Below are 72,089 nucleotides of genomic sequence, written 5' to 3'. Positions count from 1 at the left end.
GGGAAGCTTGATTGCTGACTGTTAGCTAGGTTATGTTTACCTAGGTATGTTTAGCGAGCAGGACCAAGGCAGTAAAGCAGCAATCATGATGTTAAGGATGCTGCTGAGAGACGAATTGTTGTTTGTTCGTGAGGAACTAGGCCTAGATGTAAGCAATGAAATGGTAAAATCGGAATTACTGCAGCCGATTTCCGAACAGGCCAGTGACGAGGACATTGAAATTGGCTTGGAACTTCTTAGGAAAACAGAGAAAAGCGAAAGAGAGAGAGAGAGCAGACCAGGACAGACAAGAACGGGACAGAGAGAGAGGAACGCGAGGAAGATCACGGGTTATGAAAAATGCAACTTGAACTTGAAAGCGACCTTTTGGACTTGTCTCAAGGAAGTGAAGGGGCTTTGGGACGATCAAGTGAGGCAGAATCATACCGCATGGACAGGCTGTTAAAGCCATTTGAGGTCGGGAATGACATAGGCTTGTTTCTAGGAAATTTCGAAAGGACTTGCGAGACGAGGAACTTCGGTCCGAGTACTTGGCCACAGTGGTTGCTGTCAATGTTGCCGTGTGAGGCAGCGGAATTAATCTCCAGACTCAGTGCGCAGGATGCGTATGATTATGCGAAAGGTAACGCTAGTCTTCCGAAGAAGTACCGCCTTTCAGCCGAATCTTTTCGGCAGGTGTTTAGAAGCCCAGGCGAGAAGAATAACCAGGGGTATCCGGAGTTTGCACATAGCTTAAAGGTCAACCTAGTCGAGTGGTTGAAAAGTGCGGAAGCGTACGAGAGTAGAGACATGTTTATTGAATGCATGTTTCTAGAGCAGTTTTACAGAAGCATCCCAGAATCTGTGAAGCTGTGGGTGCAAGACAGAGGAAACGTAAACACTGTGGAAAGGGCGGCTGAATTAGCCAAAACGTGCGCAACGCGTAGAAAGCTGAACGCCCAGGACGGAAATTGGTATGGTCGAAATGGACCGCGGAAACCATTTCCATTCAAAAAATGTTCGCAGACTAGACGACCGGTGCCTGTAGACGTGGAGGAAAGGACCTCAGGAAAGAGCGAGGAGAAGTCCAACGAGGAAACAGTACAAAAAGAGCAGAAAAGAAAATTCCGAATCTTTTAGACCGATACGCTGCTATAAGTGCCACGAACTGGGGCATATCACAGTAGACTGCGGGAAGCCTAGCGTAGTTTTATCCCACGCGGAGAAAAAAGACGAGAATATGAAACTTTTAAGCCCTATCTTCACGGCCTGCAAGTTAATGGGAAACCATGCCGGGTGCTGCGACACAGTACCGCCACTTTGGACACTGTCCATCCGTCTTACGTGACCGTAGATGATTTCACGGGAGAAGTAGCATGGATCAAACAGGTTGTAGAAGAACACAGCGTGTGTCTGCCCATGGCCAAAGTCAAATTCAGTGGGCCGTTCGGGGAGCTCGTGACCGAGGCTGCAGTTTCCAAATTCTTGTCGCTGCAGTACCCTTACATTTTTTTAATCGGTCGGATCAATTACTGCGGGACAAGGGGTTTAAACTCGGAGAGGCGTTGACGCGTGGCCAAGCTCGTAAAATCGTGCCGCTTTCGGCTGAGTATGCAAAAGTTGCTCCAGCTGAAGCAGCAAAAGAACTAACCTCATTAACCGAAACCGAACTAGGCTCGAGGGACGAAACATCGGTTGAGGAAACCCTGCCAGTTGACCAGCTCTATGAGGGCGTATCACTAGTGTGTCAAAGTTCATGCCTGAAGGAAAAGCCGGCAGACGCACACGCAATCGAGAGCGGGTCGTCACTATCACCGGTCTCAAAGAACTTTGATCGGCTCTTACGTGTGGACAGAGAGTCACTGGCAGGCGAGCAAAAGAATGACTAGCTAAACTACATCACACAGGTAAAGAAGGCATTGCTAGGCGCAACGAAAGAGCTCAGCTCTGAAAGAGCTCAGTTCCATCGAAGTGGTTGGTAGGCGCGCATTTGGCAGTATTCGCACGCCTTCAGCTTCGAGCCGAAATTCAGGCGGATCAAGGGTCAGTATTTACCAGCGCAGTGACTTCCGCATTCCTACAAAAGTGCGGGGTAAAGTTGATACACAGTTCCATCTATCACCCTCAGTCAAATAGTGTAGAGACGTAGCATTCAGTGCTTAAGCGAGCTTTGCGGGCTCCAACTCTGAAATCAGTCTAGAAGTAGTAAAACATTCGGTAAGCTCGCACGTTCTTAGACCCGAGCAGCTAGATGAGCTAAGAAGGATGTTAGGAGAATATCTCGACAGATTCAGCGATCGGCCAGGTAGAACCAAGCTAATAACGTATGAAATAAAGCTGACATCAACCGAACCCATAAGATCATAGGCTTACAGGACGTCTCCACGACAGAGAGAAATTACGGAAGCAGGGATACAGCGCATGCCAGAGTTGGGAGGTATTGAGCCTGCTGAGAGTGACTACACGTCACCGCTAATATTTGCATAAATCCCTAACAAGGACCCTCGTCCGTGTGTTGACTACAGGAAGTTAAATGCCATCACTAGGGATCAGCTGTACCCAATACCAACATTGAGGAACGAATTGAAAGAGCTAGCGCTGTTACATACATTTCAACTATAGATCTCGGGAGGGGATACTGGCAAGTTCCCCTTTCAGAAAGTGCCAGCCGCTATGCTGTATTTATCTCGCCTGTAGGCACTTTTCGTCCTCTCGCCTTCAGCTTCGGGCTGAAGAACACGCCGTTTAGCTTCTCTAAGTTAATGGATATGGTTCTAAAAGACTTGCAGCTGTTGTGCCACGTCTTCATGACGTAGCAATTTTTTCACACAGTGAGAACAGCACCTATCGCACCTCAAACAGGTGTTCTTGCTGTTGAGGGAAGCCGGCTAAACGATGAAAACAGAAAAGTGTAGGTTTGGCTTCTCGCAGGTTGCTTATCTGGGCCATGTTTACGGCCACTGCACGAGACCGCCGGCCGAGCTACGATTATAGATTTTTCACAGCCGCGCGCAAAAACAGACATTCGTTCGTTTTGGGGATTTGTGGGCTACTATCAACGGTACATTGCGAATTACTCGCAACTGGCAAATCATTTAATGGAGGCCATCCGAAAGGAAGCACCGAAAAGCGTGCACTGGGATAAGGACAAAGAGAACGCTTTCCAAGGTTTGAATACGCTATTGGTTTCTGGTCCTGTGCTTGGCGCGCCAAACTACACAAAGGAATTCATAGTTCAGTGCGACGCGAGTGACAGGGATATGGACGTGGCACTTAGTCAGGTCGGCGATGACAATGAGGAACATCCTATCCTCTATGCCAGCCGTAAACTTACTGTAAGAGCGGAAGCCTACAGCGCTTCAGAGAAGGGATGTGCTTGTTTGGTTTGGGCAGCCCAGAAGTTGTCGTGTTACTTGTACGGAGCAAGGTTCATCTTCGAGACCGACCATTGTCCTCTGACGTGGCTCAATCAAATGTCACACAAAAATGGCCACTTGCTCCGATGGAGCCTCACTCTCCAAGAGCACAACTTCTCCATTAGATATAAGAAGGGAATGTTGCATAGCGATGCGGATGGTTTGAGCAAGCTAATTGAATTCTACGTTTAGGGATCCCGCCTAAATTTTGTCGTTGTTATTGTTAATTTTTTTAAGCCAAGAAGATTCCCTCTCATTTAGCAGGACACCCTCCATGATTGCTCAATTTGTCAGCACGAAAGTCTTTCAAAAATTGGCGTAGCGAAATGCAGCGTTTTTGTTTCTGCAATTATGTTTACTTTAAAGCCTAGCGGGTCTAAAGTGAGTTCCAAGGAACGTCAGCTTGGCGCAGAGCCGTGTTGCGGGGTTGGCTTTGCAGCTGCCAGACCTTGTTGGATGTTTCGGGGCGGTGTCATCAATTCACAGCTAGTCGCTGCAAGCCAAGGCATCCCCCCCCCCCTTGCCACCAGCCGTTCTCTTCCTGCGCAGCGGTTATCAGCACTGGCCAGTGGAGATTTTCCGGGCCATGGAAGAGCTGTTACGTTCGACCTGCGGGGGCTGGCGATCCTCGGGGAAGCAACTGTCGAAACCTGTCCGGCCCGCTGCGGCGACTCGCTTTGTAAGGACTACAATGCGCCGAGTCCCCAGCCGTGTCGCGCCGGGGTGTCTAGACGCAGTCGAAAGACCAAGTGTTGTTAGTGGATTCACCGTCTCCATCACGGTTTGTTTGGAGCGGGGCAACTCCTGGAAAAAGCACTTTTGCGGCGCCGTCTCACGGGTCTTAGAATTCGTCAGTCTCAATGGGCACACGCGGCGGCCACTGTCTACGGGGTCAACTCGTGGATCAAGAGGCGCCTGCTTAGAGCAAGACCCGTGTCTGCGAAAACTCTTTCACCTTATTGTGGTCAGTGAAACCTGTGCTGAAGTGAGTGTCGAAACCCTCCGCCTGAAAGGCGGCTTGGCTACGATGACTTTGGATGCACCGAATTGGTCCAAGGCTGAACGGCCGTTTTCCCTCACCTGCGGATCTAGGGAGGATATAGCGTTTATAAGCAGCGTTGCGCGGCTGCGGGGGGTGCATTCTCTTTGAGTAATGCTAGACTGTAACGTTCTCATGTAGATAATGTAAATAAATCCCATACTCGTCGTTCTCGATGAGAACAAGTCTCTCCCTTCAACAACGTGCTCAGCGTGGATGAGTTGGACGACAGCATGGGCCAGCTGCCATCTATTTCATGCCCGACCCCAATCCTTACAACCCATTATAAGACTGTGGCTAGTATCATCTCCAACCAGTCTACTTTCCCGGTAGCAATTTCACGCTTTCATGTACTCTCGTTTATGGGAGAGCCAGCATTTTTAAAGCGAAAGCTGTTATGGGCTTATTCCAACAGCCGTTTCGGGTGGCGATTTTGCCCACCACCCGGGCCCGTTGCGTGGGAATCGGCTACTCTACCACGGTGCCAGGCCAACGCTTTCTGGCATGCAGCGGAAAAATGCCGTATAAACGCATCCTAACGCGCGAGGTGTCCCGCGATGTGACATGCGCGCCACGTAGCATCGACACATGCACGTCCTGCATTGCAGTTGCGTAAAATCAAACCAGGTGGAACGCCATGTAGCAGTTTTACAGGCAGCGGTACCAGATAGATAAAGAAGTGTTGAGGAAGAAAAAGAAGATTATGCAGATGTATAAACATTTCTCTAATGAAACATGTATGTCATACCTGAGTAATGCAAGCAGGATAGCTGTCTGTTTTTCACCGTCCCGTTTCAAAGGGAATACCAATAAATAATCATCATTACCATCACGCACGCCGCGTAGCGTCGACACGTACTAACTTTGCATTCCAGTTCCGTTCAAATTCCACCAGGCGTGCCGACATGTAGCGGTTGCGTATAGCAGTTGTATGCTATATGTGGCTGGACGTGGTTAACAAAACAGGCTATGTTACTATTTATCATCATCTCGTTTCGAAGGGTTGCCAATAAACCATTATTATCATCATCATAATCAGCAGCATTGTACCGTGCCACGGAGAAAGGTGCATGACATGTGCGCGACGTAATCGGATACCTGTGTTCACTCTTCAGTATACTCTATTGCGCACCCTCGCGAGGTACGAACCGCTGCTGAGGATGCGAATCGCGGAGCTACGAGCTACTGCAACCAGTCAGCTTCGGGCTCAGCAGACCACTGTGCAGACAGCAGGACAAGTAGCACACGCCGCAGCTCGCCGTCGACGCTATGCGAACAGTTGAGCTCGTTCTCATGAAAAGACGCAAAGAAACTTCGCCGCTTGGAGCCTGTAGTGCATGGCGCCTACAAACGAGCGCCAAAGGCGCCCTTCCTCCAGTTTACGCTGTGACTGTGCTGCGTGTGGCGCACAGGCCTGTGACATACCTTTATTGCGATGACAGTTACATGGACACTCCAGACCCAATTCTGCCGTCGGCGTCGGCGTCAGTGTCGCCGTGAGGTTCCATATGAGTGAAAGCTTGTGAGGGTGAGCTGGCGAACTCGAGTCAAATTTCGCGTGCAAAGTAAGCGAATAACGCGGCCCGGATGCGTGCCCTCTCCTGTTGCGCGCCAGGAGCGTCAAGCGAGCGAGGAGGGACTTTCCTCCCCGGTAGCTGCTAGGGTCTCGTGATGTCCTCCTTGCCCGCCGCGCCGTGTAGAGTGGAGACATTGCGGCGTCTACTACGGCGTTAGCCGCGCGAATCGTGTACGCCGTATTAGACGCCTGTAGCGGACGCCGTAGGGACGCGTTGCGGCACTCGTGTGTCTTGAGAGCAATCTGCGACGTGGCCAAAGCGCAAGTTCGCGTAAGCCTCATCTTCAAAGTGATAGGCGATGTTTGCAGCATGCGCGTAGAGCCGGCAGCTGCGTATGCGCTGTGCTTTCGACGTTTCGTTCGGGCTGAAGCTACAGATGCACGCAGGTCAATTGGCTCGCGGCTACTTCCGCGATACGAAACTCCAGCGTTTTCACGGATAGTTTCCGCGGTCATCGAGCGAGATGTGTTCATGTTTACCTGTGGCCACGTGACACCGTGCTGGTTAAGTTATGGCATATTTGGCTGGTCGTTTCTGAGCGCTCTAGAGCGCTCTCGCGAGCGGCGTTCGGCTCCTTGAAAAAGGGTGCGCACCCGACGTTCGGCTGGTCCTCGATCGCTCTCCTCCATCTTGGAGCGCTCTGACGCGCTCTGTGCCCTGTCGTCTGAGGAGTCGTCGAGCTTGAAGCGTTTTCCGCAGCGACATCACAGCACAGCGTCACTGCAGTTGGCGACAGTCCGTCGTAACCTAGGCAACCTAGGACACTGCATGCTAGCGTCTGGACGAACGCTCGTCCAACGGCCCGACCGCCGGTTTTCCCGGCAGCGCCGGGAGCTTTGGATAGGCGAAATATCAGACGTTGGCAGTTGTCGCGCGGTTTCGTAGCGGCCATTTCCTCCTCCGAGATCTGGCGGGGGGGGGGGGGGGGTTATTCTGTAAGAGTCCACCTAGTGGACTGTCCCATAGAGTTTTCTACAAAAATTACTAGAGGGAACTCTGGCGCTAGTGTCTACGGGAGCTGCAATGGGAACGGTTGTCCAAACATGGGAATTATGGGAAGTACATGGTTTTGCCTAAACTTCGTCCTTTGGCTTCAAACGACTTTGTGACTTTGGAAACTCATTTCCAACAGTGTATTGCGAAATAAATAATTAAATAAACATAATCAAAATTCGGATAAACAAATTCAGGATTCGAACACAGGGACTCTAGCACAGAAGCCCGATATTGAAATCATTAAGCCACGGACGCATGTCACCATCATCATCAGCAGCAGCATCATCATCATCAGCCTGGTTACACCCACTGCAGGGCAAAGGCCTCTCCCATACTTCTCCAACAACCCCGGTCATGTAGGACATCAAGCGTGAGTGAGCTTAACTACAATAAGCCGCCCACACATCAAGCGTACACAATCGCCTACATCCCCGTCGCTGCAACAGGCAACCTCAATTCCCTCAATAGGCAAACTCTCACTGCCTATCTCGAGAGGCTGGCTCCAGGGCAAATCAGAGAGGTCCGAATTAATCCCAGAAGAAACATACTTACTGTTGATGAGACTACACGAACCAGCCTCGACACCTTGAAATCAGTAACTGAGCTAGGATATATACTTGTTCGCTCATTCATCGTACATGGAAGCAGCACCACCGCCGGTGTTATCTACGATGTCGATACAGATATTGATAATGACGATCTCCCAACGCTAATCTCATCAACCGTCCATATCACAGACATACACCGTTTTGGACGGTCGAGGTGCATAAAACTCATTTTTGAGGGAGAGACCTTACCAACACATGTAAAAGTGGGTTATGTGCGCCATCCTGTCCGTCCATACATCCCTAGGCCCTTGCAGTGCCGTAAATGCCAGAAAATCGGGCATGTAAGTGCTGTGTGCGTGAACAAGATGACATGTCCGCGCTGTGGTGGTGATCACGATGAGTTGACGTTTGCTGGCTCTGACTTGAAGTGCCCTAACTGCGATGGGCCGCACGAGGCAACGTAGAAGGACTGTCCAAAATTAAAGACTGAAATGTCCGTGCTAAGGAAAATGGTACGAGATCGATCTACACATAGAGAAGCTGCTACCAAGGTCCACCGCCACCAGATGCGCTCACGTACTCGCAGAAGGAGATCAGCATCGACACAGGACAACCTGCACTCCAGGAAAAGTCGTCGCGCGCTCCTGCTAGTCCTGAAACGTCACAGGCACCTTTAACCACGTCTACTCTTCTGAACACCAAGGACACTACAATATGGCATTCCCTGCCATCTCGGAGTACAGAAGTGCAGCCGGAATGCCAGCGTGAACTTGAACCTTCATCGTCAGATAGGCAAATCAAGGCAATGCTTGCACAGTTGATTCGTTCCTTGCGAATGCTGCTCATCGGAGTTAAGACGCCCGTTGCCAAGGCTGCGGTGCAAATTCTCGACGCACTAGAACCATTGCTTGCTGCTGTATAAAGGCTAGTAAACGCCTTGGCATCATCAACTTCAAGGTTGTCACTACAGGACAGGATAAGCGGTTCCGTAATATTCCAGTGGAACTCTCGAGGTCTACGGGGTCGCCTCAGAGATTTTAAACAGAGAGTGCTGAAGCATCGGTTTCCAGTTATTGTAATATGCTAGCCGAATATGACATCGCCATTTAGACTCTCTGGATATGAACAATTCGCGTCTGGGTCAAGTGGAAATACTAGCAAAGTTTTGCTATGTATACGATGTGACCTCACGTGTTCCCTAAACCAAGTTCCGGTGCGTAACAGCAACGAGTACGTCTCTATAACACAAGCTAAAGCGCCGGATAATCTCGATCGTCGGTGACTATATTTCTCCCAGGGAAAGATTTGACTCTGGACACCTGACACTTGTTCTTGACTCTTGCCAAGGACCTCATATTATAGTAGGCGATTTCAACGCGCACCACCATCTTTGGGGTAGGAGCATCACAAACCTTCGAGGAAGACAACTTCTTAACTTCACAAGCAGCAATGATCTTGAGATCCTGAACGATGGCTCACCAACATTTCTTCGTGGCACAACGTACAGCAGCTGTTTCGATTTAGCTATCGCTTCTCGATGCCTTTCGTCTTCTGCTGCCTGGTGCACAGATGCTGAAACGTATGGCAGTGATCACCTACCTACTTATGTACAACTGAGATGGTTTACAAGACTTCCAAGTTCTCATACGCGACACACTGACTGGGATGCTTTTCAGAACAAGCTAGAAGAATCCTGAAACTGTGTAATTTCACCGAAAGAGATTGAAGAGCGCATTAGAGCAGCAATGCACGCAACAACACGCATCATCGAAACTTCAAATTCAAGAACATCCGTTGACGTTATATATGAAGAGCTGCGGGCAGTCTGACGTCGCGGCGAGAGGAAATACAGGCAAACTAAATTGATATCAGACTTGAGGACGTCACGCCGTGTGCAAAAGAAAATTCAAAGATACTTAGACAAGCTCGACAGACAACGTTGGAGGTCCTTTTGCACCAGCCTGGACCCAAGAAAACCGTTGTCCACAATATGGCATGTTGTGCGAGCACTACCATCTCCTCCACAACAGCTACGTCCCTTCCGAGCTTTGGCTATCATCCAGACGCGCAGTGAGAAGGAAATCGCGGAAGATTTCTGCATACACCTCTCTGGGTCTACAACATCGGTAGCTTCAGTGCTCAGGTGTGCTCCTCCAATAATGGACGATCGCCTCGGCCTCCCATTCACGCTGCAAGAGCTACGTGCAGCGATTTACTCCTCAAGACACTCAAGTGCGCCTGGTCCTCTTGGCATTACCTATTCTACCTTGCGCCATCTAGGCCCTCGAGCGACTGAAGAGCTCCTGGCTTTATACAATCTCTCGTGGTCCTCGGGAACTGTGCCTGCACATTGGAAGACAAGCAAAATTGTGGCATTATTGAAACCAGGCAAGCCACCCCATGCTATGCTTTCCTACAGAGCTGTGACGCTTGCCAGTTGCGCAGGTAAAACCATGGAACACATGGTTTTGACGCGCCTGGAGTGATTTTCGGAGACGCGTAATATATATCCAGACGCAATGACAGGTTTCCGAAAGGGTAGGCCGTCAATCGACAGCGTCATTGACCTAGTAACAACTGCTGAACATCAGAAACGTCGCCGTCGATTAACGGCTGCTGTCTTTCTAGATATCAAGGGTGCTTTTGACAAAGGTCTACATGATGCAATTTAGATGCCCTAGAATAATGTGGCGTTGGGGGACGTATGCATCAATGGATAGCCAGCTATCTTCAAGAGAGAACGATATTCATGACAACTCCAAAGGTGAAACAAAGAACCACCCCGTCTATCGTGGAGTGCCTCAAGGAGGTGTATTGAGCCCAACCTTATTTAGTATCGTTCTCATCGGACTGGCCAAAGGACACGCAAGCGCAGTCTCGGTCTCTGTGTATGCAGACGACATCTGTATATGGACCACGAGCTTAACGCGCTTACAAGTGCAAACGAAGCTGCAGCGCGCGGTGTCAATAACGTCGACATACCTAAACAGTTGCGGACTCCAGCTCTCACCGGAAAAAAGTGCAACCATGGCATTTACACGAAAGTGAATGGCCTGCTACCCCGTTATGATTGATGGGAAGATTATACCTTCAGTAACCCACTACAAGTTTCTCGGAGTCATCATCGACCGCGACTTATCTTGGTCGAAGCACCTCTCTGGATTAAGAAAAAAGCTAGACAGCTTTACTCAGATCATTCGACACATGTCTGGAAAATCATGGGGGCCATCCAAGTCGTCTCTTCTGCAGCTCTACCAGGCACTTTTTGTTGGCTGCTTCCGCTACAGTGCGCCTGTACTTTCTCGGGTTAGTACAACTGCTGTACGCGCACTTGAAAGTGCTCAGGCTCGCGCACTGAGAATTTGCCTAGGACTACCACGATGTGCGTCTACTTGGGGCACTATTGCAGAGGCACGTGCGTGCCCAGCTCGAGCTTATCTGCAACATGAACCATTGCGAGTTCATGTAAGGCTACTGACTAGACACAGGAACAATCCACTCACGAACGTCACAAGCCTACGGCCTGTGTCCGCCTACTCAGAAGCCGTGTCGTCGCAGCAAGACTTATTGCCGTCGGACTTCGAACCGTATGACATACCCGAAGTTCCACTTTGGACGATGGCAAAGCCAGCGGTGAGGCTCTCAATCCCTGGAATAACGAAGAAGTCGAAGATGCCGCTTGCTGGCCTCAAGCATTTCGCGCTATCATACATTGCTTACATGTATGGATATTATGAACATGTTTTTACAGATGGTTCTGTGACACAGACCTTTTTCGCGGCGGCCTACACGGTGCCAGGAATGGGGATCGCACAACGGTTCAAGATAGGACACAGCACGTCGTCTACAGCAGCAGAGTTGACCGGAGTTCGAGAAGCAGTTCGCTGCATACTGCAACAAAGTCTCGAGAAGTGGACAGTGTTCTGCGACTCAAAACCAGCACTGCAACTCATCAGCAATTATATGAGTGACAGAACCGCATATAGTCCTCTGGTTTATGACATCATGTCTCTGCTTGCTGAGGCGTCTCATTGCGGACGTACCATCGTGCTGCAGTGGATTCCTGGCCATTATGGAATAGCTGGAAACGAACAGGCTGACGCAGAAGCAAAACAGGCGCACACTGACGGAACTATTATAAAACTTCATTTTTCCCGGTATGACATTACCGCCTTGCTCCATACCTCACTTAAAACTTCTACGGCGCGACATTGGGACAACCCCGAACATCGACAAGAGCGCCTCCACAGACTTGACGCTGGATTACAATTCCGGCTTCCACTTCGGTTGCGGAGAAGCCAGGGAACACTCATTCATCAATTACGGCTGGGTGTGGCATACACCAACCGATACCTCCACAAGATTGGACAAACACGAGGCCCTAAGTGTAGCGTCTGTCACACTGTCTAGACAATATCTCACGTACTTTGCGTGTGCCCTCAATACGCGGCCGAACGAAGAACACTTAAATCTACAGTTGACAGCTTGCACTCCCGCCCCTTTTCAGAAAAAAAGCTTTTTGGGCGCGTGGAGGAGTGTTTACTGTGCCCATCGTGCCATAAAATCACTTTTGAACTTTTAAAGTGAGACTGGTTTAGACGATCGTCTCTAGAAGCTGTGAGACGTGTAGTCAGTGCGAAATGTGTTTGCGTAATAACCCTTTGTGACAAGATCACTTTTTGTATGGACAAGATTACTCTTACGTGTATTGCGTCTACAGTGCGCATCCGCATATTGGAAAACGTGTATATAGTATCTCATTGTACCATAACATAATCACCCGCCGCCTACCTTTCCCTGTATTTCCCACTTCCCCTTTCCCCAGTGAGGAGTAGCAGGCTAGAGACACGCTCTCCAGGCCGACCTCTCCTCCTTTCTCTCCATTAAAATCTACTCCTCCACCTCCCAGTAATGTACTAATTGTGGCCATGTCGTCCCTGCAAACTTCTTAATCTCATCCGCCCACCTAACTTACTGCCGCCCCCTGCTACGCTTCCCATCCCTTGGAATCCAGTCCGTAACCCTTAATGACCATCGGTTATCTTCCCTCCTTATTACATGTCCTGCCCATGCCCATTTCTTTTTCTTGATTTCAACAAAGATGTCATTAACTCGCGTTTGTTCCCTCATCCAATCTGCTCTTTTCTTATCCCTTAACGTTACCCCTATCATTATTCTTTCCATAGCTCGTTGCGTCATCCTCAATTTAAGTAGAACCCTCTTCGTGAGCCTCCAGGTTTCTGCCCCGTACGTAAGTACTGGTAAGACACAGCTGTTAAAAACTTTTCTCTTGAGGGATAATAGCAACCTGCTGTTCATGATCTCAGAATGCCTGCCAAACGCACCTCAGCCCATTCTTATTCTTCTTATTATTTGAGTCTCATGATCCGGATCCGCAGTCACTACCTGTCCTAAATAGATGTATTCCCTTACCACTGCTAGTGCCTCACGACCTATCGTAAACTGCTGTTCTCTTCCGAGACTGTTAAACATTACTTTAGTTTTCTGCAGATAAATTTTTAGACCCACCATTCGGCTTTGCCTCTCCAGGTCAGTGAGAATGCATTGCAGTTGGTCTCCTGAGTTACTAAGCAAGGCAATATCATCAGCGAATCGCAAGTTACTAAGGTATTCTCCATTAACTTTTATCCCCAATTCTTCCCAATTCAGGTCTCTGAATACCTCCTGGAAACACGCTGTGAATAGCATTGGAGAGATCGTATCTCCCTGCCTGACGCCTTTCTTTACAGGAATTTTGTTGCTTTTTTTATGGAGGACTACACTGGCTGTGGAGCCGCTATAGATATCTTTTAGTATTTTTGCATATGGCTCGTCTACACCCTGGTTCCGTAATGCCTCCATGACTGCTGAGGTTTCGACATAATCAAACGCTTTCTCGTAATCAATGAAAGCTATATATAAGGGTTGGTTATATTCCGCACATTTCTCTATCACCTGATTGATAGTGTGAATATCGTCTATTGTTGAGTAGCCTTTACGGAATCCTGCCTGGTCATTTGCTTGACAGAAGCCTAAGGTGTTCCTGATTCTATTTGCGATTACCATAGTAAATAGTTTGTACGCAACTGACAGTATGACGGACGCATGTATCGACAAGCGAATGAAACGCCCTTATGAATTTATCGCAGGCATGCCAGTGCCTTCAGACGCTTGGCGCGCTTCGATTCGGCAACCTGGACAAGCTCAATCGTTGCAATTAATAGCAATTGTACGCGTTCCCGGCGTCTTCTGCAGTTCGAAGAATATAGATTGCGCTGAAATATATGACAATAGGATTTATATAGCGTAATATACAAAGCCACAAGAACGTCTGAATCCACAAGCACGAAGATCAGACAAAGCCATGTACTTTCCATCATTCCCATCGTAGGACAATGACTGCAGCGCCAGAGTTCCCTCTAGTAATTTTTGTAGGAAACTCTATGGACTGTCCACTTCTGCCTGAAGTCATCAGATGCGCGTTCTGTTATTCGGAACTTCGGCGAGTGCTGACGTCATAAGAAGGGAATTCGAACTTGTACAAAAATGAAGTGGAAGACCTCGTACACGAAGAACTTAGAGCCTGGTGCGTCCTGGAAGCCACCCGTGACAACGCAAATTGAACGAAATACCGTTTAGCTGTTTGCTACTAGTTTCGGTTGTTGTTTGTCGAGTGAAGACGTGAAATGAGCTTGGCCGTGTCACTGGTAACAATATATTGTGTCTGAAAATTTTATTTCCATCATCTTTGTATACAGTATAGCGGCGTATCACTTTTTTCTGGTATTGTAACAACTACAATTGTTCGTTTGCCACCAGAGGGCCACGTTAGCGAACCGGAACGCAAAATGGCAGCTGTTTGAAATGAATGAAACAGCTGACCACAAACCGTCAGCTACCGAGCATCCCCGTAAACTGATGGCAGCAGTATGTCATGTTGGTAGTTGGTGCCTTGGTGCATTCTCTGACCCTAGTGTTGGAACTGAAGCGCAAAATGACAGCGTCTACGCTTGCAATGAATAGCTGACGCAGGACGGTCGGCTACTGAGTGTGGGCAATCCCTGTAAAGGGGCGGTGACAGTATGTCGTGTTGATGGTTGCTGTCTCGGAGAGTTCTCCGATAGTACTGCTGAAATCGTTGGCAACGATCATGCACCAGACGATGTATGCCTGGTCGCCACGAATGCAATGCTTCGAGAGAACTTGCAACTCGAATAGGATCTAGTACCACACCGACAACTGCATCGTCTGCTGCGTCGACAAAATATGACATTCATCGGTAAGTCGCGGCGTTGAACAGACGGCAGTGGTGTTGACTGCACATAATAATCTTTATGCAGGCCGACAAGTTCAAGAATAGTGTACTGCGAAGCATTTATTCGTGATGCTCAATAAAAGAGTCCATTGGCGGTCTGTACGTTTTCCTGAATATTTTCTATTCCTCTGCAGTCAAGCGTCCGGACGACCGTGTTTGTCCATCAAAGCGCCATGACGCCACTGGACATTGGCCCTCACATAAACCATCAGCAACAGGAAATTATAATAAACTTTATGGAAAGGAATACCCGCTTAGTTAAATCATCGGGAGATCGGGACCCAAAATTCACCGCTCAAAGGAAAAAGGAAGTGTGGGAGGAGCTCGCCAATTTGCTAAATGATGCCGAGCCTCCCACGAATCCCGTGGTGCAGTGACGTTGCTGGTGGAACAGATTCGTAAGTCGGGCGAGGGCTGACGCAGGCAACCTCTCCGCCGAGATGAAGTAAGTAAAAGAGGCATGCATGCTTTACGGTAGCGTCTGTTTCGAGTGTTTACGCAAACCATATTGCAGGTCTACCGGCGGTGGACTTCTCGGGGGCGCCAAGGGCCGAGGGCTCGCCCTGCTTGGCCCTGCGAGCACCATACCGGCGCGGCCTGCGCCCTTCATGAGCAGCGACTGCGAAATGAGAATCTCCTTTGTTTATTTGTATTCCTTTAGAAAGGCCAGGATTGTCAGTTGAAAACCTTCACCTGTCCTGTTGCCTTGTGTAACTAAGCAGTAAGGAAGGGCGTAATGAGATTTTGTAAATGAAACTAGTAGGCAATAAACAAGGCTGGTGCACAAGTTTCCATTGCAAAGAAAGGCCTTAGAGGCAATGCTGTGCTTAAGAGAGCAAAGCCTACGGCATTGCACAATATGCTTCACCTTTTGTAACTTTTGTGACCTGTATCAGCCTCTGTTAAGGTTAACAATTTGTTTTTCTTAAATGCAGGGTGACTTCCAGCAAACTCGCACCTCAGCTGTGGCTGAGGAATCGCAGCCAGGCGACACAAATGGCGCACCGTCTCTGAGCACCGGCGTTGCAGGAAGCAGGAGTACTGCAAGCCGTAAGTGTGTGGTTTATGAACGTAATTGCGACCCCACGCGAAAAATATGTGCATTCAATGTCAACATAGCTGTAATAGTGATATAGAAGTTCCTTCTACTGGTCACAACAGACGAAAGGCACCTTGCAGTACTTTATGCATGTGAGACAAACATGTCGATTGAACAAAGGAAACCACACAGGAAAGGTATACTTAAGAAGGGTACTACAACCAACTGATTTTATTGCTACTTGGTCAGTACCAGTGTACACACAGAGACACAGCAAGGCAAAAAAGAAAGTAAGCACAAAAACCCTGTATATCACCAAATAAGTTAACGTAGCATTTGCTTGTTTCGTGCAGGTGTTGACATTTGTCTTTCTAGCTAGGAACCTATATATCATGACACAATTAAATTACGCGAAGGTTCTATGTGTACTGTGCGTGCACAGTAAATGTGTACTGGTTAGCGTTATGCCTAAAAAATGCAGCAAACTTCATAGCGGTGTTGTGATAAAGAAACTACGTAAAATCTTTTTTTTGAATTCGGAACACGATAGATTAAATGTAATGGCATGAAATAAAATATGCAATCATTACAAAAATGAGAAAGCCCGAAAGTGTAATGCAACATTTTAATACTGCAAACTCCGCATTACTGCACAAATCAGTCTCCTCTCAGCTGCGGTGACACTGATATGAACGTGGTACGCAATTTAGTTTACTGTGTTATTTATTTGGCTCAATGTTATCTTAGTGCCCCAAAAAGGATGCCTGAGAGCGAAAGAACATTGGTGACAAGTGGCACAAAACATATTAACCTCAACATCCAATTTCGTAAGAATATTGTTGCCATGTGCAAACACAATGCAATTTTTGCATGGGAGAGGAGTATCGTTATGAACGCTTCTGAAACGACTAGCGTGAGTTGGCTCTCACTTTAGCTTTTATGTTATTAATGTTCACCCAAGTAGCCCGCCGCTGAAACATGTATAAGAGAGCAAAAAATATCGTACTTAGTAACGTAGTAGCAACGTAGGCAGGCACTGTCGCGTTGTTCTCTCTTGTTTGCTGTTTATGGTTCTTTTGCGCCTTAAAAATTTAGTATAATGTAGTAGTAGACGTAACGAACTTGTTGTGTGCAGTGAATTACTGGGTTACATGTGCACGGCAGCATAATATGGTGGTAGCGAACATTTTCTTCCTATGCTCTAAGAGGTATTATAGTGCCTCTTTTACTTGGCATGTTTTGCACGACGTGCATTCATTGTGAAGGCAGTGACTGTTCAAAATTTGGAAAGATTGGTTGGGCTTTCTTGACGATCACAAGGAAGAAGACAGGACAGGCGCAATCCTTCCTTGTGGTCGTCTTGAAAGCGCAACCAATCTTTCCAAATACAATGAACCAACTTGCCCAACAACGCATTCTGCTAGACTGTTCAAAAGTGGTTATCTTAAAATAAGAATAGTACAACAGACAGGGACAAACGAAGAAAGACACACTTTTCACATGTGTATAATGTAGCTCGTCCCCGTCTCCCATGGTGTTATCATACATTACTTACCGATATGGCCGATTATACACGCTTCATGACAAGTGCTTAAATGTGAAAGGCATGTAAAATTTATTTGTACAAACGTGGCGTATTGGTTAATAGGAAAACTGTAGGCATACAAGGAGCACTTGTTTGGACAGCACTGTAACCTAGTGGAACTTTTCATGAACGCTACATACACAGACACCGAAACAGTACTGAGGAAGAGGTGTGTTAGCAAGGCATGCCATACATTTTCAGTACGTATATTTGCTATTGCTTTCACGAAGCAGTAAGATGTGCACCTACTTGTAACGATGCATATGCGGTACGTCGTCATGCTGCAATATCAGAATTTTGCACCAGGGCAGCGATTTGATAACCCATTCTTTTGCCTTTTGGGGGATCAACTTTACGGAACAGGACATGTGTAACGCACCACTGTAAACTCGTTGATCACCAGACGCTTCGTAAAGGTCCAAGCATTCACATTGACAAGGCAGTTATGTTTGGAAATTTCATCTGGAGCCACACCTGCTTTTTTAATTTCATGTAATTTCCTTACAGACTGCAGAGTAGAAATATTAAATAAAGGGTAATAACATTTGAACAAATCAAGCCTGCTCATTTATGAACATGTGGTGCGAGGAGCCCAAGTTGATGTAAAATGCAATTGGCTAAGGCGTCTGAGTAATGCATGTAAGAGTCTTGGTAATTGGTGGGTATGTTATATGATATGCGTGTGCTTGAGGCAACTTCATGTTTCACCTGCTCTCACCTGTGCAGCAGAACGTTTAGCTTTCTGTTTTAAATGGAGTGGTGAAAAGTCAAACAAACTGAACGCATACCTCATGGATACTCTATTATTGAATGGTAACGCTACGTATGTTGTACATAATAACTGCAACTGGATGTTGCATGGTTCAGGTAGTTTGGATATTTAGTAATGAGGTAAATACATGAATAAAGAACTCGTCCAGAAAGGTTTTTAACTGCTGAGCAGAACAAAGGCCGCTGTTCAAAATCACTTCGAAGGTATATAGTGTCACTGGTGGGTAGACAAACCTAACGCATGAGAGATGCCCACAAAAAGGTAATAAAATTGAATGAAGGCAACAACTACAGCACACTGTGAATGTAGACCTGCATGGTTTGCAATCGTTGCACGTTTGAAAAAATATTGCACAGACTTCAGTCATGCATTTGCGATTACCTAGTGGCTTGCTGAACAAGCACGCATATGCATGAAGCTAGGACAATATTCTAGGGGGCCAATGACACTGCTGTTAACTGGCAGAGCTTCATATGGCAAAGTCATTTTGGACAACTTGCACAAATTCGAAGTGAAATTGTCAAGACTGAAATGCAACAAATGTAATTATGCAAATGCGATGTCACACGACACATACATATAGTCCAGCCAAATGAATACTTGCATGAGATCATGCAATGTGGTTGCTGGCTGAGCACTTGTGAATGGCTGTTTCTCTCTATGAGGGGTACGAAAATAAAAATTAAATAAGAACGAGGAACTTCTTATGTACCTGAACTGTGCATGCTATTATGGACTGTTGGGGAATAGTATTTTGTGGGAAGTCGATATATCACAAGAAAGGTTAAATGCACAATGCAAACACTGCACTTCACATAAAAGAAACGATGAGCTGCATTAGTAATGCGGCTGCAAAAGGAACTGTAATTTTTAATTTCACACGTTTCTATCAGGATTCCAACGTGTATGCTTCTCAAGTGAGACCATGAAGTATTCCTGTTTCTGGTATGAAATATATGCACAGTCAAGTATAACATGAAGCCTGGTGCAGATGAATACTTGTATTACCTTTTGCTACTGCTGCCGTAATTGCACTGCTCTTCGTTTAACAGCATAGTTACATTTTGTTAGACGCGCAGATTAGAAGCTAGTGTTCTTCCGAAATTATACAGGGCCTCCAACAGCTACTTCAACAAGAGGCCGCCTGCTGCAGCAGGCTGTGGGTGACACAGCCAAAAGGGTCACCCTTTCAGCTGCACGAAACGAGTTGGCAGAAAAATTATTGGAGGAGTCCGGCAAGGTGAGATGGCAGTGCTGATAGAGTGCGTACGTGTAATTAAACCTGAGCGATTGAATTTTTGGCGCGGCCGAGTACACATGTCTAGGTGGCAAATAGAAACGAAATCAGGAAAAAGTTCCTACAATTTAGCATGTTAAACAAACTAGTAATTCTCACAATTCACATTAATAACTCAAATGCAGAGATACAAGTAAAGTACGAATCTTCATTATGTACGCAACATTTGACATGAGAAATATTAATTAACCATTGTCTAGGGGGTTCTGGAACGCGTTGCACTTTTCCAGATGGTACGAACATAACTTAATGTGCAAAACAAAGTTGCTCATCATATGGAAGCTTATGCCCTAAAGAGTGGGATTGAAGTCTTGTAACAAAGAGCTTGTAGTGCTTAGGCAGCCGCACACCTTTTGTCACATGTAGTGCTGTTCAATGCATTGTTATTCATGTAGGCATAGCTAGCATAAAATGTACTGATTTCTGCAATACAAAGTGATGAACCCTTTCATTACTGTTTTCCTTTCGGACATGAAACACCCCCAGCAGTTTTTTCTTTCTAGGATATTGCAAACAAAATGTCAGTTTCTTTTTGTTTGTGCAGAAAGAAAAAATATGATGCCACCTATAATGGCAAATGCTCCCTTTCTGTGGTCCTCAAATCACTGTCACACAAAAGCAATCTCAAAGCAACTCTATTGGGAAAGGAACGCAGATATGCATCAGTACGTCGACGGCACTGAAATGGTTCAGGTGATAGCTTATCAGGACCTCACGGCCTCCAGTACGAGTTCTATACACGCTTCTGTTATCACTTCAAAAGCGCTGTCTGATGCAGCTACATGACATTTGCCATACATATGGATAGGTGTAGCGTATCGAAACAGGGCAATGTTTATGTGAATTTGAGACGCCTCATAATTTTCAGCAACTTCCCCATGACCCCCTTTGGCATGGCTCAGAACGTTTCGTTATGAATAGCAATGTTGCACTTGCAACGGCCGGAATGCGAGATACTTTCTCATGGTGTCGGGTGCCACATCATGCCCCTGACAACAGCAGTCTTTCTAGTGGTTATGCTTCCAAACATTAAAGCGTTATTACTGGCACATTCGTTTAGAAAACATACATACAGTTGGCAAAAAAGGCAAGATGTGCAAGTGGAACAATGCAGCACTGTTTTAACCAGCTGTTAGTTGCATACCAATGTGTGCATAAGCAACCCTACACATCACAATGTGACTTTGAAATTGAATGCATTCGTTGCATACCTATGATCACAAGATAGGTACACTGTGAAGTGTGGTAACATTGCATTGTTTTACACTGCATATTTGTAATTCTGTGGAGGTGACCTAACATGTATTGTACATGTGACAGTTCATTGATGTGTGCCCCCTTGTTGCGTTTTTCAAGGTCTTGCACTCTGATCATGCAGTCCTGCTTGTACCTGCACTCTGCGAACTTTTCCCGGGTAAAGCATTCTGTTGTGGGTGGCCCCTAAGAAATGTACCAACGTAGCTATACTGTGTCTCGTTTCAAATGTTCTCAAAATATGTTACCCTGCTCGCAAATGCGTCAAGATGTCATGCATATCGCTGAATATCTGTACGTAAGCATGAATTTCAATGATCTGTAACGGCTGCTATAACTGTACAGTAACCACACATCTGGCAATATCCGGATCTCATGTCTGAGCCCATAAGGTCAAGCAGGCGTTGTCGATTGCTTTGTAGCAATTCATATTTTCATTATGTTATTTGTGACTGCACATGTGTCCGTAGCGGCACATAACACATTTAAAAGATTTATGCCAATTATGATGAAAGAAATCAGCACGGAGCGACATAAGATTGCATGAGAAAGTTTACAAACATGGTGTTGACATGGAACTGAAAAAAAACTGCAATGCTACATAACAAAAGAGAGGGACGACCAGCACATGAGAATGCGAGGTACAGCTGCAATTTTTGTGAAACGAGCAACCCGAGCGCGTTGCCAGTGAGGCAAGTGAATATTAACAACAATATCAACAGATATAAATTTGTCAGTTGCAAAGCAGTGATGGGGCAATGAGTAAAATATGTGAATCAATACAAACCGCACACTGCTAATGAATAAGTCCATTTCAAAGCATCACTGTTACCTGTAGAAATGGGAGGAAATTACACGACATCTGACTATCACTGCAATAGATGCTTGCAGGTTTCGCAGGGAACTTCGCTTGCACAGGAACATGCATTCCATTTTAATTGTGGATCGAGTGCTACAGTAAAGTAGCAGAAATAGTTGAGCTTTACAAGTAGCACCAAAACTTACAGGTAAAATGTGGTTAGCACAAAGCAGCCAAACGAAGCAACGGAAGGTTAGTTTCGCAAAACAGGCTTGCATATGTTCTGTGTCGTGTGGTTGACATTCCACAGATTGCATTGTTCACTTGTGTATGTACCTAACAATCAGACTTGTTGCAGTGCCTACCCAATATTTCACCGTTACAAAACAATACGTTGGTACGTCCTTGCAGTGGTGCAAGCAGTACCGAGATCGAGAGTGCACACATGCAAGTAGGAGTCACATTAGGTAAGCACCAGCAAGTTGACGTGATGTGCTGCCACTGCGACACTTCACCCAAATGAGGGTGCAAACATCATGGGGCAACATCACCATGGTGAAACAGCACTGGATGAAATCTATACAAGAGTAAGGTTGCACCCAACCTACCGCTAGGCATGCAGTCCATTTCTGCAGTATGTGGAACCAGCTGTCATTCTGCTGACCCATAGGCACAGGCCAGACATGCATGCCTCTGTCGAGTCACACCTGCACCACACCAGATTATCAGTCACCGAGACACTATGCAAACGCTGCATTAGCGCGTCCAAGCTGAGCCGTAATTGACAAAATGATCGCACACGAATTGCCGCCTATGCAAAAGCGCCGTTTAGTGCCGGTGAAGGCTAGCCATGTTCACTTACAATGCATGGTTCAAGTGACAACCACAATAATAGTTCGTTAGATTGTATACATGTATCGCATGCCTTGCTTTCACCCAACCGCACTCTTGTGCTCCCAGTGCAATTGCATCCAGTGCTGCTTCACACTACCAGTTATCCTCACATATTCTGGTCGTGATGGCGGCAGTACATTGTATTAGAAGCGAGACTGAATGAGTGCTGCTGCATGCTGGTAGAGTGAAAGTAGTACCCTCGTTCTGTCGGTTACATTTTCGGAAGTGTTAACGACAGCAAGTCAGCATGTGACAGCACGGTTTGTTAGGTGAATGTGTACGAAAGAGCCCAAGTTTGGATGAATGTATCGGTGCTAGTGGCATTGCATGGCCATGTGTTTCGCCGTCTAAGACGACTACATGTTCAGCAAAACTCTGCCTTTCACAGTAACATTTGTAGAAGCATTGCTGATGAAAGATTTTTATTTCAGCAAACTGCTGAGCTACAGACGCTCAACCACCAGGTCAGCCGACTGGCCGACGCAATGGAGCGGCAAGCAGACGCCTTGGAGTGGCAGCTGAGGCCTATTTCGGAGTTGGCCACAGTCATGGCCTCGTTTTTAAGGAACAGTAGACCACAACTTCACCATTCATTTATAAATAATGTGTTGTTCCGTAAGTCGCAATTAAAACTTCTGAAAAATGCAGCATACGTTTCAAGGTTTATTAGTAGTGTAGTGTGGCAATGACCCGGGTACAACTGCCCCAAGTCATGTTTCAGTAATTCTTAGAGCCAGTAACATTGCGTGTTGGAGCAGTTTGGAGCATACAAAATTGTATTTTGGAGCAATTCGGGGTAGAAAAAAAATTTATTTTGAAGCTGTATGGAGCAGGCCATTGTCAGTTTTGGTAGAATAATGGAATTTACAGGGAACTTCACAACTACAATGAAATATAAAAGACCAACACGAAAAGAACGATACAGTATGTCAAGAGGCAGCATTGCGCATTTTTTTCTGTATAAAGGCAAGAGCATTAGTGGCACTATGATCGCACTACATATTCCCGTCCCAGCGCTGATAACTGCAATGGTATTAAATCATGTGGTCCAATCAACGCGGTAACACACTTTCTGGTTCTCTTATATGTCACTGCAGATGCAGAGAGGCGCGATCAACCCCGGGCTGGTGACACCTAAAGCTATTCCAATCTGTTTTTATCACAATAGCGCTTATATGGACCCTGTAGCCACAACTGGGCCGTCCATGTTCCTGTGATGTTTCCAGATAAATTCCAGGAGTGATAACGACGTCACCATGCGCTGTATGCTGTAAAGTGCGCGCGAGGATGAGCCGACAATGCCATTTGACGAACTCAAGATGTATTCAAGTACATTCTAATTACAACCTCCCAAGTGTCCGTGCGCGCGCTGGCCACTTGCAAGAAGCGCTGAAAAGTCCACTCTTGTGAGTGCAAAAATTCATGCGGGAGGCGCGTTGGTTGGTGTGCAGCATGTGAACGGCTGTACACTTTCTTTTTTTTTAGAAAGAATTAGTTCCCTGATCACGGCCACTGCTGGCGTACACGACGCGCACTCATTGTGGTGTAGCATGGCACAATTTCCTCCAAATTTTTGTTTGTGGCGCAGTATGGTACAGGAATTTGGCTTTCTGTCAAGATGGTGCAATCGACAAAGGAGTCCACCCTTGCAATAATCTTGTGAACTACCATGCACTTCCAGTGCTTTTCATGTGTGAAGAGGTGCTGCACAACTTTGTTGCGCCATTGGAGTATAGAAAAAAGCCGATGTTTTAGCTAATTCGTGCATCCTCACTGCCAGCGCAACTTCACGTATACTTTGTGTAGATTACACAAATGCATGCCAAAGATATAAATTCCATGGATGAGAGGTTTACGTCCGAGCAGCTATATGCTGTCATCATTGCTTTCTACGCTCACGCTGAAAGGAAATACTAATGAGGTGTTGTGCACTCATGCTCGTTTGCAGTACCTACTACGAGCATAACATGTCGAAAAAGTAAACCGCACCTCGATGGAAGGACACAAATGTGTGGTCGCGTCAGAAAGAGGAGAAATCGCATGTCATATTAACGACTTCCAACACAAATAAATCACGATGTGTCCCAATGTAACACACGTAGGAAACACTATGGAAGTATTCGACAACAAACTAAAAGAAACATGACGAATATGGCCCATCGTTCAAAGAGACAAATTCTGTTAAAAGAATTGTCGCATGAAACCATTTGGGCAAACATAGTAACAACACAGGCCACAGAACATGTCTTCCAGTGCATACGGAAAAAAAAAAACAGTAACCACCAAAGTTGGAGTGAGTTCATTTACAACTTATGCTATCGAAACCTAAAGTTTGTGGTAAATAATTCACATCGACATAAAGGACATGGAAACTACGGATTGGCATATGAAGTGCATGCATGTTTGGCTTAGGTCATGAGTTAACATGACCTCGTAGGAGCACATGGAAATACACGGTAATAAGAAGCTTTTCTTTGTCAGCCATTCCACAAAATCAGACTTTCTCAGTCACAGCGGTGCAGGTGACACTTTGAGATAGACTTGATATTGAAACATAGCTCCTAACATAACATTTAAGCAAATGTGGTGACCGGCGAACCGCAATATGCACCTAAAAACAAAAAGCTTCATGTGATCAGCGCCACATTGCTTTGTTACACAATGCTTACTTTCCGTTGTAAATTTATTTTCACAATTGTGCAATACAAAACAAAGAAATGAAATTTAAGAAGTTTATCAGCCTCTCAAACAAGGAACAATTGCGCAAGTTTTTTTAAACCAATATAAACCTAATAGTTCGAGTCCACACAAGTGTTGGAAATATGCTGCCAATTTAACGTCGCACATCATCAAGCTCAGTGAATGTGCAGCAATGCTACGTACGCTGCACCGCATGTTTGAAAATCATTGTTATTTGTCATTCACACTCATGTCCATATAAGCGTGTTATGTTACGCGTTTTACGTCACAGTGAACTTCTTTCAGTGAAGCTTTCCGAAATCACATGTTAGCGGATTTGCAGTAAATTTTACTAGTAGTAAAGTCACTCACAGGTGCCATTTTTTTTTGCAAGACCGCAGTTTCACTTTCTCTGTTCAACACATTTCGATGCGATTGCTTTGACGGTTATCTCAGGCAAGGCACTTGTACAGTTTGCATGTACTTTAAATGGAACCTCTGGTGTTTAAGTACATTAGGCTGTTTACATATCGAAATGCCGTTGACATTACTGTTACCGGTGGGATGGAGTTATTGGCTTAGAAGGTCATGGCTAATTTTAAATTGCGAATAAACAAGCGACCGAAACCGAAACGGGTAGCTGCTTCATATGACGTCGCTATGACTCGCATATGTCAGATCCTACACTAACTCAACGTACATACCTGCAACGCTTCTTAACACACTGCATATGGTGTATAGGCTGAAAAAAAATCCAAGCTGATGATGTGTCCTGATGACATGGGGAACGCTTACACGTAATTCGAATCAGCCTTCATCGATTGCTCAAATAGAGTTGGCGCTGCAGGATCGTTTTTTTTTTTGGCCACTGTGCAAGAAAGCTGACATGCCCAAGCTCAACGTAGTGTGCTGCAGGTAGACGAAGAGAAGCACCAGTTGTGACGTCTCTCAAAATAATGATTGCTGGCCATCGACTCGTGCGAAACGGACCTAGCTTTGTCGTTGGTCGCCTAAGTGGTCGTGTTGTGTATGACGTCACAAACACGGAGCGCCCCGTGTAGAGTTATACATCCGTGGGCATGGCCCGGGAGCATGCAACCAATATTTGAAGTTCGTGATAAGGCAAAGTAATTGATGGTTGCGCACATCGTTTGGCATGAACAATTAGAAGGCAAATGGGAATGTATACTCAAAATTTCCATTTCAAGGTCAGCGGGCATAGACAAATAGCTAAAGTTGCCCTTTCAGTAAAAAAATTCAGTTGGCCGTGAGGTGCAGCTTTCACTTAGATATATGGTAGAGGCTACAAAATGCTTCAACCATTTAAAGAAAAGGAAGTACGCAACACTTTCACATGTGTAGAAAGTTCTGCAACATTGAAGGTTAGGAAAATATTACACATTCAGCTTGAGGTAATGCGTTTGTGTTAGAAAGAAGCAACCATGTGAGATTAAATCCATAAAAGAACACTGCTCCTCCACATACGGTGAACGTGAGTCCCACATTCATTTAGCAAAAATTGTTCTTGCTGTCTCATGAATTGTTAAAATTGCTTCACGCAAACCTTTCGTCTGTTTTTGAAGAAAGCTGTCGCTCCACGAAAATTAGCAATTGCACACTAAATGACTCATACGAACACTTGCAATAGACCTCCTTGCTCTACAGTGGTGCAACAAAGTTGATACCAAGTTGAGAAGATGCTGTCAGAGGAAATGCGACACTGGACCCACTACCACAACATCACTGCTATGATAATACCGGAATGTCACAATGCCGATAGCACAGCAACCGTTGAATGACAGTTCTGGATGAAGCATTAATGACAATAAAGAAACCATACTATGTACTAGATGGTATGGTGATGACGGCATTACGACCACTGCACACCAACCATGACATGTTGATGCTATGTAGGAAATATGATGGAAATGGACCTAACACACACAGCGAGATGACATGATGATGGCATCGTGAACCTGGTATGCTGACAAAAAAAGGATGACAATGGTTTCATTGGCAGTGATGGAGATGGTACTGTGCAATTCTGACTCAGAGATGCTGGCACAATGAGTGTACCGGCATGACTGATGAAATAATGAGAGCTGATTTCACGGTACGACGACAACGGCATGGACAGCAGCACGATATGTAATGGCAAGGCAGCGAGAGTGATACTGAAAATGACACAAAGACGATGAAATTACAAGAAAGAAATCAACACACCATTAGGGGGATGAAGTAATGACAACATCGCAACGGCTTGCTATAATGTCATTACGCTATGATGCTGGAATGTTGCAATGATGTGAAACCATTCTTACTGGTCTTCTTTTCTCACTGTTCATGCAAGAGGCACGATGCATTACATTCATCTACTGCCAAGAGAAAGCGAGAACACTACAGCTACACATACCCACACTGCACGACACACAGCCACACAGGTGTTGCGTCTCAGCGGCAGTAAACTGCTAGCTTCAGCCAAAACACAGCACACAAGCAAAACTGCGAGTACGTGTACCCACACTGCACGACACACAGCCACAGAGGTGTTGCGTATCAGAAGCAGTAAACTGATAGCTGCAGCCAAAACACAGCACACAAGCAAAACTGCGAGTACGTGTACCCACACTGCACGACACACAGCCACACAGGTGTTGCGTCTCAGAGGCAGTAAACTGCTAACTGCAGCCAAAACACAGCACACAAGCAAAACTGCGAGTACGTGTACCCACACTGCACGGCACTCAGTCACACAGGTGTTGCGTCTCAGAGGCAGTAAACTGCTAGCTGCAACCCAAACACAGGGAAGGAGAAAAACTGGGAATAACTGTAGTCCTGCCACATGGAGCACAGTGACGCACATGTGGCGCTATGCCGGAAGTAAGCTCATTGGGCATAACTTTTTAGTTGTCCAGTGCCTGACGTTGCGCGCGACTGCGAGCTCGCTGAATGTGTAGCAAATGTGCATTGCGATTGATGCCATGAAGTGCTATTTGCCTGTCCCGTGTGGCCTTTCCCCTTGCGAACAGCGTTCGGCCGCCACGAGTCGAACCGCAGTCATCACTTGGCAAGACGTCTTCCTGGTCGTCGTCGTCTTCCTCCCGGCAATGTTGCTGTCGTCGTCTACCCGCCGTGGTGGCTCAGTGGCTATGGTGTTGGGCTGCTGAGCACGAGGTCGCGGGATCGAATCCCGGCCACGGCGGCCGCATTTCGATGGGGGCGAAATGCGAAAACACCCGTGTGCTTAGATTTAGGTGCACGTTAAAGAACCCCAGGTGGTCAAAATTTCCGGAGTTCTCCACTACGGCGTGCCTCATAATCAGAAAGTGGTTTTGGCACGTAAAACCCCAAATATTATTATTATTGCTGTCGTCGTCAAGAAGCGGCTAGCTGGCGTCGAGACATAGGTTATGCAGCGCTGCACGAGCCGCAACAATCTTTTCGGCTACAGCGGGGCAGTACTGCAGCGCATGCTAACGCTGCAAGCAGCGGAACCGACTCTTCATAAGGCCGATGCAGCGCTCCACCACAGATCTCATTGACACGTGAGCCTGATTAAAACGGCCCTCCCGGGACGATAGCTGCGGATGCCCCGGAACCGGCGTGATGAGCCATGGCTCGAGTGGGTATGCACTGTCGCCTGCAGAATAAATGTAGCGCAGGAATTGCGCCGAACTCATTACAGACATTGGCTGTGGTTCATAAGCGCGCTTATATTCATTTTCCGACGACGGCACAGATGTTGCCGCTCCGCAAGAAACCTTGCTTGACTAGCGCTATCTCCGATCTTGTACGCGGAAACGACACCCAGCGCTGTTCGGTGCCGACACGGACGATTGCTTCCGATACGGAGCGAACGCAGCGGCTGACAGACGGCTGGGAAAGCGATAAGGTGGCTTCGCTAGCGACCGCCGTTTAGAAGGCACCGGTAGCATAAAACCGAAGGGACCAAATCACTTGAACCATAGAGAAAGGGATTGAACAAGAGCGGACACTCGGCGAAAATTGGAAACAGGAAACACGTCACGCTATAGTATTAACATCGACGAATTGGGGCCGCAGGCATCGAAAAAAAGAAGTATGTGAAATGAGATTAACAGAAATTGTTTAATTTTTTTTATTCTTTCCCGGAAAAATTAAAAATATCTGCGTATAAATTAAATTAAACTTTGCGGCTTACTTCCGTTGCCTAGCGACAGGCGAACCGGCGAATGACGAGCCAGATGTTTGCGTCATTCGTCAGACGCACCGCCGAAGCGAGAGAGACCGGCCGCGCATCTGAGCGTTGGACTGTTCGGGCACCCGTCTGCCTGTTTTTCTATTTTGGGATTTAGCCTGGTTTGGTGGCCTCCCGGCGAATTATTGCGTTCATTCGGAACTTCGACATGGCAGCACTGCACTATTGGACTACGGCAAGGTGAGAAAGTTTGTTCGACAGTCTGCGACGCACTTCAAGCAATTAGGCTTACTGCCCGGCACCTAGGCTAGACTTGTGACGCAGTTAACGAAAAACAGCGTGGCCGTCGTGCAGCAGTTAATTTGAATTAATGAATCGTACTGGGAGATGTTTGCGACGCTTTCTATGAGCCCCAATATTATTTTAACTAATCTCGGTAGTTTTTGGGCACGCAAGTCGCACAGGGTGCTGTGACGCAGTTTCGCGTGTACTGAATTTTACTGCGACAAGTTTTGGCGCTTTCTCTGACTGCCAACATTATTGAAACTAATTTCATTACTTTTTGGGCTACCTTTCGAGCGCAGTGGGCGCGCCTTGCGCTGTCACTCGGTTAGCGAAAATCAGCTCGGCCGTGGTGCGCGGTTTCGCGCTTTAATGCACTGACAAGTTCATGGCGCTTTTCTTTCTCTGACGCCCAACATTGTTGAAAATCATTTTCGATACTCTTATGTTATGAGGCCCGCTCGCCGCGCCTGTTGTGACGCAGCGAAAAGCAGCTCGGCCGTGGTGACAAAGTCAGTTGGGCGCGTACTGAATCTTACCGGGACAAGTTTGTGGCAATTTTTATGTCCCCGCAACAATTTAAGCCTTCTTTCGGTACCCACGCTTGTCGAAAACGCGAAGAGCAATCGTCAAGAGTGAGAACACGGGAGTGCGTTGCTTGCGCCTGCAGAACGCACAAAAGATAAGCCAAGGAGCTCAAACGCCAGGAACTAGCAACTCGAAAATTCTGTCTTCTGAACGGCGCCCACACATCTTGTCTTGAGTGCGAGTAGAAGGAATTCTGCAAGCGTCCAGCATGCTCTGGTTGAGAGCCTGTATTGAGACCACCTCTGTGTATTCGTAGCGTACTATCGCGTCGGTTGTAGCCAAGCTCGCGAAACGCGTCGCTGCCCGCGCATTCGTGCTATTAAAGTGCAGGAAATAAGTATTGGGGAGAGTGGAATGCTTGGAATTAGAATGTGTTTGTGGTATGTACGGTATTGCTTGGGATATGAGTCGGGTATTTTCTGCTCCGTGTGTGTAAATACGAAGTGCTTTTGTTTGTAATGCCGCCCACTCGCCACTTTCGTACTCTTCGCCTCTACAGGCATTATTCTTACATGTTAATACCAAAATAACGCTTGTATTTTATTTTCAGCTCACGTCGTCTGGTGGAGCTTCCTGCGGAAACTACTGCTGCTTACCTGGTGCCACAACGCTGGATGAATGCACAAAAAGCCCGCGACGAGCATTTACAAAGAATAAAATAAACGTTAATTTTGCCTTATTTCACAAGGTGTCTTGCGTCTTTATGAAACTGCACGTGGCACATATTCAGTGGAGCCTTGTGAAGATCGTTCGCAATCAATTTTACTTGATAAAATGATTTGCAAATAAATATTTCATAAATAAAAAATAGATATTTGCTGCAAAAGAAAAAAAAACTGAGCCGGCGTGGCGCGCACCAGCTAGTATTCAAAACGCCCGCGCACAAAACCGAAACCGGAAGTGTGCTTCAGGTTTTAACATCCACGGCTTGGTGCGCTGCAGTCAATCCGGCCGCTGGGCTCTATGGGAGTGTCCGCTCTTTCAACGCGATAGCGTTAAGGAGCTCGTGTCGCAGAAAAGCCGGTGTCGTCGGTGTCGGCGTCCGCGGCGTTGGCCGTGAGCGATAAATCACGGCAGGCACTTCATAAATAAAAATTGGAGGACGCTTAAGCTTCGCCTTCAAGAGTGGAACGCGATAGCGTTCCCGTCGACCCGCCAACGGATGTAAGACAATGGGCTACGGCGCAGCGACTACGCGCCCCGCATCGGACGCGGTGAGCGTCGAGCAACGCAGCGTTCGGCGCGACAACGAAATGTGTGCCTGAGCAAGCGACGCACGCCTGAGCCTTAGAAACAGCTCGTTTCTAAGGCAACACCGCGTTCACTAGAGGCGCTTTTGTACCGCTTTGAAGCATCGAACTCGTGGCTCAGTGGTAACGTCTCCGTCTCACACTCCGGAGACCCTGGTTCGATTCCCACCCAGCCCATCTTGGAAGTTACTTTTAACGCGATAGCGTTAAGGAGCTCGTGTCGCAGAAAAGCCGGTGTCGGGTGTCGGCGTCCGCGGCTTTGGCCGTGAGCGATAAATCATGGCAGGCACTTCATAAATAAAAAGCAACTTCCAAGATGGGCTGGGTGGGAATCGAACCAGGGTCTCCGGAGTGTGAGACAGTGACGCTACCACTCAGCCACGAGTTCGATGCTTGAAAGCGGTACAAAAGCGCGTCTAGTGAATGCGGTGTTGCCTTAGAAACGAGCCGTAGAAAGTTATACTGCGGTGTATATCGGTAATTATGAGCATGTAACTTACAGAAGTCGCATTTACACGAATAGCGAAGTACGTTTCCGCTACATTTCTTCTGCGCTTACCACACACGCAGAGCCATCTTGCGGCAAACAATAGACCCCCTCCTCTCAATGTACGGCGCTGCCCCGACAGGTGGCGCGCCGCGCGCGCATTGGGGCTGTGCGCGGACCGGTGCCAGGCGCCTCGCGTCCCCGACTCCCTCTCCCCTGACGACGCTTCGCCGTGCTCCCACACGGGTTGCAGAATCAAGCGCCGTTCCTTTCTTTAGATTACTATCTATCTATCTCTCTGCCCGTGCCGATCACGACGTTTGGCTGGCGTAGATCGTTTCCCCCTCCGAGTTCTTTGCTTCGTTCCGTTTGTTCAGGCGCGCGTTTCGTTGTCGCGCCGAACGCTGCGTTGCTCGACGCTCACCGCGTGATAGGTGGGCGCAGAGTCCGATGCGGGGCGCCTCGTAAGTGATCCCTGTCTGAGCGCATTGTCTTACACCCCTTGACGGGTCGACGGCAACGCTGTCGCGTTCCACTCTTGAAGGCGAAGCTTAAGCGTCCTCCAATTTTTTTATTTATGAAGTGCCTGCCGTGATTTATCGCTCACGGCCAACGCCGCGGACGCCGACGTTTCTGCGACACGAGCTCCTTAACGCTATCGCGTTAAAAAGCAACTTCAAAGATGGGCTGGGTGGGAATCGAACCAGGGTCTCCGGAGTGTGAGACGGAGACGCTACCACTCAGCCACGAGTTCGATGCTTGAAAGCGGTTCAAAAGCGCGTCTAGTGAATGCGGTGTTGCCTTAGAAACGAGCCGTAGAAAGTTATACTGCGGTGTATATCGGTAATTATGAGCATGTAACTTACAGAAGTCGCATTTACACGAATAGCGAAGTACGTTTCCGCTACATTTCTTCTGCGCTTACCACACACGCAGAGCCATCTTGCGGCAAACAATAGACCCCCTCCTCTCAATGTACGGCGCTGCCCCGACAGGTGGCGCGCCGCGCGCGCATTGGGGCTGTGCGCGGACCGGTGCCAGGCGCCTCGCGTCCCCGACTCCCTCTCCCCTGACGACGCTTCGCCGTGCTCCCACACGGGTTGCAGAATCAAGCGCCGTTCCTTTCTTTAGATTACTATCTATCTATCTCTCTGCCCGTGCCGATCACGACGTTTGGCTGGCGTAGATCGTTTCCCCCTCCGAGACACCGAGTTCTTTGCTTCGTTCCGTTTGTTCAGGCGCGCGTTTCGTTGTCGCGCCGAACGCTGCGTTGCTCGACGCTCACCGCGTGATAGGTGGGCGCAGAGTCCGATGCGGGGCGCCTCGTAAGTGATCCCTGTCTGAGCGCATTGTCTTACACCCCTTGACGGGTCGACGGCAACGCTGTCGCGTTCCACTCTTGAAGGCGAAGCTTAAGCGTCCTCCAATTTTTTTATTTATGAAGTGCCTGCCGTGATTTATCGCTCACGGCCAACGCCGCGGACGCCGACTTTTCTGCGACACGAGCTCCTTAACGCTATCGCGTTAAAAAGCAACTTCAAAGATGGGCTGGGTGGGAATCGAACCAGGGTCTCCGGAGTGTGAGACGGAGACGTTACCACTGAGCCACGAGTTCGATGCTTCAAAGCGGTACAAAAGCGCCTCTAGTGAACGCGGTGTTGCCTTAGAAACGAGCTGTTTCTAAGGCTCAGGCGTGCGTCGCTTGCTCAGGCGCACATTTCGTTGTCGCGCCGAACGCTGCGTTGCTCGACGCTCACCGCGTCCGATGCGGGGCGCGTAGTCGCTGCGCAGTAGCCCATTGTCTTACACCCCTTGGCGGGTCGACGGGAACGCTGTCGCGTTCCACTCTTGAAGGCGAAGCTTAAGCGTCCTCCAATTTTTGTATTCCTTTCTCTATGCTTGAACGGTGAGCGCTTCTCGCGCGCCAGCTCGTCGGATAACTGCTCGCGCAGGCACATCTCCGTCGTTTTGGAAAGGTGAACGTGTCTCCGAAAAGACTCGTCTGACATGGCGAACGGGTCCCGTTGTTCTCGAAGTCGCCTCTCTCCTTCAGTTATCGAAAAGCAAGAAAAGCATCGTAGTGCTGCGGTCTACTCCAAACCAAGGAGTCGCAGAAAGATCCGTTGATGTGCTGTGACTGTTTGAATCACGTGTACGCGCCGAAGCATGTTCAGTTATCACACGAAACGTGAAGAGTAAGTGCAACACCACTGACGTCAGCCTGACGTTTCAGAAACGAACCGGAAGCTAGGTGCGCCGGTCATCATCGTCATTCGTAGGCCTACAGCCAATCAGCGGATGTCGAAATAGACAGTCCACTAGGTGGACTCTTGCAGAATAGCCCCCCTAGTCACATGTTCGGCTTGTGCGCTTGTCGTCTACCTGTGAGCACGGGGAACGCCAGATCTGCCCGACTCTGCTTCGGGGGATGGAGGCGACCAGTCGAAGATACCATTATTTAAAACACGTTGACGGGCTAGTTGGTTTGAATCCGTGATAGAATGTGTAACGCTACTGAAGGACTTAGAAGCAGACACGCAAAGAAAGTGCTGTCTCTGTGTGTCTCTTTTTTTCTGTCCTAGTTGAATCGCGCTTACACATTCTATCATTGTTAATTTAGAAAGTAAGCGAAGGTTTAGAAATTTATACAGCCGAATAAACTGCTATCCTTACTTCGTACCCTTATCTACTATTTTGCTATCGCAATCGGTGCTTCGACTTTCAGGCGGAACTGCGAATTTTTTAGGCTGTAACGCCGCCCGGGTCGGAGCCGGGGAAACTGCTGCATGACTTGACCAGCTGTCGGTGCGAACACGCCGCCAGAGGGTGGCGTTGGTGATGGACAACAAACAAGAAATTTATCGGCGCTGTGGCTATAGGCCGCTTTTACTTATATGCTGGGGCTCCGTATGATATGCAGGACACATTTTAATGCGAAAGCTTTACTAACCTCGTCGAGCCGAGTTTCACCGTTGCCGCAACTTTGACCTTCAGTTGACCGCAGCTGCGCCGTAGCCTTGGCAATGCATCCCGTGAATCGCCGCGCCGAGCAGCGGCGCCGCCACGTGCTCTAGCCGCTGCCGCCACCGGCTTGGCGCATGCGCTCTCCGCGCCTTCCTCGCCGTTTGACCACGTGACTCGCCGTGCGCCTGGCTAAGAGGAGCGCCGCGCTCGCCTATAGAATTTAGTGTTGCCAGGTTTGGCTATATATAGCCAAATTGTGCTATAAAAAGTTTTGGCGTTTACTTGGGCGCGTTGGCTAGGTTACAATATTTCATCATCATCAGCAACAGCCTGGCTACGCCCACTGCAGGGCAAAGGCCTCTCCTATACTTCCCAGACTACCCCGTCAAGTGCTAATTGTCGCTATGTTATCCCTGCAAACTTCTTAATCTCATCCGCCCACGGTAACTTTCTGCCGCCCCTGCTACACTTCCCTTCTGTTGGAATTAGGTCCGTAACCCTTAATGACCATCGGGTATCTTCCCTCCTCTTTAAATGCCCTGCCCATGCCCCCCCCATTTCTTTTTCTTGATTTCAACTAAGATGTCATTAACTCGCGTTTGCTCCCCAATCTGCTCTCGTCTTATCCTCCTTAACGTTAAACCCATCATTCTTCTTTCCATAGCTCGATGCGTCGTCCTCAATTTAAGCAGAACCCTTTTCGTAAGCTTCTCGGTCTCTGCCCCGTAGGTGAGTACTGGTAAGACACAGATGTTACGAACTTTTATCTTGAGGGTAATGGCAACCTGCTGTTCATGATCTGAGATACTTGTCAAACGTCCCCCCAGCCCATTCTTATTCCTCTGCTTATTTCAGTCCCATGATCCGGATCCGCGGTCACAATCGGCCCTAAGTAGATGTATTCCCATACCACTTCCAGTGCCTCGTTACCTATCGTAAACTGCTGTTCTCTTCCGAGACTGTTATGCATTACTTTAGTTTTCTGCAGATTAATATTTAGGCCCACCCTTCTGCTTTGCTTGTCCAGATCAGTGAGCATGCATGGCAATAGGTCCAATGAGTTACTTAGCAAGGCAACATCATCAGCGAATCGCAAGTTACTAAGCTATTCTCTATAAACTGTTATCCCCAATTCTTCCCAATACAGGTCTCTGAATACCTCCTGTAAACACGCTGTGAACAGCATTGGAGAGATTGTATGTCCCTGCCTGAAGCCCTTGTTTATTGGGATTTTGTTGCTTTCTTTATGGAGGGCGAAGGTGGCGGTGACGCCACTATAGATATCTTTCAGTATTTTTACATACGGCTCGTCTGCACCCTGATTCCGTAATGCCTGCAAGACTGCTGAGCTTTCGACTGAATCAAACGCTTTCTCGTAATCAATGATAGCTATATATAAGGGTCGGTTATATTCCGCACATTTCTCTATCACCTGATTGATAGTGTGAGTATGGGCTATTGTTGAGTAACCTTTACGAAATCCTGCCTGGTCCTTTAGTTGACAAAAGTCTAAGGTGTTCCTGATTCTATATGTGATTACCTTGTAAATACTTTGTAGGCAACGAACAGTAAAGCTGCTCGGTCTATAATTTGTCAAGTCTTTGGCGTCCCGTTTCTTATGGATTAAGATGATTTTGGCGTTCTTTCAAGATTCCGGTACGCTCCAAGTCATGAGGCAGTGCGTATACAGGGTGGCCAGTTTTTCTAGAACAATCGCCCACCATCCTTCTGGCTATATCTGGCCTACTAAAAATCTGCGACTTGGCTTTGCTTAGGCTGTACATGGCGCCATAATCTATGCTTCATGAGTGGCTCTCGTCGAGTAGAAACAAATCTCGAAGGCTATGCCTTAGATGGCTGAGCCGGCAGGGCTGTTGTGCGTGTGTCTGTGCGCGAAAAGACCCCCCGCCTCCCCTCAGTGCACCATTGTCTGAGCCGATGGCTATGATCTCTGATGCACTAAAGGTTAGACTGCGCTTCACCCGGGTAACGACTGTGCCAGCAACATCGTCTCACCTTCGTCTTATCGGTTTCAGTCATCAGACACCCGATCAACGGGCATCAGAATGAGCCTGGGCGTAGAGGGTGTTTCCCAGTACACTGCACTAAAATGGCTATGCTCAGAAAGGGAGTACAATAGGGTCGGGCGATCGTGGCGCCGGCACGAAAGAAGGGAAGCACGGGTATACGACACGCTCCAGTGTGTTCATGGCCATCATTTGTAGGGCAAGCATCGCGCCAGGTACAGCCTTCGGTTTGCTCCACGCTTCTCACGGTAAGGTTTGCTGTCATTTTCCTTTACCTGTGAGAGTAATGTTAACGCGACTGCGTGAAAGGACCCGGGTACCCGTGTCGCAGAAGATCCGTTGTCGGTACCTGGTGTTGGCGCCTCTGTCCTTGTGAGCAAAAATGATCCTGAACTACGAAGGCCTTGCTCCTGGAGCATAGGCGTTAATGAAGTAATTGAATTTCTTAACAGAATTTCATTAATTAGTGCAAATTTATAAAGTACTACTAACACACAACCTACAGACATGATAGCGTCGGATTGTATTCTGAATATACGAGAAAACATATTTATCTCGCTCGGAAAGTCACACACACACAAAGGTAGAGAAAGAGAGAGAGATGAAAATGAGGGAAAGGCAGGGACGTTAACCGGAATTAAAGCCTCCGGTTTGCTACCCAGCACTAGGGGAAGGGGAAGGGAAAGGCGAAGCAAACACGGAAAGAAGAGCGGGGACAAAAAGAAAACTCGAACGCAAAACCCTTTTCCAGCTGCCGTTTGAGGTCTGTCTTCTCGCGAATTCGGCAAATCAAACCGGCGTGCACTGGGCCACCCTGGGGCGACGATTATTGGATGAAACGATGCATTGGGGCGCTCCGGTGTGCAGCGGTGCAATTCGCCGAATTTGCCATTTGTGCGAACAGGGCGCTCGGTTCCTTGCAACACCATCGGGACGGCGCTCGCATCCGCGGCAGCGGCGGCGCCCGCCATGTGGTGGAAAGACAAAAAATTACCAGAAAGCTCGCCTTCATGCATGGCGTTAGTCGACAGCGTCTGCAGGTCAACATTACGGTTACATACCCTGCAGTGGCCGGGAAGCGCGAAAAGCAGTCAGGGATCTTTGAACGCTATCGCGTTAGACACTTAAAGGAGAAGCGTCCTCCAAGATATTTGTTAGTACTTGCATTCGAGATTCATTTCGATATGTTGGCCTTCTGCAGCGATTTGCCGGAACTTGAGATTCTGGGGCCAACCTAAAAGTGTTCTGTGTGTGAAGATGATGTCGTGGTGATTTATATCAGGGGTCGACCATCACGGTGTCACGGACGTTTAAAGGCAAATATACCTGGTAGCGAAGCTTGCATAGAAGCCCAACTTTAAAAACATGGCCGTTCATCAGCGGTTCATGGGGCTTTGCACCATCTCCACCAGAAGGGAACTCTTCCGGCAGAAGAAAAAACAATGTGACGGCATATCTGTTAAAAACGAAGTGACGTCATTTTGTTCTCAAAGGCGCGAAACTGGTTTTGGTGGTCTGGCACTACAGCCGTGTTTTTAAAGGCCCGCAATTCGACTTGATGGGCAGCGATGTACGAAAAGGGGTCAGCCGTTCGGGTGTCGAAATCGCACCTCAGAACAGAACATACTTTCTTTGAAGGACGACGAAAGCGTTAGGTGTAGTGTGGTGGTTCTATCGTCGGAGGCCGAGCCCGTTCGCCTGGGCAGTCGCACGAAAACTAAGCAAAAATCTGGCGGTCGTAACTCACTAATTTTGACTGAACGCGATGAGAAAGGATGAAGATACCAGCGTTACTAAATTCAGACAGACATCGACAAGCAAAAGAGCACAACGTGTTAGGGGCGCATATTGTAACAAGTGAACTTTGCGAGCGCGCCATTCTGATCACTTCAAGAGCTGCATTGCTTTGCAAGCAATAGCGGCGTCAATGGTGGTCGCTGAAAAAGGTATTTATTGATAATGATAAAATAAAATAGAATTGTCTTTTCTTTACTCGTCACGCATATATAAAATTGATAACGAATTTTATTTTCGTTCAATAAATCTAACTGCGTCTCACTTTAATTTTTAAAAAAAGTTTTTTGCTTTCCCAATGTTTGTTCCCCCCAAACATAGTGGCGCTTCTATCACTGCTCCCATAACCACTCTTGCTGATGTCGGTGACAGTTTGTTCTGAAACACTTTTCGCCTCTAGCTTCGCGACGTATTTGGATCGACCTTGGGCGTTTGGTTACGACGGGCTGGCAAAAAGTGATTGCTGTAGTCGAATGTGAAAATGTATATACAAATAAAAGTGCAAATAAATATGGCTATACTTGGCTATTAATTTTTCTTTCCTCTTTTTTGTGTTTGGCTACATTTGGGCTACAATTTCTCTAACTTTGGGCTACGCCGCCTTGTCCGCCCTGGCAAACACTGCTATACATAGTCAGTGTGAGTGCGGTGATGGATGAGAGCGAGACCAGACCGTCTTTGAGCGTTGCGCGGGAGCGGGAGCCTTTGAGCCATCGTCGCCAAGCGGCGTTGTCTGCATTGATACGCTGTTGAGGTACTTCAAACGTATGTTTATTTATTCATCTGAGTATTCCTCCGCAGTGCTGTGCTAGGTATGTTGTTATAAACAAATTATGGGGTTTTACGTGCCAAAACCACATTCTGATTATGAGGCACGCCGTAGTGGAGGACTCTGGAAATATCCGCCACCTGGGGTTCTTTAACGTGCACCTAAATCTAAGAACATGGGTGTTTTCTCATTTTGCCCACATCGAAATGCGGCCGCTGTGACCGGGATTCGATCCCGCGAACTCATGCTCAACAGCCCAACACCATAGCCAGTGAGCAACCATGGCGGGTTATTTTGTTATATCTACTTTTAGTTTATTTTTTGACAAGTAAAATCATTTTGGCATAGCAAGTTGTCGACGTTCTACTAGCGTGGGAAGTTCTAATAGACGTAACATTCTCGCTACAGGCTCTGTTGAGGAATATTTTGAAAGAATGAATCTTGCGGCTCTCCTCTATCTCCAAATTTGGAGGGGTCCCATATAGTGTTTGCACGCTCCAAAATTGGCCGTACATACGTTAGGTACGCCGTTAGTTCAACTGGGGGGGTAGGAGGCTTCAATTTCTGTCATAGATACCGGAACGTTTCTTTCCACTGCTGAGCAAATGCTTTCAATATATTGCTTCCATGTTTAAGTTGCTTTATATAATTACACCTGAGTATATTATTGCGTCAACTGCAGGAGAGAGGAGCAGCGCCTATTGTATAGTTGCATATGAGCTCGTCTTTACTCTTATTTGTCACATGTAGTGCAACAGTTTAGGATTGATTTATCTCCAATTTCAAAGTAGTGCACCAATCAATGACTGCTGCAAGAGTGTCATTAAGCGGGTTCTGGTTATTTGCGTTGTTTATAGATGTTTAAATTAAGAAGTCATCTGCAAAAAGCCGCACCATTGTGCTTATATGAGTGTTACGTCTAATTCATTTATGTAGATTAAAAATATTATTCGACCAAACACAGAGCCTTGCAGGACTCCTGAAGTAACTTGTAATTGATCAGATTTTAACCATTTAGTTCTACCTATTGTGTTCGTCCTGTCAGGCACGAGTGTATCCACTGTACATTGTTATCGTTCGTGGGTGGCAAGATGCGACTACAACAATTTTTGTAATAATTCAGGGTGCGGAACCTACACAGAGGCTTTTGAAAAATCTAGGCATAATGCCTAAATCTGGATCCTGTTATTTAAAGCACTTGTACAGTCGTCGATGCTTTCTAGTAGTTGGGTTGTAGACAGATATTTTCGAAAGCCGGGCTGATTTGGAAGGTCTGTTTTTGTGCTTTCAAGATATGCATATACATATTTAGAGGTGTAGTGTTGTAAAAGCTTACAGGAAATGCAAGTCAAACAAATTAGGCTGTAGTCCTCGACTTTTTGTCGGTCTCTACACTTGTGTGTCGCGACAACTCCTGCCTGACACAAGCCTTCTGGAGCTCTTTCTGTTCAAGCGAAGCCCTATATAAGATGAGGAGACAGTGGGTGACCCATTCTGCATATCTCCTATGAAAATTATTCAGTATACCATCTTGTCTAATGAATTACATTTCATTGATATGAAGCAATACGGAGACCATGCCTTCATAAGTGACCTGAATATTGGGCATGACCGATCAGTGGCGAGGAGGAGACGTGCTCAACTCGATGTTATTAGCACGATTGTTAAAGTCTGGTTAGAAAAATCTATTATGCACGTCTGCAATGCTAGAACAGTAAGTTACCAGCTAATCATTGACTACGAGAGAATGTGCCAGTCCGGAATTTCCTCTCTGGGACAAGTGACGACAAAATTGATTCGGTGAAGTCTTCATAAACATCGATAAGATGTTCGTCATAATACCTTTTTTTTATTCGGTAAGTTTATCCCGTAGGAGCTTCGATAAACTTGATATTTTGGATTCGTATTTGTTTGTTTTTTGCCCCTGCCGGTTAACTGCACGTTTCAGATGTAGTATCTTCCTGGTGAGCCAAATATGTTGTTTATTTTCTTTCTTTATTTAAAACAGATATTTTGTGATGCATGGTGTGACCATTTCTTTAAACCTTATCCACATCTCATTCACGTTATCTTCGTCTCTGATCCTGTCCGAGGAAAATGACAAGCAATAGATTATGCTCGTATCATCAGCCTTGATGTAGTTGCGCACCTACATGATTCTTTCCCTTTGACGCGGCAAGCAACCATCAACTTTTATATCTAGCATTACAAGTTTGTCGTCAGATAAAGCCACGTTCTACGGACACGTTGTAATTGTTGATTTGCCCATCTAGAAAAACTACATCCAGTGTAGAGTGCGCATGTTCTGTTCCACGTGTCATTTGATAGACTATCTAGGTCAAGTCATGACTGAAAACTATATCTAGAAATAGTTCGGCGCCTGCTCTATTTTTTTATTTGTTTTGTAGCGTGTACGAGTTGATTCCGGGCAGATTTAAATCGCCCGCAATTATTTGTTGGCGAGTCCATGTTGAACTGTTCTCAAGGTAATGCTGTAAGTCTCCTAGGTATGAAGTAGGCGCGTTGGGAGGTGGGTAGACGGCTCCCCCAATAAAGGACGACCTTGTTAGTTTAATGTCGCGCCAAACAATTTCATTATTTGCGATTCTTCCCTTCATGATAGCGTCCATATTTTTCTTGAGTACTACCGCTACTCCTCCTCCTCCCGAATCGCGGTCTTTGCTAAATACCTTGTAGCTGGGTGTTGCAATTTCGCTCTTCTGTATTTCAGGACGCAGCCGTGTTTCTGTTACCGTAGTTATGTGCTGGTCATATCTGGCCAAGATATGCTTCAAGTCGTCAGTTTTGTTCACTACACTTCTGGCATTTACATTCAGTAAGCGAAGGCCACTTGAACTCAGCCGCAAATGGCTTCAGCCATCCTTCATCGCGGGGTGTGATCTTTTTATGTCATGCTTGAGATGGACTCGGCTGTTTTTATTGCAGTCCCAGAAAGAAACGTCTGTGTTGATGGCCCGCTTAACGTAGCTTACATGCATGCGCTGTCCCACCTCTCGTTTTTTCTTTTCCAGGCTACCATAGTAACCTGCGCTTGTTAAGGTCTCTTTGGGGAAGTCGTCGCCTGACGATACGGGGGCACCCTTGACTTTTCTGTAATTTTTGTAAACGCTCGATTTCTCTCGTGAATCATATAGCTTCATTATTACGGGTCATGGCGAGCTCTTCTGTGATCTGCCTATTGAATGGATGCATTCAACAGATTTCAGTTCAACGCCAAGTTTCTGCTAAATATTTTGTCCGGTACAGCTTTTTCCAAATCTTCTCCCTCTTTTTCTGTAATCCCAAAACCCAAGAGAATATTTAGTCTGCTCCTGTCCTCTAAGCTGACTAGGGTATCTTTCTGTTTTTATAGTGTTATGTTAATGTATGCGACGTTTTTTTGTTAGCCGGTCTACTTTTTATGTTGATACTTAATAATTCTGTTTTTATAGTGTTATGTTATTGTATGCGACGTTTTTTGTTAGCTGGTCTACTTTTTATGTTGATACTTAATAATTCGATGGAAATTCTCTACTTTAATCAGCATTTTCCCGAGGGTACTCCTATCTGCATGAATCGCCTTCTGGCCATCACACAGCTCTTGTAGAGGATTTAGTACCAGGACCTGGGCTGAGTTCAACATCCACGGACAGCAAAATGCACAGAGAAACAAATACAGAAAAAAGTAAATTTGGGCACGGCAGCAGAACAAGAAACCTGTCACGCACTTTTGTAAACTTAACTTGAATAATAACTGACCTGTTCGAGCAATACAAGACGGGGTTTAGGTGACATTGCTTCGGCTGTGCTGCCGTGCCCACTCAATATCGCTGGATAGAGCCCATAGTTTATACCTTCCATGAAATGTAGTTCTATGGTTCCTCGTTGACTGCGCTCGAAAGTGGCGTCCATAATCTGTCTGAGGCGGAAAACAGCCCCATCAGCATCTGGCCTAGCCACACAAGTATCCGACGCACTTGCATGCCAAGATACAAAGATCAACAGCACCTGTTCGAACAATAGAAGCCGCGGTATAGGGGCACTATAACGTAAAACTATTCCACACTTTTCTGTTCCAAGGGCCGTATAACGTAAAACTATTCCAATATGTTTCTATTCCAATCTCCTTACGTCAAATTTGCGTAACCGCCGACGCAAGCATCGGGCGGCCACCCGCAGGGTTGTCTGAACAAACCAATCAAATCCGAAAGACATCGAATCAGAAATAACTATTTTTGTTTTATTGGGTCAAATTAAGCATAATCAGCGTGTACACATCGTATCAGATGGGGAGCTATCGGTGTTTACGTGACGTCGCGTGACAGGCAGATGAAGTGGGGGTGGTCCAAAAGGTTTTTGACTAATCGCGGCGGGCTGATTGCATAATTGGAATAGGAAAGTTTGAAACAGTTTTACAATATAGAGCCCCAATTCTGCAATCCGCGCACCGCGATTGGTCAAAAACTTTTTTGCACAAACCCCACTTCACCTGTCTGTCATGCGACGTCACAAAAAACCACGATAACTCCCCATCGGATATGAAGTGTACACACCTGATTCTGCATTATTTCACCGAACAAAAAAAAATAGTTATTTCTGATTCGATGCCTTTTTGTCCTCGGCTAGTGGTTAAAAGTTTTGGGGCTGCAGCTACTTCACCTGCCTGTCACATGACGTCACGAAACCGCAAGAACTCACCCAATCAAACTGACGTGCGCTCGTTCAAGGTGCAATAATATGCCGAGCAAAACTGAATTCTGTTCTAAATAGCCACAGGCTGCCCCGTTCCGAAAGGAATAAACGATGGCTGCCACCAATCGCTCAGGCACTGGCTACTCACACCAGCTGGATCGCATGGGTTTTTTCGCGTGTAATAAAACTTTTTCCATGGCCATGTAACGTTTTCGAGCACTTTCGGTACGTTTACGGCCTGGCTCTAGCAATTCTTCTTTGCTGAAGTCCGTTTTAGCGGAATTCTTAACCTTCCATTGCCTACTGCCGCGATTTTCGACCAGCCACCGCGAGCTGAGTAAGAGGAAGCGGACCAATCGCAAACCCCGTCATCACCATCTTCATCCGGTTATCGATATTCAGTGCAGTGGCTTGGCCCCAGCGAGTCCCTTTCCACTTTAGCATGCTCCTCGCCTCATGTGAGCCAAAGATAAGACAAGCCGCTCAGTGCAGGCAATGATATTCGTTTTTCAAGCAAACAAAAGTGACCCCTTATGAACGAGGGGAGCACTTGATTGGTTTCGTCAGACAACCCTGCGGGTCACCGCCTGATCCTTGCGTCGGCGATTACGCAAATTTGACGTCAGGAGATTGGAATAAAAACGTATTGGAATAGTTTTACATAGTACGGCCCTAGGTTACATTGCTTTGGCATTACTGCCGGGCGACTGGCACATATTGTGCGACAAGCACATACTCTGCCACAATCACTTTCAGCGATACTAGTGCCTTCGCGTGACGTAGTGCTCAACCAGCCAATCAGATTATCCGGTTTCGCTCAACCAATCATTGAGCGCATGCCTGACAGCCGAGGCGGTAGTATCGCCAGAAGTGATTGTCGCAGAATACGTCCCGAGGACGCACGTTCAACGAAAACGTTCATCGAGGCGATGTTTGCTGATCTCAACTTAAGACTCGCCTCTCCAGTAAATGCAATCACCACATCGCGAGGCAGCGGAACCAATTTGGCGTTCGACAACATGCCACGCACAGTGCACGAAGTAAGGTACGCATCGACGTACTACTCCTCTCACAAAGCCACCCTACTGTCGATCAACATGAACCCGCACATGCCGTCGGCGGACCCTATGGCGACGAAGATGAATATAATGCAGCATGCTTCAGGTACCCGTCAGGTACTACGAGATCACCCCCCCCCCCCCAAGCGTATGACGTGCAGTTCCTACAGGCACTTGTGTGAGCGCGCGGGCTCTTGTAAATAATGGTATTACGGCTGGAATAGATTCCTATACAATCTAGTTATAGTTCATTCAACATCAGAGATACTGAGCCCCACATTTACAGTGCAAGTACCTGCAGTAGAGAGGTCGCGTTTAGTGAAGCTTTCTTTGTGGCGTGCGAACGCGTAGACACTGTGGTCTGAGGCCAGTGCAATTAACCTGGCTGCGGTATGGAGGCCGCGTTTAGTGAAGCTTTCGTTGTACCATCTCAAGGTGTACAGACTGTGGCATATGGTTGTATTAATGCGATTAGCGTGTTGAGCCGGCTTCCCCCGCAACGGATTACAAATAAAGTTGTCTTCAGCAACGTTCCGTGTGTGCCCCACGTTGCTTGAATGCTGTTCGCGTTTATTTAGACAGTCATCATTGATAGATTCTGCCACGATTACTCTATTATGCTTCTTGATATGCTTGTTATGTATTTAATACTTCAAACCTAATATGCGTACATAAAAAAACCATGGACCCCGTATAGCACTATATATATATTGCTCTATCTTTCCTATAAAGAACACACAAAAAAAGAATTAGCTGTATTAGTAAATTACATCTTTTCAAAACGCAAAAAAAAACACTCTTTCAGTCAGAAAAGTAGCTTTTCGTTGGACCAAGCAATACCGTTATGCTGAAAACCAGGCAGTTTGTCTTCGATGCGTGTTCACTAAAAAACTCTCGCTTAACTAAGATAAATGTGGCATCTATGTTGAAACATTTACGTTCTCTTACATCCTCAGTATGTTAGCTTGTTATGAATAGTGTTGTACTCTCATAAATTTCAGTATGATAGGAGAATTATTGCTTCCTTTTTTTTAAAAAACAGCCTCTTGGCATGTACGCAAACACTAAGATAGCTCTATTATGATTATTTAAGCTGATGATTAGGTGATTAGTTAAGCTGTCCTGCCAAAACAGCATATATTCGATAAAGGCACTCATATAGTGTTCATGCGTATTGGCTAACTTGGCCATTTTGCCATCTGTGCATTTTAATTTGACCGTTAGAACCACCGTGGTGGCGAAGTGGCTTAAGCATTATGCGGCTAAACTCGAGGGTGCATGAATAAAACCTTACCGCAGCAGCCTGATTTCCATGGGGTCGATATGCGAAATTGACATGTATTGGTTGACGTTAAAGTACCCAAGGTGATCCAAAGTAATCCGGAGTCTTCCCGCTATGGCGCGCTTCATATTCGTATCGTGGTTTTAGCAGCAAAACCAGAGAATATAATTTTTAAAAATTTAATGGCTTAAAGGGACTGATGACCGTTTTTCATAGTACTCAGATGTACTCAGATACAATACTCAGATACAGTACTCAGATATTACAATGGTAAGCTTACGGGTCACGGTGTCTAATTATGTAGTGGTAAAGTGAAAAACGCTGTGGAAAATTTTTATGAGAATTTAGCTATCTGCAGTGAGGACGTAGTCGTTCATTGGAAGCATGCTGAAAAGAGTGAAGCGAGCGCGATAGCGGTTACACGCTGGCATTCGTGGGACGCAGGCAAGTGCGGCCGTAGCTGCGAGAAAGTATGATTCTGTTTGGTTATGATTCATGTTTTCCGAAGTGGTAAATTATTTCGACAAAAATAGCTGGTTTCCTGTTGAACTCCTTTGGCTACTAACCAGTTAAGAGTGGACTTCAGGCAAGCCAAATTAAGTTCTGGAAAGCGAAAGAACGCTTTTACACGTGATACGATATTCAGCGTGTTGCCATAGCTACGCCTATACTAATATTGCAGTGCTGGTACCCAATTACTGCACAACGAGTCTACAATATTTTGTGTCTCGCAGGGAGACCACACAACTCTAGGTATTAACTCACAAGCTCGCGAGCGTACAACAGCATGAGGTCAGCCATGCATTCTGGAACACGTGTGTCGCTTTTCTTTGCTTCGTAATATGCATAGCATGAAACACAAGCGTTTAATAATATACGAACTGACTGCTTAGGCAATGCCTATGCTGTACTTAATAATAGCTGGCTTACATACAAAAATTCTTATGTACTACATCTCAAGTAACAAGATTTCACCGCAAGGTCCCGCCACATACGGGATATTGAGACTCGCTTTGTCGATGTACAATTAAAGTTCCCCGTTAAATGAGGAAAAACATGCTGCATTCATGGTCATCTCGTTGGTCATGGGATTCTAGTATGGTCATTTATTTCTATCAACGTCTGAAAGCATATTCTCGCCAATTCTTTGTCTCTTTAAGAAATGGCACACGGAGGTACAGTGCGCAAGATGTACTGTCTTTCTCTTCCAGTTTGTGACAGTTTTGACTACAACACATGACCTCCAGCCGAGTTAGTTGCTTTCGAAGCCAGCGCTTGAGAAATCCACAGTGATGCTGAAAAGCGTTTCATATAACATATTTTACTGCAACACGCCCTGCAAGTATATTACGGAATTTCTTTTAGGAAGCACGAAATTTAGACTAAAACACGGAGAATACAAGAGGACAGAGATTATCCTAGTTAGTATTTCTCATTTTGCCTTCCTCTAATATTACAGCTAATCCAAAAAAAAAACGCAACACAACGAGCCAGTGAGCCCACTTATTATATTACGGAATTTCAGCACATAATGGTTACGTACCCAGCAATTGCTTGGAAGTGCGACAAGCTGTCACAAATCTTTGAAAGCTGTCGTGTTCCATTCTTCTTGACGAAGCTTAAGCGTACTCCAAATTGTTAGAAACATAATTGCAGAAAAAGTTACTTGTACTATTTCATCCCTCGAGTTTATTCAGCTATGTAGGCTCCTACACTTTTGTTCAACCTTACACTGTCCCACTTGAGACAGCTAGCATTCAGGCCACTGCACACAACTGGTTGGTGCAGTACTGCAAAATAGAAGCATCTAAGAGTATAGAGGCATAGCAACATGTTGAAGAAGACAACCGAATTTCAAAACTGTGAACACTGTTGCTGTGAATACCACTGTGAAGAAAATATGTCTGAGCAGAGGCAATATTGCCAAATTTACCCTTATCTCAAGCTAACGCATTGCAGCACCAATTGCATATCCAGCTGTGAAGAAACATCAAACGCATGGCGTTTACTTCCAAATCTCTAACAAAGCAAGCACTATCAGTCAACAAAGAAAATAAACAACAGTTGAGCGCCGCTTATCAGGTGGCCATGGGTAGGGCATGAGGCGGTATATAATTGTTTGGCAAGTTATGGCTGCCACGAGCATCGACCGACACTGGTGTTTCTTGTGCAGCACTTCCGGTTCACCTCCTGAGATGACCACGGAAGAAATTCAAAATAAATCCGGAAAAAAATACGAAAGATAGTGCAGTACAAAATTGATGCGTTTAATTATGGAATGCTAATAAAAAGTACAAGTTTAGTGGCAAATTTAATTACTGAAGTGTGTGGAATGAGAATATAATTAGAAATCGCTGATTACCAGACACCAAAGCACATAATCCTATACTTTAGGGACCAGCCACGTAAGCACGACTTGGGCAAAATTCCTGGAATCCCTGAACTAGAAACCGGAAGTAACGATATCACTATTGACGTCACGTACAAGGTGTCATGTTAATGAACCGGCTAGTTAATGGAAAACAGTTCCCTGGCACAGACATCTGCCTAGCAGAATGCACTTGACGTTATTCCCCTCCTCTCTGACTTCGTTCCCGGCGTCCACCTTCTTGCTCTCTTGTTCGCAACAGCTGCGCGCACACTCTCGCTACATGCTTGATATCTACGCTGGAGAGGACGCGCAAGGTACGCTTCGTGCGCAGCTACGCCCCGCCAGGTGGTGTGCGCTGCGCTTTCTCCTCGCCTTCCCTCACTCCTCCACCGCATATCGTGCCAGCGGATAGAGGTTCGCTCGCTTCATCTAAAGAACCCCAACGCCGAAGTGCAAGTGCCACTAAGAGACACCCAAGTCAAAGGTTAGGGTCACCTACGCTATTTTTGCTCAAATGTTTTCTCGGCCAACCACTTTTCTCAGAACCAGTATGTGCAATTAGCGGTAATGCGCCGCCAAGGTATGTCGGCGATACGAGATGAGCGCCAGCTATTTGATCCATCTTGTTGGCAAAAAACCGAAAGATTAGATTGGTCGATTTTGCACCCGAGGAGGTCCCGCCAGCGGTTTGTAACTTTAGGGCCTCTTTCTGCATAGTTCCCTGTTTGTTTTCTCTATGATTTACCCTGACATTAAGAAACTAAGCTCAAATAGTTTTTGAATTTCCTGTGAAATAAAATGCTCTCTTGGTGGATTATAGTGTTAGGGAGGTGGGGGTAGCTGCAGGTACGCGCAAAGTTTCCTCCTTGATGCACAAGCAATTTCATATTAATAGAAAAGAATAATGAGCGGCAAACTTAGACGAAGACAAAGTCAGAAACATGCACACAAGACAAACGCTTACTTCTATTTTATTTCGACGATTCCCATCCACTTTTATAACGCCCGATTGTATGATTACAGACTACGCGTGAAGTACTTCGCCCAGAATTAAGGTATTGATAGTCAGTCGGTCGAACGTGACAGTGCGCGAATTATAGAAGACGCCCCATTTTGACAAAATACCTGTCTATGGTTGCAAAGGGACCAAAGTACTGGGTTCAACCAATGATAGTACCGTATAGGCTACATGCAATAAACAGTCGTATCGGAAGCAATGATACTCCAGAAAACCTGGAGAGGTGTTTCTTAGAAGCTCTTGAAACCCTGCTGCAATCGAAAAGGCCGGTGGACCTTCCTCTAAGTCATGGACTCCCGCTAAGGTGTTGGATAAATTTTCACAGAGAAGGAGCTCAGCCTGTCAAAAGCGAGCAAAAATGAGGATATGTTTGAAGGCTGGTGTGTAGCTTCAATAAAAACAGCCATGCAAGTTATCGGCAAGAATAACAGCGTAGCCTGTGCAAGTTGTGCCACGAAAATTATTTATACTTACTATTCAAAGGAAATGTAAATTCCTAGTCTTTAAGTTACGTTAACCTCCTTACTAGGCATTACAATCGGCTCGCTTTCACTAGTGCCAGTGATAGTGTATCATTCCTTGGCAATCACCTCGGTGCTACCCTTAAGCTCATTAACCGTGTTGCTCTTATTGAAAGATGGCAGCATTCGGCATTCTGCATTGCTGAAAGTACGCTCATATTTTTTTATTAGACCCTTCTTTGTCTTCACTTTCAGACCTATTCCTACCAGTTGTGGCATCGTATAAGGGGGGATACTTATCAGTATCATCTTTCGTTCCATCAGCATTTCAAAAATCGAGCCGTTCGGTTTTTTTCCCTATTCTCACCCCGCCAGCGATACTGCTCTTCTTCGCTGCAACAGCGTCTTGACATTTCATAATGTGTTTCGCCTTTGTCTAATTGTGTTGTATAAAAAGTAACAAATCAACTTTCTAGTTTTTTCTGTAATTGGGAGCTTTTAAAGAGTACCAACTGTACCAGGATTGCTGCTAGAAACATTTTTTTTGCTTTCTAACGTTTATACTATGTCCGGCAAATCATCTTTATCTGTGTGTGCGATCACATTAAGGGACGATGTACACATGTCTCCAAGATCCAAAGATTCTTCTTTTTCATTCAGGAATTCACTAAAACATTATTTATTGCGTTTTTTTTCATATCCATGTTTCTTTAGTTTTGCTAGGTAGTGTATTTATTTCTCATGTTCATCGTTTCTTGCTTTCGTGCATTTTTATGTTGCTATTCCGCTGTGCCTACTGTTATTCTTACTCAATATATTGGTTCCATTGTTCACACTGTTGCGAATACTTGTATTTTCACAGAGGATCCCGTTGTAGTCTTTTATTTTTGGACCTTCCTCTGTGTATTTTGTATGGTGTATTTCACCTCAGACGTAACCATAATAAACTGATTGATTGATTGATTGATTGATTGATTGATTGATTGATTGAAAAACTTCGTATAAGACAGTGCAAAGTGGATGCAGTGAAATATATGCATAGTAATCTCAGCAGCAATTTCGGTGGCACAATAAAAGCAGCAGAAAATGATATATTCACCAGTAAAGTAATGTTGTCAGCAGTTTCCATGACATAATAAAAGCAGCCCAAGAATATATATCGATAATTAAAGTACCCAAAGAGCCACGCAGCCTGCATTGGAAGCGGTGACTAGCAAGATAGAGAGGAATCTTTTATAACAAGTGATGAAGTTATAAGGGCCTTGCAAGAAAGGCTTGTTCCGCTGGAAAGCCACAGGGTAATATGCAATAAAAATCAATTCAATCAAAGATGCAGGAGACATCATGCTTGAAAAGTTGGCGACCCCTTATAAGCAATGCCACAGGACTTCAGGTGTACTAGAGAGCTGTAAAAATGCCAACGTTGTAATTATCCATTAGAAGCGAGACGTTAAAGAATTAAATATTTATAGGCTCATTACCTTGCTTTCAGTTTAGAGAATATTCACGTCGATAATTTTGAACACAATCAGGGCTACACTTGACTTCAATGAAAGTTTGATGTTTAATGGCGCAAGGGTCAAGTATGGCCTAAGAGCGCCATGTCCGTCTTGACTTCAATCAACCAAATAAATAGGCTGGACTCATGAAGCTATATGCTGCAATAAATCCTACCCATGTAATCAATTAGGTTTTGAGAAATTTGCTAAGTGCAATCAACATCTCTGTATTGCTTCCATGGATTGAAAAATGCATTAGGTTCAGTATATATATCAGTCGTCTAGGACGCACTGCATAATCATGGAGTACAGGAAGCATAAGTGAGTATCTCGGGAAATATCTACGGAGACTCTGCAGCTACCTTATTTCAACAGAAAGAAAGTTTAAAATTACATACGAAGAAATGGTTCAGGCAAGGTGACAAAATCTCACAACTGCTATCTTCTGCATGCTTAAAATTATTGAAGCTGTTAGACTAGGAAGGCTAAGGAGGGGTAGGTAACGGTGACAATTTACACAACCTTCAGTCTGCAGATGACACTGTCCTGTTCAACACCGCTGTGGAGGAATTGCAACAAATGACTGAGGACCTTAACGTAGAAACAGTAAGAGCAGGGTTGAGGAATAATGAGCGGAACAACTTGTTTACTCACGTCGTGCAGCTCTGTCATCATGCCACTTTCATGAATTATATAGATCGTATCTATTAATGAATGTGCGCATGAGTTATGAATTATGTGTGCATTTCTTGTCATAAGTATGCATTAGTTGTGAAGGCATGCATTACACGCAACCGCCGTGGTTGCTCAGGGGCTACGGTGTTGGCCTGCTGAGCACGAGGTCGCGGGATCGAATCCCGGCCACGGCGGCGCATTTAGATGCGGGCGAAATGCGAAAACACTCGTGTACTTAGATTTATGTGCACGTTAAAGATCCCCAGGTGGTCGAAATTTCCGGAGTCCTCCACTACGGCGTGCCTCATAATCAAAAAGTATTTTTGTCACGTAAAACTGCAGAACGTAATTTTTAATGCATTAGAGGTGAATGTACACACCTGATCTAATACCCTTTGACTAGAGGCATTCGAATGAATAAATAAATCAATAATATGTGGAAGACGATGGTAAGGTCCAATAGACTGGGAAGGGAGCAAGGTTGCATGATTTGTTGACAGCCCCTAGAGTATGTGCTGGAGTACGTTTGTCTATGTCAATTACTCACAAGGAACCCTTATCATTATAGTAAACTTTAAGAAAGTATAGAAAGGGTAGCACTGCATATGACAGGTATAACCAAATCTTGACTGGAAGCTTACCACTGTGGCTGAAAAGAGAAGCGTATGTTTATTAGATTCAACTGGCGCAAAAACATCGGACAGAAACTTGGAAGTTAACAAGGAAGCTAGAAAACAAGGACCGCGCAATGAGCGATGGGGCAAAAATTTTAGGCATAACGTTAAGAGATAGGAAGGTAGCGGCGTGGATTTGAGAGCAAACAGTGATGGCTAATATTCTGTTTGACATTAAAAGAAAAATATGGAGCTGGGTAGGGCTTTTAAAGGGACGCTAAAGGTTACTATAAAGTGAAGCTAAAGTGATAAAGCAATGCTCTAGAACGTCTACGGCATCAATATAATCGCGTACAGAGCTTTAGTGACCGAGAAATTGAGGTAAATGCATGACACGATTTGAGAACCCTCAGCGACATTCCGGTACTAGCCCGTTGACGAAGGCACTCCTCATCATAATTTATGTCACTAGTACTCCACTACTCGTATTAAGAAGATCATTTCATTAGGTTATAAGACGGAAGAAAATACTGCTTGTCTACTTCTATTCGATTCTAAGAAAAAATAACATTTTGACGTTACGTTGCCCCTTAGTAGTATGGGTGGCCCAGAGGTTTCGTTTTCGTTCGACTCTGCGCGCTCGACTCTGCGCCGCACGCGCTTTGGAGTTTCAGCTGTTTCGTTATCGCGTCGTGCTGCGCTGGTTCTGCTGGCTCGCGAAATTTGCATTTGGAACAAGCAGTGAGAATGCCACGTCCATGTGATGTCGTGTGATGCGCGAAAGGTCCGCGGAGCTTGGTCAAGGGCAGTTGCAGCGGCGAATCTAACGTTACTTATCACTGTGTGCCAATGACTGAACCTCTCTATTCGAAGTGGGTAAGTGCCGTACCTCTGCCACAGCACGTTGGCAAAGAGCCGAAAAATCACATAGTGTGCTCGCAGCACTTTCTTGCAGAGGATTACGAGTTCAACGCCGACTTACTGAAGTCGTGTAGAGTGCCTTTCAAAGCAATGCTTTCCCGTAGCGCTGTTCCGTCGGTCTTGCCTACATTCTCCGAAGCGCAAGAACAACTACAGGTCGAAGACGGGGCGGCGAGTGCGGCATTTGGTTTTCACGAAGGAAAAACGACAAATGTGCGAATATGCACAGCCATGACATACAGTTGTCATTGCAGTAGTACGCTACGACGCCGGCAGCGCGAGCCCTCTGCAGCAGGTCACGTTCATCAGGGCTTAAATCGCTGAAGTCGATACCAGCATCGCGAGCCAATGTGTAGTTGTCGGGGTCGTCCATTGCAACAAGCGTCGAAGTTGGCGTTATAAAATAAAGGACCAGCTTATCGTCGCACGCTTTCCCTTCCGCTAGCCACCACAGTTCTCCTTTCACGCTGCTGTCGGCTCTGTCTTGGCTCTGTTTCCGGCCGCGCGTTTCCGTTTTGCGCAGAAAAGCCGTAGCGCCGTCTGCGGGCGCCGTTTTACTCACCGACGGCGCAACGTCACTATGAATCCATGACGTCACGACCCCTCGATAGGAGGGCGGGCGATTTGAACTGCGCTAGAGGTACGCGGACGCTTCAGAACGCATTTTCTCTTAAAATAAGTCTCTTCTTCGCATGAAACAAGCGTTTCGAGGTTTCTGGGATGGTATTTCAACAGTCCACGTTGACTTAATATTAACCTTTGTAGCGTTCCTAGTTAAAGGACACAGCAGACGTAAAGCAATGCTGTGGAACTGGCGTCCATCTCGTCTACATTTATTTCTCACTTCTCTGTTCTCTTCCTCTGTCCCCACGGTTCCCACCCTTCATCTTCTATTCGAAGGCTCATACCGCTTCACCCTTCCAGGTTTCTTTTGCTAACCCCTCCTGGGGTAATACTTGAAAACGTTTCCAATCGAAGCACATTCAACTGAGCCCCGTTCACCAATGTACCACACAGTCTTCAATATTCTTCTGAGTGGCTGTCTTTGTCACAGGATAAGGACCATAAAATTTGGCACTGGATTCTCTTACTCCTTTCCTAACTAGAATGAGGTCGGTGACTTGAATGTCTGGGATACCTGAGCAATGTCTCTTGTCAAATTTTTTTTTCATTCGTTTACGGTACCTCTCCTCCTGTGATTTTTGTTTCCTCTCCTTGACGATCTTGAGATTTTCTAACAGCCCCAGCTCACGGTCCTCCTGAAGAATAGGGGTCTCTCCTGAAGAAGCGAACTGCGGGCTGCATCCCAAGCCACTGGTGTAGGAGCAATTGTGATGTCTTACAGCTGCTTCTAAAGAGCATTTCCATCCATCAGGGAAACTATCGTACATCCTGATGTATTGTTTCACATCTCGTATAGCACGCTCTGCAAGCCCATTCGCCGCGGGATTGTATGGCGCACAGAATTTGATTGATATATTGTGGTCTCGAGCTCATCTTGCTAGTTTTTCACTCTTGAACGCTGGACCGTTGTAAAATACAATCTTCCTGGTTGTCATAAACATATGCCTTTGGAGGAGGGCGATGACACTATTCGCATCTTCTTTTCCTGCCCGTGCCGCGACCATCCTGGTGCACTCATCTATGGCCAGAAGAAAAGCTTGCGTTTTTCGGACTCCTGCTCGATTCTTATTTAGCTCGGCAAAATCCAGGTGTATAACTTCAAAAGACACGTTCGAGTGGCAAGGTATTATCATGGCGTCCGTAGGCTGCTTATATTTCACTTTGTTGATTTGACAAATGTGACATGAACGAACGTATTGATTGACGTCTACTTTCATGTGAGGCCACGTAAATCTCTTGACTAGTTTGTTGTAGGTGCGCCAAAATCCGTGGTGTCCTCCAGATTCTGGGCTATCGTGGTACAAATAAAGCACCCTGGGAACCAGCGTTGGCGGGACATGATAGCGACCTGCCATAAAAATTAATTGTTCAGTGCCTTCCCACAATTTTACTTCATTGATTTCTTCCGATTGTTCTTTGTTGGCCTGTATCATCAGTCTAGACAATGCATCTGCATCAGTCAAAAGGGGTCCAGGTCTCTGGGAGATGGTGAAGTCAAACTGCTGCAAGTAGTTCACCCATCTGGCGATATGTCCCTTAGGTTGGGTCATATTCAAGAGATGAGTGAGTGCCTGGTGATCCGTGAACAAAGTAAACTTCGCACCTTCTAGGTACGTACGGAAGTACTGAATTGCTTTAAGGACAGCAAGAGCTTCCTTTTCAGTAGTGGTGTAGTTGACTTCAGGTGGCTTGAGGGTGTAGCTGTAGTAGCCTACTACATGTCGCTTTTCTCGGCCGGATGCTTCTGGACAGTTTTGGTACAAGGTTGCACCTGTTTCATAATGTGAGGCGTCGGTATTCAGTTCAAAGGACAAAGTGAAATCTGGTATGCGTAGAATAGGGTCAGCAGAGAGTCTGTGCACCAGATCACGGTAGACTCTCTCACATTCCTCATCCCACTCAAATTGAACTTCTTTCTGCGTTTGGCGCGTAAGGCATCTTGTTTTTATAGCAAAGTATTTTATGAAAGGTCTGAAATGTCCTGCTAATCCCAAAAACACACGCAATGAGTGGACGTCATATGGTTTCACCAGTTGGGATATTCTCTCGACGGACTCTCGTTTCGTGCTTTTGGTAGTCCCATCAAATACTCTTCCGAGAAACACAACTTTCATTTGAAAGAATGCACTTTGCTTAAAATTAACCTTGAGTTGTGCCAAGCTCAAGGGATTTATTACCTGAGAGAGGTGTTCCTGATGTTCAGCCTCTGTTTTGGAGAAGACGATAATATCGTCTATGTACACGTTACAAAAGACACCTAGGGAAAGGCTTCAGGACTTGGTTCATAATCTTCTGGAACCATGCTGGCGAGTTTTTCCAGCCGAAAGGAAGCCGGTTATACTCGTACAGATCGAAGGGCGTGTTAAAAGCAGTGTACATTTTTGTTTCTTCGGTTAGCGGGATCTGCCAGAAACCTTTGCACAAGTCAATGCGTGAAAAACTCCAGCAACCACCTGTCTCATCTGTAATCGTGTCTATCTTCGGCATGGGAAATAGTATAAGTTCTGTCTGGCGATTGAGAACCCTGTAATCTGTGCATAGTCTGAAAGTTCCATCTTATTTCGGCGCAATAGTTATGGGAGAAGCGAAGAGTGACACCGAAGGCCGGATTATATCGGCGTCTAGCATCTCCTGCAATTCTTTCTTCAACCATATCTTGCGTTCTCTTGACATGCTATAAGGTGATTTTCGGATACGGTCTTGCCAGTTAGTTCGAAAGGCACCTTGTGCGACTTCATCGCTTGTGGATAGCTTCCTATGCATACCAGTTCAGGGTAGGTCGTTGCAATATCCTCCGCGCACTTGAGAATTCGGAGGTTATCTTTTCTATCTTGCTGCGTCTTTTCCCTTGATAGTCCTTCCACTAAAACTGCATCGTCCCAGTATACGTTGATTTTTAGTTTCTTTATATCTGGTCTGGATAGCAGAAAGTCGTACGTCACCCCCGTTATAACCAGTACTTCACTCTCTATTTCATGACCTTGGAACTTGATGTTTACTGAGGCCCACTGATTATGCATTGTCACTTTTCCATCGTACCCTTGCACCCGTAGTACTCTTCCCCTATGCAGGTGACTTCAATCTACCAGCTTGGCATTTATTATAGACACAGAAGCATCGCTGTCAACCAAAGCCATCATATGTCTATTTCCCACCTTGACAGGAATGTGAAGTAGGCTAGAGCAAATTAAATAAACAGTATCAGTTGTGGTCATGGGGTCGGACTGATCACCCTTGTTTATTAGTTTTTTGTCGTCGGAGACTCTTGGGCGTCTGAAAGTAGGGGGACAGGGTCGTTGTCGACGTTATTCGCTCGACCTCTGGGATCACGCCAACCCAAGTTCTCTGTGCTGCCTGCAAGGCGGCTCGGTTCTCGCGGATTACTGCTTGACCAATCGGCGCCGGTCCGTCTGAAGCGACTGCTTGAGCCCGCGGTTGTATTTTCTTCTGAAGTAGATGGTATGTCGTGAAGGCACTCCAGGAGCCCGTCTATAGTTTTAGGTGATCGTGCTTGCACCAGCTTCAGGACTTCCGCGGGCAATCCGTGCATTATTAGTGCTACTATGGCAGAAGGAGGAAGCATAGGCTCGGCCAGCTTTAAAAGGCGGCGTTTTTCAAAGAAATACTCGACGGGGGAGCCCTGCTTAAATTTGAAATTAAGCGCGGCGTCCCATCTTTGCGCTTGGTTGCTTCGGAATGTCGTCAAGAATTTTTCCTTCCACTGGTTCCAAGAGTTGCCAACATCTTCAATAATGTGCAGATCGTACCACTTTCGTGCAACACCTCTTAAAAACCTACGCATGTTGGTAATCTTGTCCTCCTTAGAGTGCCATTTGTTCTTCCCAGCGGCATATTCATAGAATCCAAACTAACTTTCTGGGCTTGAAGACATGCCGTCGAACGCATCAGGTTCTACAAAATTAGTCGCGGCTTCTCAGCGTTTAGAGAGCTTATAAGTGACTTCACCAGTTGGTTTTGTTGCGCCATCTGTTCTTGTTGTAGCTGAAGAGCTTTCGAAACGAGGCTCACCTCTTCTGTCGAAGACCTTGGTCCAGAGTCCTTTCGACGCATCGGTTGAAGAACTAATTCGTCGAAGATCGCCAGACGCAAGTTCACTTTCACCGCACCCTTCCGACGTAGTTCAGCAATATCTATGGAAGTCTTCTCTAAAACCAGGTTCACGAGTTCTGCCGAGTTGAGTTCGCGAGGTAATTCCACCCCTGGTTCGTCTTGAGCTTGGTATCTCGAAAAGGTTATCTTCTCTGCGGAGGTCTCCTCGAGGAAAAATGTCATCCACATGCTGGAGTCAGTTGTCGGCTGCGCCAAAATATTGTAGCGTTCCTAGTTAAAGGACACAGTAGACGTAAAGCATTGCTGTGGAACTGGCGTCCATCTCGTCTACATTTATTTATCACTTCTCTCTTCTCTTCCTCTGTCCCCGCGGTTCCCGCGCTTCTTCATTTTCTATTCGAAGGCTCATACCGCTTCAACCTTTAGTGTATCTTTAAGGCATAGCGCGGATAGACAACCTGCACATCAATAAAGTTACATAATGGGTGCTGAGGAAAGGGAAGGGCAGTCAAGGATGACAGAAAACAAGATGGGATAACGAAATGAGGAAATTTGCAGGTGGAATCTCCAATCAGCAAGCGCAATAATGGGGTGACTAGAGATAGTTGGCAGAGGCCTTCGTCCCGTAGTGGGCATAAAAGTTGCCTGTTGATGAAGATGACGATGGTGATGTAGATGCAGATGCAGAAAGCCCTTCGACTTCAAAAACGCTGGTGCTTTGAGTGCACATTGAGGGGTTGCGATAATAAACGAGTAGCTTCCAAACTACGGTGGCTCTCAAAGGCTCGTCGTTCATTCTCAAGGGAAAGGTAACAGGAGACATATCTCTTCACTTTCTTCTTTGATTAGACAACTTAAAATCAATTAGTATCACAGCGCACAGCTTTACATAGAATATGCGCTTGGTACGTCAACCCCAATCTATAAAGAATCACTCAGTCAATGAGTTCTTCAATCAAGTTTATTTTTTGCAGTTTCTACGTATAGTGTTTATTGAGAAGTTTGTCTTGCGCCATTCCAGCTGATGGCTTGATTTCAAAGAAGTAGCATGCAATTCAAAGCGGCACACGTGGATAGTGCGAGCATGTGCAAAAGCATAAGCGGCGCTGCTTCGATCACATCGCAGGTGGCAGTCAGCAACTTTATTTTCAGCTGCTTCATGTGGACATCAGCACGCCACTCCACTCTATGATTGCTACATTCTCTCTTCATCCATCGTGTGTCCTGGGCTGGCGTCACAAATCACGTCGTTTTGCAGCCGGAAGTGGGCGCTCAGTCGTTATTGCTTCACCTACTAACGTTTTATTGCATCACTATGGGTGCAATTTAACGACGACAGAGTTTTCGTCGAACGGCTTGAGGACTGATCAGTTCTCTGCGATATATGCCCCCTGCATCTGTAAGAGCGGATGCTTTCGTTTGCGGTTCTGTGAGCATTGGGGCGCTCCCAGTTGTTGCGCAAGCGCGTGCAATAGTTCAGACGGTGAATCCCCTGTTCATGTGTCATGGAAACTGTACGGAGAAAGCAATGGCATGGTATTTCCGACTTTCTATCACGCAGGTGCGCGCCCACGTGTGCTCTAGTCGAAAGCGGTCTGCAGCGCTGAGCTTGGGTGAGAACTACAAGCGCACATCTGGGTATGATTAGTCATCGGCACGTGCTTCATTCACCGACGATCACTCCCAATGAAGCTAGACTGAGTTTGACGCATATACTGCTCGCAGAAATCTTCCACTACGAATAATATTCCCAGTAACAGTGCAGGTGGACCGAGCATCTCTGGAACACTATCGGCGTCAGCAGTTGGCGAAGACGACTTAAGAATGCACAGCCACACGATTTCCCTCTTCATTCTCTGCTTGATCATCGCGGGTAAGGCTTGCTGCGTTTCTGCACACCCTCCATCCGTGTTATCTTATATGAGATGAAGCAACAACGTTACATCATTGCGTGAAAGCGCCCGGTCATGTGGGAATGTATTTCGATTCTCATTTTAGGCATGAAAGCCATATTAACTTACTTTCTCAGCCAGCCTCGATGGTCTCACACAGCCGAAAATGTGCCGCGGTGGTTCAGTTGTTACCACATTCTGTGGTGGGCCGCGTGGGTTCGATTTACGTTGCCGCGGAATAGCGATGGGGACCAAATGCAAGGGGTCCCAAGTACGGAATCGACATTAAGAAAGCCACGTTGTGAACATTACTGCGGCTCCTTCCATGCCTTTCAAAGCACTTCGGCTAAAGTGGAATGTAAATTCCCATGGGTGAGCCAAATAGTAAAACCAAATCAGGTATACCTGCATGTAAGGTTTCGGGCTCGCTTTATTCGTAGTTGACTTTGCGTCGAGGGCACATATTATTCTTAAGCACTCTGTTTAGCAGTGCAGTGCGCTACTGATCAAGGTTTTTTTCGTCAATTACGTTTTTTTTCTTTTTACTTCAAAGATATTACAGCGTCAGAGTTCGCTTGCCGACTTCATGCCTCAAACGTAAATAATCAAACATTCAGAGCGATCTTCCAATAATTCACCAATAGATTTAGTAACTAAGTAAGTATAGCAGCATTAGTAGTATTAGTAGCAGTAGTAGCAGTAGTAAGAGTAGTTGTAATATTGGTGGTATTAGTAGTAGTAATGGTAGTAGTGGTAGTAGTAGTAGTAGTAGTAGTAGTAGTAGTAGTAGTAGTAGTAGTAGTAGTAGCAGTGGTAGTAATGGTAGTAATATTAGTAGTAGTAGTAACAGTAGCAGCCAAGTCACGCGTTTTTCTAGTTCTAGTTCAATTAAGCGCAAAGTTAAGAAGGAGACTGCTATTTTATGTCGAACATCGATGCTTTGATGAGCTTATCGCGCTTGGGAAGCGATATATCACCGCTTATTCAGTATATACGTCGTTAGTTTTATGCGCGTTATAAACACCACTTACCGCATGCGTATCTATTCCGAGTAGTTTTGTAGGCGTTATATATCCATAGAATGTAGGCATCACGCAGCTTCCTTCATTTCCTTAGCAATTTGGCAACCTACTACTATCGGTGTTGCCATAACTTTACTGAGATTCTCTTTAAACTGAGACAAAGAAGTCGCTAAAGTTTCGTAAAATTTTGTTTCGAAATTCACTAAAGTTGTCGCTATAACGGTCGAGTAAATTCTAGTATAATGGGCGTTTTGGTGAATGCTATATATAGGCATACATGGCTTGAACCAATCTACCGAAACTTAAATGTTCATCTAGTGCCCGTGCAGGTGGGAATAAAACATTGAATATACCAACACGGGGCAGAACAGCCTTACTTAAATAATATGTTTGAAATGCAATACATGATTACAGCTGAAATCGCGCGTTTATCGTATCATTTAGGTTACATTTCCAGCAAGGTTCAAAAGTGCTCAGGTCACTTAATTTATCTAACATAAAGAAGCACTTGGTCTACGTTATGGCCACAAATTTCCTAAATTTCAACGCTTGTGAAATGAGGATTCTGCGACGCAATCTTAGTATTTTTATGAAACTAGTAATTGCCGTTGTGTGACCGTTATACAGACGAAGCACAAGTTGCGGTATTCCTTTGCCCCAATGGCGTCAGAACAATGTTGCCATTTTAGCGATTTTGTCACTACATTTGATTGTTTGGCGGTCAGGATTTTTACTTAGCGACCAGGAATGTAATTTTAGCGGCATCACTTAATAATTTGGCGATACTCTAGCGACGTCGAAGCTAGGAAAATGCCTTCCAAAACGCCTTTTAGAACCCGCCTGGTAATTGAAAAAACTAGAAGGGCAGCCGGAAATGAGTCTACGGCATGTGTGCCCTGTGACCTGGATAAAGCAATGGCGGTCTCCAGTCATGGAGGCTATACGCTGCGGCTAATTTCGCAGAAGGCGACAGCATTTTCATCGCGCTACCAAAACGTACCTTTTAATTATTATTTACGAAACCTGCTGGAATGGGTTTCAACCCTGCGAATGGTGCAGTTTCACTGTATAGGTTCGAAAGGTGGGGGTTCGCAAACGTACTAGTAAATATTTACCAAAGCTTATTGGAATAAAGTTTACGGTAAGATCTAGAGCCCGCCCGTAAATAATGAGACACGATGAGGGTTGTATCGCAGTTTTCCTTTGATCTAAATATTCTCGTTCTAATTTAAAAACACAAAAATAAGCGAGAGTGAGCGACTGGACTCGTTCAACGCGGATGGTACGCGAATTATGAACACACCACTTCCGTTTCTCATGACCTTGATAAACCATTAGCGCCCTTCAAAGCTCTCAGGCCGATCGAGGGGCGGCAACGTTGTATTTGAACTGTATGCAGGCCACGTAATTGTGATCTGCGTATTAAAATGGCCACGCCCGCGTCAGGGTATGTATTACTCTTTCACGAGCGCACAACTAAGAAAAACTTGCAGGCATAAAGCGGACGAAGCGCTCCTACGTGCTGAGAAAATCCGGTCACCTGTGCTTTCCTGAACCATGCAGGATTTGTAACTTTACAACTTGATAGTAAACGCAGAGTTTCAGTAGTTATTGTCCTTTGTTCTCTATATGTATGAGTAAAGTCAAAGCCCTCGTCTCTTTTGTGGCACATTAACTGTTTGTTATCGACCGACATGGATCCTAGACGAAAGGTTAACATTTTAGTAGATGCGTTATACTATGTTACCACATATTAGAGGGCTCGAAACAGCCTATTACAATAATATTGACTGATTGATGTGGGGCTCCCGCACCGCGCAACGGCCGGCGCGCGCAACGTCCGGCGCCATGGAAGACGACGAAGCGCGTAAGCTACTCGCTCTTCTTCTGGCAAACCATAAAAGAAAAGCGTCTATTTTGTAAGATTCGTCTTCAATCTACGTTAAATTTTTCTGATGGAGGTGCGGGGTACATGCTACCGCTCCCAGATCGAACGCCGTCTACAAGCCCAGTACGAAGTCCGGTGGAGCTGACTCCTGTTCACGTACGGAGAAGCCGTCGACTTCGAAGACTGCTAACTGAGCACGAGCCTCTACCCAATCGAGTCGGAAAGATGAGTACATCAGTTCCGTCTTCTTCCTCAACGGCACCGACCGAGGTCGTCCTTAATCAGCCGCGAATCCCCACATCCTTCCATGGGGACACTTTCGAGGATGTTAAGGACTGGCTCGATCACTTTCAGCGTGTCGCAGAATTCAACGGCTGGACTCCAGAGCGCAAGCTCCGCAACGCCTACTTTGCCCTTGAGGACTAAGCGCGGACATGGTTTGAGAACCGTGAGGCGGCCTTATGGACATCGAAAGAATCCCGACACCAGCTAATCAGCACATACGCCAGCCTAGATCGCAAGGAGCGAGCTGAATCTTCAGTTCAGGCGAGAGTGCAGCGGCCGAACGAGAGCGTCGCAATATTTGTCGAAGATATGTGCCGACTTTTCCGACGCGCGGATCCATCCATGCCGGAAGAAAAGAAGCTCAGGAATCGGATGTGTGGTGTCAAGGAAGAGTTATTCGGTGGCCTAATACGCAACCCACCAAATACCGTCGCAGAGTTTCTCGCGGAAGCCATATCATTGGAAAAGGCACTGCAGCAACCAACAAGGCAGTACAACCGCGACGTGTCGACCCTATCGCGCGACCCTCTCGCTTTACCCTTGGACAATACCGGTGCCTTGCGGGAGCTCATTAGGCTTGTTGTCCGAGAAGAGCTCCAAAAGCTTAAGGTGGCTTCGGTATCGGTACCGCGACTCACTCTGGCTGAGGTCATCCGGGAAGAAATCAGGCAGGCAGTACAAGTCTCAGAGCGCAGCGAGGCACCACAGCCCGAGATACGGCAGCCACAGCCTCGCATGTCGTATGCGAAAGCTGCGCGAACTTCGTTGTCTCCGACTTTTCACGATGCGCGCGATGTCCCTGACTTTCATGGCGTGCGCGCCGTTGAACAAGCAACTGCCGACTTCAGAACTCGCCGCACGCCATTCATGCCTGAAACACGACCACCCCGCAAGAGCGACGTATGGCGCAATGCAGACCGGAGACCCTTGTGTTTTCATTGTGGTGAAGCCGATCACCTCTACAGCGCTTGTCCTTACCGCCGAGCTGGGCTCCGTGGATTTTCATTGAATGCGCTGTGCCCATGCAATGGTGAACGCCCCCTCGAGATTGAAGCCTACCTCGCGGACGTCAGGAGCTCCTTTGGCCCATGATTCCGCGACCCCCGGTCACCATCACCTGCCCGATACAGGTCTTCCAGCCCCGTCTTCTCGCCGAGCGCAACAAGGCGTCGCTCACCCAGCCCTGCCTCCAGTGAAAACTGAGTCCAACGACCTGCCGAGGTGAGGTCGCTGACGTTGCGAACGCTGAAGAGTCTCCACTACGACGACCGCGAAATGACGTAATTTAGACGCAGAGAAAGCAGTGTAGTTCGGTGTCCGTGTCTTGCGACGTACCAAATACCATAGATGACCACGAAGTCAGGGCGCTAATCGACACGGGTGTGGACACGTCTGTTATGAGCCAGAATCTCACACGCACGCACAACAAACTTTCGACGCAATGGATCGGAACTCCGATTCGTGCTGCAGTAAGGCACCTCATAACTCCAATGGGCCGGTGCATGGCACGAGTCAACATTCAGGGCTTCACGTACTTAGGCGAATTCGTCATTCTTCCTGAATGTCCAAAGGACCTTATACTCGGCATGGGTTTCCTTCAGGCGCACGGTGCCATCACCGACCTGCAAGAGTCCAGAGTTAGCTTCGCTACTACGCAAGCCATAGCGAGCAGTAATGACAATGACAGTGACATCGCGCTTCGCGTAGCTGACGATCACGTCACGTTGCCACCCAAGAGCAGCGTGCTTACCCTTGTCCGATGCGACATGGAAGACGACGCCGAAGGAATTGCTGAGGCCAACATCCCCCTGCTTCGTGAGCGCCACATTTGTTCAGGTGCAAAACAAATCTTCAGCTGTTTTGCTCACAAACTTTAGCAACGAGTATCGGCATGCACCACGATGGAAGACAATCGCATTTATTCCAGAAATCATTGATGTTACTGATATTGTCATATTCAAAATCGCATCGTCTCAGCAATCTGAGTTACCCAGCCTAAAAGAACGGATTCATGTTAACGCTGCTCTGCCAGACCATCAAAAAGACCGTGTACTGAGTCTCGTGAATGACTTGCGGACTGTTTTTCAATGTTGTTTAAACTACGGCGCACGTCCATGACAAAGCACCGCATTATTACGGACGAGTCTGCACGTCCTGTTCGTCAGCATCCTTACAAAGTGTCTGCAGTGGAAAGGGAAGCGATCAAGCACCAGGTGAAAGAGATGCTCCAAGATGACGTGATCCAGCTGTCTACAAGCCTCCCCTGTAGTGTTAGTCCGAAAAAAAGATAACACACTACGGTTCTGTGTAGATTACAGAAACTTGAACTGCGTCACCAAGCGCGATGTTTATCCATTGCCCCGCATCAACAACGCATTGGATCGTCTACAACATGCCAAGTGTTTTTCTTCGTTGGACCTTAAATCAGGGTATTGCCAAATCGAAGTTGATGAACAGGATCGAGAAAAAACAGCGTCTGTGACTCCTGACGGGCTATATGAATTCAAAGTTCGCCCCTTCGGTCTCTGTTGCGCACCTACCACCTTTCAGCAGATGATGGATACCGTGCTTCCTGAACTCCAATGGTAAACCTGCCTCGTATATTTGGACGACGTCGTCGTGTTCTCGAGCACGTTTGACGACCATCTCGCACGACTCGAGAGTGTCCTCGCTGCGATCCGTAGTGCCGGCCTCACCATCAAGCCTGAAAAATGCTACTTCGGGTTCCAAGAGCTCAAATTTCTTGGCCATGTCGTTGTTCCCAAAGGCGTCCGACCAGAACCTGACAAGTTAGCTGCCGTCGCCGAGTTTTCGTCACCCACAGACAAGAAGGCTGTCCAACATTTCCTTGGTTTGTGCGCATATTATAGGCGCTTTGTCGAGGGATTCTCGAGAATTGCTGAGCCTCTGACACGGCTTACACGCGACAATGTGCCTTTCATTTGGGCGGACGAGCAGCAGCAGTCGTTCAATGAATTGGGCAAGCGCTTGCAAGTGGCCCCGATACTTGCTCATTTCGACTAAGATGCTGACACTGAAATCATACTGACGCCAGCAATACGGGTCTCGGTGCAGTACTTGTGCAGTGGCAAGCTGGTGAGGAACGCCCCATTGCTTCTGCAAGCCGCAGTCTCACCAAGGCTGAGAAGAACTACTCAACCACGGTTGTGTGGGCAATTGATAAATTCGGACCCTACTTGTACGGTAGACCCTTTAAGGCTGTCAGCGATCACCACGCCCTGTGCTGGCTTGCCAACCTCAAGGATCCTTCAGGCAGACTAACCCGCTGGGGCCTGCGCTTACAAGAGTACGACATAAGAGTTGTCTACCGATCTGGGAGGAAGCACAGCGACGCTGACTGTTTGTCACGTGTACCACTCCGGACCCTGACCACTCGGACCCTGACCATGACTTGCAATTTGTCGGCGTTATTGACGCCATAAACATGGCTGAGCACCAGTGCGCTGACCCTGAGCTGCTGGCGCTGATCGAGCACCTTCAATGAGTTGAAGGTGTTTTACCTCGCTCGCTCGTGCGCGGCTTATCATCGTACTACTTGCACAACAACGTCCTTTACAGGAAAAACTGTGGAAGCAATTTCAATAAGTACCTCCTTGTCGTGCCGCCGGCGCTGCGCCAAGACAGTTTGCAAGCCTGCCATGATGAGCCATGCGCGGCACACCTAGGATTCGCTAAAAGATTAGCAAGGATACGACAGAAGTATTACTGGCCCCGGCTTTATTCTTCTGTGAAACGGTACATGAAGACCTGCCGCGATTGTCAACCACCGCAAGGAACCACCAGTTAAACCGGCTGGTTTTCTCCACACTGTCGACCCTCCTCAAGCACCGTTCCAACAAATAGGAATGGATCTACTTGGGCCATTCCAAGTGACCTCTTCGTGCAACAATTGGATAGTCATCGCTACCGACTACTTAACCCGGTGCGCTGAAACCGAAGCTATTCCGCAAGCAAATTCGTATGAAATGGCCCAGTTCTTTGTACGCCACATCGTCCTACGACACGGTGCACCGTCTGTTGTCATCACCGACCGCGGTACAGCATTTACAGCCGAACTTATGCAGGACGTTCTCCAGCTGACGCATTGCTCTCACCGCAAGAGCACTGCGTATCACCCTAAGAACAATGGATTAACGGAACGTCTGAACAGAAGGCTGGCTGATATGCTCTCCATGTATATCGACGTAGAGCACAAGACGTGGACGAGATTTTACCCTATGTGACCTTCGCGTATAACACAGCTGTACAGGAGACTACGCAGTATACGCCGTTCGAGCTTGTATACGGCCGTCACGTCACGCCCACACTTGACGCCAAGCTACCTCTGGCTGATAATAGCTCGACCAGCGAACACGTAGAAGAGTTCGTACAAAGAGCTGAAGAAGCCCGCCAGCTTGCTCGGCATCGCATCCCGAGCCAACTGCATGCCGACACCCTTCCGTACAATCAGGGTCGACGCGACGTCCGTTACAATACCGGCTCCTTCGTGTGGGTCTGGACGCCCATCCGTCACCGTGGACTTTCAGAAAAGTTGCTCCACCGGTATTTTGGTCCCTACAAGGTTAAACGCCGCCTCAGTGACGTTACCTACGAAGTCGTCCTCTGCAGTTCTGACTCCGGTTCGCCCCGTCGTCGTCCTCGCGCTGAAGTTGTTCATGTAGTGCGCATGAAACCCTACTATGCGCGTATGTGAACGCCGAGATGCACCTGAGGAGCTCAATTTCTTGTCGTCGCTGAAAGAACTTTTTTATGCGACCGAGACGGTCGCTTTTCGCATGGGGGCCAATTGACACAATGCTGTGGCACTTCCTCACCGCGGGACGGCGCGCGCAACAGCAGGCGCCACGGAAGACGACGAAGCACGTAAGCTGCATGCTTTTCTTCTGGCCCGCCATAAAAGAGAAGCGTCTATTTTGTAAGACTCGTCTTCAATCTACATGACAATATTGGTTCAACGGTTTGAGCGACAGCTTTAGCTACATTGCCGCAAACCAAAAAGATGATTAAGCGACTTGTTTGTGTCGGTTTAGCGGTGCACGGAAAATAGTTGGCAATGCTGCGTGACAAATGGGAGCGGTGCTTTCGGCTTCGTGTGAGCGAGCCGAGCCGCTCTGATAAGTAGGCATTTCTGCACTTGACCTGTTCTTCTATTTACCTGCTGCGTTCTAAATACTGCCAAAAGATTTATTGAAATAGGTTTTCATCGTTTCATTTACTGCTACGCTTGTGAAGGTGCACCCAGCGATGCTGCTGCGTCATAGAGTTTGACACAAGGAAAATATTGTTGCCTGGCCGGTATAGAAACGAGAGGTGTATCACTGAAGCTATGAGCATAGTGAAAACCGCGGAACGATGCTCGAGCACGGCCTCTATATTACTTTTTGAGAAAGCAGCCAGGTGTTTATGTGCTTCCTAACTATGCTAAATACCTACACGTTACCAGGTAGTTTGTTACTGCGGATTTGCAAATTTGTGCTATTTCATAGTTTGCCTTTTCAAAGGCCTCTTTCCAGGATTTACAGATTAACAATTTAGGTTAGACGGTGCACTCACTGATCATACCTATAAGTTTTAACGAGTGTCATCCTCTCATTCAGGTGCTGTTTATCGTATTAAAGATGTCTTTTGTTTGCAATATTCAAGTTATTTGTGGCAAAACAGTGCCTGATGTTCATTGTTAAGAATTATAGGTTTTTTTATTAATTGCGAACTCTCTTTCTGTTATTGTTGCGAACACTCTTCCTATCGCGCTTTATTGCTTGTAGCTTTTTTTTGCTAGCAAATTAGTTTCTTTTATTCATGGTTTGAATTTTCTTCGCAGCCACAGTCCGACTGGAAATATCGCCTGTAAAAAAACCTTTCGCGAGCGTCCCTTTTCCACAAAAATTATGCTGAGATTCCTTTCATCCACCTCACCTTATCGACCCTCCTTTCCATCTCTTCAGATGGCGTAATTGCTGTCCTGAGCAAAATAATAAACATTTGCAACATGGCTCCGGTGTGAGAGTATTTTCACGAGACTTGCCTGTGAATTTCGTGCTGTGAGTCAACAAAACACAGAGAGGATTTATCCACGCCACGCTTTCTTTCGCTCTTTTCACTGAAAAGGACCCGGATTGCATTCAGTACGAGCCGGACTGCTGTATGACAAGACAAAATTCTATGCGTACACTTTTTGTGCATCCGATTATTACCGTTTGTCGAAATAAAGATCGATAAACAGGCGCTATTAATGTACGCTTATCGATATCAACTTTCTCGTGAAATTGTGAAATGATGGCGGAGGAATTCGTCAAATGTTTTAAAACGCGCATACGTATTCTCCTAAGGAAACGAACTATGTTCGGTTGCGTCGGGAAATCAGTCAAGACCACAAGCACGACGGAAGATCAGGACGCCTCTCCACCTCGTGCGATGAAGAAAACGCCGATCAAGTGCGTTCTCTTTCGCTCAGTTACAGCCGAATTACTACTAGAATGGCATCAGAAGCACTTAGTTTGGGAAAGTTCTCAGTTCAGGAAATGAAAACGCTTCATGACAGGATCGGGCAGAAACAGCTGATTCCTGTGCAAACGTTGCGGCGGAAAGAGTGTTGTAAGCAGACCGCCGTGATGCCTTTTTCCAGAGAGTCATCAACGGCGGAGAATTTTGGTTTTGTTGTTATGGTATCGAGCTGAAGTCAGAGAGCAAGGAGTGGAAAAAGAAAGATCACCCAAGGCCAAGAGAAACCCTTAGGTACAAACCAAAAATTACGCTTCTGGATCGTGTTTTTTACTTCAAAAAGAATTTTTCACAACGAATTTCTAGCTTATGGGGAACTTTCAACGAAGCTTTCTATGTGGAAGTCCTGAAGTGAATAACAGAGTGCGCGGACCGCGGGTGATCAAATTCTCAAAATAATGGCGGCGAATTACGCGCCATGCTGATACCCCTGCAAACTCAGCATTGCTACCATGGAAGCTTCTGGCATACGATTCCAAAGCTGAGCTAAAGCAGGCTCCCTATCCCCCGGCTTTACTATCTTCCTATTGGTTCTTTCTCTTCCCCGAAAGGCAAACTGGCGCTCTGGGGTCGGAATTTCGGGCACGTAACGGCAGTTCAAATGGAATGCACATCGCTGCTGAAGCGTCTAGCAGAAGGGTTGATTCTGAGGGTGGTTTTACCAGTGAAATAGAAGGAACCAATGTATTGTGCCCAACGGGTAGCATTTTGAATGTGGCCGCATTGATGTATATGAATGGTTTGAAAACGTTCTGAACTGAATTAGCTTTTTTTAAGGTAAAGCACGAACGTTTTGGACAGGCCTCGTACTGTCCTTTCTTTTGTCTTTTGTAAACCGTTATATTTTGGGAGTACTTATGACAGTGGCACAAAATTTTTGCTCAGAATTGAGTTCTGGATTGCAGCAGCTTCTCGAGCGTAAGTAAATACACGCTTCATTTCAGTATTATCTAAACGCACAAGTGCAGCTGCCAGCAGGAAGTGTGCCGTTTGACATAAAAACAGGCAAAAAAGTTAGCTGTGCGGGATGCTATCGCTCGCATTGCACAGATGGTAGTATGCTTAACTGCAGGCCTTCGACATCTCTTATCTTATTCTATCCCACAGGTGCTTTAGACGCTTTTCCTCGTCCCGGCCCTCCCGGTTTGCTGTTTTCTTTTTATTTTACATATTGTGCGTCGCTGAATATATTTTCGATAAAACGTTGTCGTTCCATTCGGGGTGGAATAGAGCTTATACCTAAAAACTCCTATCATATAACAAACAGGAAAGGTTAATAAAATTGGATCTTGGATTGCACTCTTTCATCTCATAAGAATGCGCGCTTTGGGCTATAAACGTTTTCGTCGCGAGGTGCTAAACAATGGGAACCGATTCAGCGTAGCCCTGCGAAGGTGCATGTGTCATCTCACTGATGGCGACCTGGAGGCCTGCGGTGTAATTTCCGACGCCCGACGTTCTTTAAACTGATCCCTACGCTCATATGCCTATATATATAATAACATCATGTGAAGATATATATATATATATATATATATATATATATATATATATATATATATATATATACAGCCAATAGCGGTGGCGCAAGCTAATACTCCCAAGATGAGTTCTAGTAGATAAACATACGAAATACCCCGGAAAGTGGATGGCAAAATGGCGCGGTG

This window comes from Dermacentor variabilis, chromosome 3 (genome assembly GCF_050947875.1).
Source record: "Dermacentor variabilis isolate Ectoservices chromosome 3, ASM5094787v1, whole genome shotgun sequence".
Classification (NCBI taxonomy): domain Eukaryota; kingdom Metazoa; phylum Arthropoda; class Arachnida; order Ixodida; family Ixodidae; genus Dermacentor; species Dermacentor variabilis.
The sequence above is the reverse complement of the archived record's forward strand: the minus strand, read 5'-3'. Positions refer to the sequence as shown.